Below are 55,323 nucleotides of genomic sequence, written 5' to 3' on the forward strand. Positions count from 1 at the left end.
TGGTACTGGCACATGGTCCATAGACTCAGTAAGTACTGCTGGCACTCTTGGTAAACAATACTGCGGCATCCAAGGAGGCGTATCAGGCTTTTGGCCCTGAGGAAACTGAGCCCAAAGATGAGTCAGAAGTTTGATGACACTTGTGTTTTGGCTTCATAGGCACTGGAGAAGATGACTGTGCCTTGTTACCTCCCTGAAGTGCTGCTCTTTCCTGCCCCTGTCAGATGACATTGACACCCAGATAGTGGCAGATGACTGGGGTCTCTTAGTAGATGTGGCCTAGGAACTTGAGGTAGAATCTTGGCTCACCAGGGCACTAATGGAGAGGGACTCCCCAGATGACTTCAAGACTCTGCCAGTATAGACCTTGCCTTGCAGATAACAGAGAATCCCAGTTCCTGAGCGCCTCAGAAATGTCTCCCTGCAGTATCCAGTCTTTCTTCAGGCCCGCCGACAGCAATTCCGGGTCCCAGGGTAGAACCATCAATGGGCCCCCATTGGTGCCCAGTGAGCTGCCGGCTGCGCTGCAGGTCACACTCTTTTGGCATGGCCAGGGCTTCAACATGTCTGCCTGTCTGCTTTCGCTGCTGCCGGTACCATCCTGCACGTACCTAGGAGCATAGGCGCTGACTTCCAGATATCCCAGGGGTTGCTTGACGCCACTCTCCATACTAGGCTCCTTCCCCCAATGTCCCATCCCTGCCCCACCTCTTCCCACCCCTGTTCCGCCCTCTCCCCTGAGGGCACCCCATACACAACTGGTGCCTCCCCGTAGTGGGGGGGCACGAGCTAAAGGGCAGGTCACGTGTCTCCCCCACCCCAGCCCAGGGCCACCGCACTCTCCCCGCCCCATGTTACCTGCGCGGGGATGCTTTGTCTTCCCACTGCACCTGCCCCCGCCCAGCACGTTCTGCTGCTCTCCCTGGCAGGCAGGAGTCCAGGCAGGGAGCAAGAGGGAGCCGCTTTAATGCTGGCCCCTCCTGGTCACTGCTTTTCAGCCCTACCCGGCAGCTGCCTGAGAGAGCCTGGCTAGGGAGGAGGCAGCTTCCAATCCCAAGCCAGCTCGGTTGCTGGGGACCCCGGCACCTGAGTCCAGGCAGGGAGCAGAAGTCACCTCCCTAGCCAGGCCCTCTCAGGCAGCCACCACGCAGGGCTGCAGAGCAGCATCTCAGTGGCTGGAAGGGGCTGGGCCTGCCCCTTCCACTCCTGGCATCTGGGCCATGCATCATCCAGGCCCACCCCCACCCTGCTTCTTCCCACTCCCCACTCCTCCCCCTCCCCCCAGCGCTTCCGGCACACCGCCAAACAGCTGATGGCAGCGGGTGGGAGGCACTGGGGGGGGGATGGGGACAAGCTGATCAGCGGGGCCCGCCGCTGGTGGGAGGCACTGGGGGGAGGGGCCCACCGGTGGGTGCTCAGCACCCACTCGGCGCCTATGCCTAGGAGCCCTGTGGCCCGCCCAGGAGATTTGAAAGGGCCCAGGGCTCCCGGTTGCTGTTACCACAGCAGCAGCAGCAACTGGGGGCTCTAGGGCCCTTTTAAATTGCCCCCTTCCCTCCCCCCTCCCCATATCGACGGGCCTGTTTCTCTCACTGGGCACATACAGAAATGATTACGTTTGCTGCCTCCAAACAGACAGAGCACAGACCAGCCTGTTAGGTTAAATGAAAATTGATCCTTCACTAATACACAGCACTGAGATGGTTTTGTAATAAAACAAGAATAAGTTTATTAACAAAGAACAGAGATTTAAGTGATACTAAGCAAGAGAGAAAGAGACAAGTCTGGTTACACACAAAATAAAACATGCTTTCTAATGACTAGAACGTAATCTTTAAAAGTTACGTTTTAATTCTTCTTAACTTGACGTAGGTACCAGCATTCCTAGCCTTTCAGCCTAGGGACATCCAACTTTCACAGCCTCCAAGGGTTCCCTACCCTTTGTCTCCTCAGTGATGGATCACTAAAATGTCTTTTTGCTCCCCTTCTATTACTCAAAGTCCATTATCTCAGCCTCAAGAGCCAGGAAGGCTTCCTGGGGTGTAGATTCAGTCCCCCGGTGTGATTGTTAAACAGTCTTCTCCCCCACCTATTTAAGCTGATGGCTTTGTTCTTCCATTGTCCTCTGCCTATGACCAAGCTGGTCAGACCCGTAAATACACATTCCTTTATCTAGGACCATCTGGTTTTATGATCTGTCTCCCAAACACATTTTACGAGCATATTTCCAGCATACATCTGTAACTCTCTGTACTCAACCCACACATACATCAACGATTTTTTGGGGGACCAGTGTGTCACCAGTTTACATATGATACCTTTCATATATTGTGACAACAGTATGTTGGGGCAATGCGTGTGTGAGGCTTGATGTGTGTTATAGTATGAGGTCCCTATGCCAGTTGGCCTTAAGGGACTCCCAGGGTCACAAGAAAACAGAACTGGAGTCCCGTGTGCACACCGTTGGTGCGACTTGTGTCCTGCGAGTTACCAGACGTACATCAAAAAGCTTCCCATTGATCCCTCGGGGTAGACATACCCTGAGGCTGTGGGAGCTGTGTGCAGGCTCCCAGTGCACAATCTGCTAGATCTGTTCATAGATGGTTTTCGACAGGATTGATTATCTCTGGCCAGCTTTAAAGTGCGTCCTGAATCCACAGTCGGAGGATCTCTTCGGGGGGAATCACATGCACAGCCACGTCACAACATTCAGTCCCCTCACACATGCAGTGTATTAGCTTTGCGGGTGACTCAGTTACTTTCTGTAAAAACAAAGACATGCAAAGCATCTGGGCAGCCTGTGCTGACGTAGTATTGTCCTGCAGGGGCATTTTATAGCCCAAACCCCTTTTCTCCCTAGATTTTGCTTGCCCTCCAAGGCCCTTCTTGCCTCGTCTGGCCTAACTCCCCAGAGCCCCAGCTCTGCAGGGCCCAGCAGCCCCAGAAACTTGCTTTCTTCTCACTCAGCAGGGACCCAGAGAAGCTAGAGGTCATTTAATTAACCTCAGGCCACCCTTGCAGAGTCATTCCCCAAGGTACGGTATCCAATGCTTTCTTCAGTCTTACGTGCAGTGTCCTACGCCACGTGCTTCCTTTGGGGACAGCTGCAAAGCTTCAGGCTGCCAAGAAGCATCTCCTACTTAGGCAGATGGAGTTATCCTTTTCTTAACAGAATCCCATGTCTCCTGTTGATTCCCTTCAACCAGGGCATTATGGTCCTCAGGTCATTTGGGGTGGGGTTTTCAAAGGCACCTAACTGACTTGGGTACACATGACTGTTGTTTGTTTTATCTGCAGTGGGGGGGCACCCTGAGCCAGCCTTGCTGAGTAATGTGGGTTTCCCAACTCCAGCAGCCAGCCTGCTCCTGACGTGAGGATTACAGACCCGAGCCCTCAACCTGGCCAACAGGGGCAGCAAAAGCAAAGCAGTGGCTCCAGGTGGATCAGCACCATGGGTATCTGTGCCCTCTGATCCACTCCCTGGGCAGAGCATTTCCCTGTCTGCTGGGGGAGCCTCTAGGGCCAAAGCACGGCTGCCTAGGCCATGACAGCTGAGGGGATAGCCTTTAACAGCCTGCAAAGGGGACTAGTTTCCAGCCTAGGAAATCCCCCTTGGAGCAGGGCTGCCCAGAGGGGGGGTACGTGGGGCAATTTGCCCTGGGCCCCACAGGGGCCCTGCGAGCCGCTCCAGGTTTTTGGCGACACTTTGGCGGCAGGCCCTTCACTCACTCTGGGTCTTCAGCGGCGGGTCCTTCAGTACAGCGGAAGTCTTGGAGCAAGTGAAGGACCCGACGCTGAAGTGCTGCCGAAGCCTCGGAGCGCCGCCCGGTGAGTACAAGTGCCGCTAGCGGCAGAGGGGGAAAAAAAGCTGTGATTTGCGGCACTTAGGCAGCTCTGCCGCCGCCGCTTCATTCTTCGGTGGCAATTCAGCAGCAGGTCCCTCTCGGAGGGAAGGACCCGCTGCCGAATTGCCGCCGAAGACCCAGCCCTGACCCAGGCCCCCTGAATCCTCTGGGCGGCCTGTCTTGGAGTAAGTGGGGGAAGAGCTATCCCTCACTGGCTGATTCTCTCCCTGCAAAGAGAAACGCAACAAATGCGGGCGCACAGGAGAGGCAGAACAGGGGAGGATGACGTGCTTGGAAAGCAGCTTGTCAGACATTCTTCTTGCCCTCTAGTGCTGCTGAAATCACAGGCGTGACTTTGTTTTTGCTGCGGGTGCTTGAGGTGGTGTGTGTTTTTTGGGGGGGGGGGGTGGCTGCCCAGTTTTTTTGGGGGAGGCTATTTTCAGCATATGTATACTGTGGCAAACCCAGGACAAATGGCTACAAAGGGAGGGGTAGTAATTAGTCCCAGGGGGTTAAAAGGCCTCTCCCAATCCACTGAGGAGAGAGAGCTGTGGGGAAATAAGGTTCAGCTGGAAAAGGAGTTACCAGGGAACTAATTAGGTTCAGCTGGCTCCAACTGCTGGAGACCTTTTTAAACCCTCCCTGGCATGGAGGGGGGAGGCGGGGGTGAGAGAAGCAGTCAGCAAGTTAGGTGTAGCAAGGCTCTGAACCCTTCCATCAAGGAAGGCTGCGCTCTGTCCCCAGAAGGGGAGAAAACCAGCACAAGGGACTGACTGAGGTAAGGATCAGCCAGACCCTGCGCTACCTGGAAGGATTTGCTTGGCCCAAGCTGGTGTCTCCAAGGCTAAAAAGGACTGAGCCTGCTGAGGAGAAGCAGGTACTTTGCCACAATAAACTTCTTTTATATTCTAGTTATTGAATGTGTGTCTATCACTGGTATCTTCACTATTTTAATAATGATTAAATTATGAACTACATAATTACATTATCATGAATTACAGTATATTAAAATCATTGCAATCACCTACAAGCTGTCTTCACTAACGTCCCAGTTTAAACACATTACATCTCACTGTAGCTTTCTGGATGAAACTGTCGGCAATCTTATTTACATCTAGTTCCCTGCTATGGTCTTGCTGCAAGTTAAGGACAGCTACATTATTCAGTTGCGTCTGTCCCATTGATGACTGGAGATAACTTTAAAGTCTTCTGAAGCTGGAGAATGAGCATTCTGCAGTTCAGGACAATACAGGCACAGTGAGAAGGATTCTTATAAATTTGTAGTACTCTGGAAACATAGTACTTCCAGAGTACTGCCAATGACTCCAAGATCTCTTTTTTTTGATGGGTAACAGCTAATTTAGATCCCATCATTCTGTAGGTATAGCTGGGATTATATTTTGTTATGTGCATTACTTTGCATTTAACATTGAATTTCACCTGTCATTTTCTTGCCCAGTCACCCAGTTTTGTGAGATCCCTTTGTAACTCTTAGTTAAGTCCAAAGCAGACTGCAATCTTGAGTAGTTTTTATATCATCTGCAAATTTTGCCACCTCACTGTTTACCTCTTTTTCCAGATCATTTATGAATATGTTGAATAGGACTCAGACCCCTGGGGGACACCACTATTTACCTCTCTCCATTCTGAAAATAGAGCATTTATTCCTACCCTTTGTTTCCTATCTTTTTAACTGGAGTGCCTGGCAATACTTTCACGATCATCCTTAACAAAAGGGTTGTCATTAAATTATCTTACTCACCCTGTCTCTGTTTATAAACAAACACCCTGCCCCAAGGGCAGAAGCTGGCAGCTGCACAAAACTTATCACATGCCACACCCAAGATCTGCCCTGTGAGCAGACCTCCAGTATGAAGTTTGAGGGTTGCGGGGGGGAAGTGAGCGACGAAGGGAGGGGGGATGGAGTGAGCGGAGGTTGGGCCTTTAGAGAAAGGGTGGGGTAGGGGCAGAGCCTCATGAAAGGGGTGGGGCAAGGGTGTTTGGTTTTGTGCAATTAGAAAGTTGATAACCCTACACACGTGATATCTGCAAACCTGCCCAGTGTGTTTGTTACACTCTTTCCAGCCCAGTACTCTTTCCCTGGGAGGACACGGCCCAGTGCAGCCCAGCTCTGGTTGCTGCTGGTATTAGTGCAGAGCCCAGGGCAGCCAGAAAAAGTGCAGGCCAGGGCTATGCTGCACGTGCCTCCAGCACACCGAACCTGCAGCTCATTACCCAGCCATGCAGCAAGGCTGGAGGGAAGGGATGAGGCACTCTCAAAAAGGGAGCGTCAAAACAGGAGGAGAAAGAGGGCAACCCCACCAGGGCGTTGTGGGGACTGAGGACAGTCACATGGGGCGGAGCAGGAGCTTGGGGATGACTGGCCTTCTGAGAACGCAGGGTGGGAATAAGTGTGCAGGGAAATAGCCTTCTCCTTCACGCTGGAAGGACTGTTTGGCTTCGAAATACTTTCATTCTCCCCTGAATACATAACACTGTTTGATTTTGCTGCATCGGGCCCTCCATGGCTATAGCCCTCTGTGTGACACTACAGCAGACCAGGGTCTCCCGGAGGCTGAACCCTTCCCCATTGGCCCAAGTGGGAGGGGAGCATGCTCAGGGTGCCTGGCTGTCATCTCTCAGCTCAGGGCTCCACTTAGAAATGTTGGCCTGTTTTGCTTTCCTAACGCAGAGGCCCTATGCTGGCCACCTATGTCCATAGGTACAGGCTTAAACAAGTGGTCTCATTCGGAGAGCTGCTGAGACCCTGCAGTTTGAGTCAGTGCTCAGATGCCCTAAAAACTAGGCACTTGCTGACGTGCCTAAATTGAGGTTTAGGCTCTTAGCTTCAGGCAGCTGTGTTTGAAAATGTGTCAATCATTCCCCTCTGGATTTCAGCTCCACTTGGAAGAAGAAACATCCACTCACTCGCTCAGTCTCTTCCTCCCTATAAATTTACAGCATCCCAGAAATAACAAGGAAGACAAAGAAATTACCAGGGTGTCCGGTAGGACGACGACTGGACAGCAGGAATACTGGAAGATCTGACTCATTTTCCAGGCAAGGAAGGGCAGGGCCAAGACACCTACAACAAATCCCATGAAGGACACCATGGCAGTCATCATCCATATAGATCTGCCACCATCTAGAGACAAAGGAAGGAAGGAAGGAGGACTTCAGCAGAGAGCCTCTGAGGGCAAGCGACATAATTACAGATCTTGAGAGCAATGCAGGGCCTGTCCTTCTCACTGACCCCAATGGGAGCCATGAGGTCCAAAAGAATCAAAAACTACCCTGCCAGCACAGGGGTGATTTCCCACCCCCACCCCAAGGGGCAAGAGACAGCAGGCAGAAGCGAAGAGGAGAGATGCTGGCAGACTGGGCAGCTGCATAGAGAGTCACTGCACCGTGCTTCCTCTGACACTACTGGTGAGGAAGTCCGGTCATCACCTGGCCCGCGAACACACTGCGTCTGGCTGAAGTTGCTGCTCCTGTTGATGGCCTCTACGTAGGTCTGGGCTTTCACACAATACTCAGCTCCTGCCTCCAGGGTGTCCAGATGCACAACCGAGCTGATCTCCTTCACAGTCTTCTTGTGCACCTGTCAGAGGCAATGACAAGCACGTCAGAGTCCAGGGCCCAGGGAGAGCAGGGGGTTGCGGTCAATCCTGGCCTGATTGCAGACTGTGGGGAGAAAGGGCTGGGGGACCAAGAGAGGAATGGGGAGAAGGGAGTGGGAACTGAGAAGCCAAGAGATACAAAGGGAAAATGGAGGGGGAGGTTCAGGGGTGGGAAACAGCACAGCAGAGTGAGACTGGACCGCCACCGGGGTAGAAGGGATGGGATGAAAGGCACTATAAACCAAGGGCAAACAGAGGCCTGACTGGAGCGAGTGCCTGTGTCAGGAGGTTGTGAAGGCATCTCCGTGTGCAGGGGGAAGGGAGGGGAGGCCAGGGGCCTAGAGCCCTAGGCAGGTGCCCCTGGGTGCAGGGGAAGGCAGGAAGAACTCTGTGACCCCATACTCCTGCTCAAATGTCACACCCCTGCCCAATCTGTTAAATGTGTGAGAACTCATTGGCCAGGGCCTGTGGGTGAGAGGAAGAAGCTCTCACACATGGTGAATGAGAGGTACAGGGGAGAGAGAGTGCAGTGGCAGACAAACCTCTACTCTACCCCCCCACTCTGGACTAAAGTCCCCTCCACTCCACAGTTTTGGGATCCCCTTACTTTATTTACATTGGAGATGCAGAATTGCAACAGAGGTTAGAGAGACAGAGTTGTTTCCGCTAAGGGAAGGAGCCTGCGGCATTCCATTTTCAGTTGTGTCCCTCATTTCAGGTTTTTGTCATACATTCATCACACTGCTGACAGGCTGAGAGGGAGGCTTAACATATTTCTTTTGCCTAGAGATTCATTAGTTTTTTCATTTAAAAAAACCCTAAGGAATTCCATCATTTGCAATGGTAATGAACCACTGAATGGATGTGAACCCACAGCACACTGCTATTATTTAACCTACAGGAGGGACTCTGCTAACTAATAGCAATAGTGGGTTGTTATCTCGTGTGTGCCAGCCAGTAGAGGAAACTGTATAAACACACAGTTTGCTAGTTGCTTTTAATTCTGTGAATATTCCAGCTGCAACGTGCATGCTCCCAGCGGGCCCTGCTGAGCCTCCTGTGTCATATACATTCAATCTGCACAGAATTACAAACAGGACACAAGAAAATCAGAACCTCCTCCCCTTCAAAATACCTTTCTCTAAGGGAAGGTGCATTGGGCTGGGAGCCAGGACACATTGTGGTCTAGTCACATCTCCTCTACTAACTATCGTTAATACTTCTCTGTAATACACAGCCCTTATTATAAGTCCTCACATATTCCCATTCTAAGAGGAAGACAAATATTAGCCTCCACACATTTTAGCAAAGCACTAGTTAACATGGGGCACAACCTCATTTCTGGTAGCGCTGTGAACAGAACCCAGGCTTCTAATATAACAGATGTATGTCTCAGCCATTTAGCTACACTGTCTCTGAGAATGACTATGCCAAATTATGTGCTTGCGTATTCTGTCTGTAAAATGCAGAACTCCTGCATACACTACTACCTCGATATAATGCCACTCGATATAACACAAATTCAGATATAACGCGGTAAAGCAGCGCTCCGGAGGGTGGGGGGAGAGGCTGCGCACTCCGGTGAATCAAAGCAAGTTCAATATAACACGGTTTCACCTATAACACAGTAAGATTTTTTGGCTCCCAAGGACAGCGTTATATCGAGGGAGATGTATATAAAATGCTGTTTCAGTGAGTTACACATCATCCGCTAGTGGCTGGTCCATAACGGATATGAGGCTTCTCCTGCTACCAGTTAACATAAGTAATCCTTCAGCTCAAGTAGTATCTGTCAGTGCTAAGCTGTATGGCTCACAGCCTGCTCATGTTGCATTTGGGGGGGAGGGGAGGAGTTTCATAATTTAACATGATTGTTTTTTATTTTATCATTTTAAACCTATGAAGTTATTCATAAAACATTGTGTTGAAAGAAGGTTATTAAGATTGCAAAGTCAGAAGTTAGGAAGTGCCAGACTTAGAGTTGCCCATGCAACCCCAGTCCTGCCCACTTGTGTGAATGCATTATGTTTTATTTACATGGGAAAGTTGCTTTGGTTTAATTTAAATTGGGTTTTTAAAATCAACGTCGTTAAACTGGTTCAAACTCCTGTGGGGTTGGTTTTATTCCTGTTTAATCAGGTACATTTGCTTAAATGAGTCCTAATTAATTTAAGATAAACTGAAATAAGTCTGATGTAAACCAAAGTCAGTATATCCACACATAGGTTTGCAAGGGATTAAATTGGTTTAAACCCCTACCATGTAGACAAAGCCGCAATCTTCAATATAGTATTTTTTCCACAGGACCCCTGCATCATTCAATGCACAGGAGGGGCCTGCTCTGGACATGAATCAGGGATGTGTAGTAAAAGGAGGTTGGTAAGGAGATAGGGAAGTGTTACTGCCATTATACAAGGCACTGGTGAGACCTCATCTGGAATACTGTGCACAGTTCTGACCTCCCATGTTTAAGAAAGATGAATTCAGACTGGAAGAGGTAAGAGAAGGGTTATTAGAATGATCAGAGGAATGGAGAACCTACTTTACAAGAGGAGACTTAAGGATCTCGGCTTGTTTAGCCTAACTAAATGAAGGCTGTGCTCTCTATAAATAGAACAGAGGGAGAGGAATTACAGGGCCAATGTTGGCACAAGAACAAATGGATATGAACTGGTGATCAAAAAGTTTAGTCTTGAAATTAAAAGAAGGTTTTTAGCCATTTAGAGGAGTGAAGTTCTGGAACAGCCTTCCAAGGGGAGCAGCGGGGGCAAAAAATGTAACTTGTTTTCAGACTGAGTTTGATAAGTTTACGGAGGGAATGGTTTTTTGCCTTCCTCTGCAGTGTGGGGCCCGGGTCACTTGCTGGAAAATTCTCCGCACCTTGATGTCTTTAAACCATGATTTGAGGACTTCAATGGTTCAGACACACGTTTGATACAGTTGCAGATGGGCAAGAGTAAACTAGAGTAAAGAGGGGTTTCTCTGTAACTTGAAATCTTCAAACCATGATTTGAGGACTTCAGTAGTTCAGCCAGAGATTGGGGTCTATCACAGGAGTGGGTTAGTGAGGTTCTGTGGCCTGCAATGGGCAGGAGGTCAGACTAGATCAGTGGTTTTCAAACTGTGGGTCGCAAGCCAGTACTGGGTCGCAGAATGTAAGGGCACTGGGTCGCAGCGGCTCTGGTCAGCACCGCCGACTGTTTCGTTAAAAGTCCTAGCGGCGGTGCTGCCCAGGTAAGGCAGGCTAGTTCCTACCTGTTCTGACACCGCGCTGCACCCTGGAAGTGGCCAGCAGCAGGTCCGGCTCCTAGACAGGGGGGCCAGGGAGCTCTGCGTGCTGCCCCCACCCCAAGCACCGGCTCCGCACTCCCATTGGCTGGTTCCCGGCCAATGGGAGCTAGGTGGGGACGGTGCCTGTGGGCGAGAGCCGCACGCAGCCACTTGTGCACCTCCGCCTAGGAGCCAGACCTGCTGCAGGCTGTTTCCAGGGTGCAGCGCGGTCTGCGGTGCCAGGACAGGCGGGAACCCTATCTCTGCACCCCAACTGCACCACTGACTGGGAACTGCCGGATGTAAGCCCACGCCCCAACCCTGCGCCCCAATCCCCTGCCCCAGCCCTGAGCCTCCTTCAAACCTGGAGCCCCTTCCTGCAGCCCAAACCCCTCATCCCTGACCCCACCCCAGAGCCTGCACTCCCACACCAGAGCCCTGACCCTCTCCCGCACCCCAAACCCCTGCCCCAGCCCTGAGCCTCCTCCCACACCTTGAACCCCTCATTCCTGCCCCCCCAGGGCCCACACCCCAACCCTCTGCCCCAACCCTGGACCCCTCCCACACCCCAAATCCCTCATCCCCAGCTCCATTGGGTCATGGGCATCAACAATTTTCTTCAACTAGGTCACCAGAAAAAAAGTTTGAAAACCACTAGATGATCATAATGGTCCCTTCTGGCCTTAAAGTCTGCATCTAAGTGGGTGTGTTTCCAGTGGGGTCCTGCAGGGATCAGTCCTTGGCCCTACACTAGCCAACAACTTTATCAGTGACCTGGAAGAAAACAAAGTCATCACTGATGAAGTTTGTAGATGAGACAAAAATTGGCAGAGTGGTAAATAATGAGGAGGACAGGTCACTAATTCAGAGCAATCTGGATCGCTTGGTAAGCTAGACACAAGCAAACAAGATATGTTTTAATATGGCTAAATGTAAATGTATACATCTAGGAACACAGAATGTCGACCACATGTACAAGCTGGGGGGACTCTACCCTGGAAAGCAGTGACTCTGAAAGAGATTTGAGGGTGATTTTGGGTAGTCAGCTGAATATGAGCTCCCAGTGTGACACTGTGGCCAAAAGAGCTAATGCAATCCTGAGATGCATGAACAGGGGAATTTGGAGTAGAACTAGAGAGGTTATTTTACTTCTGTGTTTGGCTCTGGCATGACCGCTGCTGGAATACTGCATCCAGCTCTGGCATTCACAAATCAAGAAGGATGTTGATAAATTGAAAAGGATTCAGAGAAGAGCCACGAGAATGATCAGAAGATTAGAAAAAATGCCTTATAGTGATAGACTCAAGCAGCTCTATCTACTTAGCTTAAAGAGAAGATTAAGGAGTGACTTGAAAGAGTTTAAGTTTCTATTTAGGGAACAAATATTTAAAAATGGGCCCTTCAATCTAGCAAAGAAAAATATATAATACAACCCAATGGCTGGAGGAAGATGAAGCTAGACAAATAAGGACTGGGAAAAAAAAGGCTTAACTTTTATTGTGAGGGTAATTAACTATTGGAACAACTTATCAAGGGTCTTGGTGGATTCTCCATCACTGACAATTTTCAAATCAGGTTTATATGTTTTTCTAAAAAGATCTGCTCTAGGAATTATTTTGGGGCACTTCTCTGGCCTGTGTTATGCAGGAGGTCAGACTAGATGAAAACAATGTATTTTCCAGCCTGGGAATCTATGAACCACGGCCTGCCCAGGCAAGGGGCAGGTCAGTCAGACCTGGCAGAAGAGCAGACATCTTGGCTCTGTGGTTATTTTAATTGTAATTCTGCAATGTGCTTAAACATAGAGACTTGCTCTGTGACTTCCTGCATGAGAAGTGAAACACAAAATGGCAGCTGCCTTGGACAGGGACTTCCTTTCCAGTTACATACACCACAATAAGCTTATGATCGTAGCTGCTACATGCTATAGCAGGGGACTAGAGAGAGCAGAGGGATGCTGTGCTCAGAAAAATATCCCATGTGCTTTCATTCTAAGCCATGCAGTGCTCTCCAGTCTCACCTAAGAGCAAGGGCAAAACTCACCCAACTTTCCTGGCCCTTCCTCCAATAGAATATGTGGAATTGAAAGGCTGGCCCCAGGTCTTCCAGCTTCACCAGTAGGTGATACCCGTCCGCAGAGACTTCCATCATGGGTGGGGTGAGGAAAGCTGTCAACACAGAAGCAGCGCTATTACCACCACCAAAGGCAACCCTGAAACCCCCGTTCCCAGACTGGGAGAGAGGCAGGAAATGCTCCCTTTTGTGACTCCCCTTGAGCTGTATTGGCAGCCAATTGCTTCACTGAGGCGGTTTCCCTTGATCTTCCTCCTTCTCTACCCTGCTTTGTTTCTAAAGATAGCAGCAGCCCCTTGGGCCAGGGTGGATTTTATTCTATCAGGTTGAGGCATTTAGCAATAGCTGAGTTGCACAAACTTGAAATGTTTTCTGTGTGGGGGAGGAACTGTTTGGCTGAAGGCCCCATCCAAGCAATAACAACCAGGTAGGGCAGAGGGTGCTGAGAAACCAGACCAGACTGGTTCTTCTGGACAAGGGGTGCTAACTCTGTCCAAAGGCCCAGAACACACACTTGGAAACTGCTTTCTCTGACATTGGTTTCTATTGGCCTGATTTTCCAAAGTGCTGAACCCTGCAGGTCCCATTGAGGTGTGGGGATTGTGGGTGGAAATCAGGCAGTCTGTTTCCTGCATACGCTAGTTGATTTTTATTCTTGCAGCTTTGTGTGTAGCACTGCTGTAAATGACTCTTGTTTCATGGCTATTGTGATAATCAAGGCTTGCTACAGATCTGGAATTAAGCCTTCCGTGTTTGCAGTATTATAGGAACGAAGTTTGGACTCCCTACTGGCAAATACTGAACATACACATTTAAGTTACGTCGAGGGTTGCTAAGGGTAGTATCGGTGCAGTGCAGAGATGACCTTTGAGTCACCTTTGCACACGCACATTCCCTGCAACTTGCACCCTGTGTTTGTTTGGCCATAGCTGAGAATCTGGCCCAACGTCCGCTCCCCACAACAGGAAGGATAACATCCCTCTGGCCAAATACGTGTAGAGAATGGGACTTGTTGGAATTCGTTGCCACACTCCATGCGCAGCCAGCAGAGCAGTGTTCAGACGCAGCAATGTGCGCAGGGTGCAATCAGATCACATGTGCAAAGAGTTCTCCACAACTGGAAGGGCTGGAGAATCACTTTTCTTTAAAATGAAAGATGAGAATCTGAGGAACAAGATGCTGCCACAGAAGTGTGCGACCTAGACCCGGTGTGACGTGGTCCAATTAGAGCCTGGGCCTGAGGTGAGCCACCAATAATTTCTGGCTATGTGTTAATATTAATAAATAGGATGAAATTCAATAAGGACAAATGCAAAGTACTACATCATGATGAGGGCCACTCATCTCTCGTGAGCCGGGTGTGAACCTACACTCTTTCTCTGCTCACAGTGCCCCCTCTCCAGCTAAGCCACACATAGTCAAAATGTATGAAGGAACTCCTGCTGGGGTAACAGTCCAACAAATGGTTGCCCTTCTCTGAGGTCTTCAGCCCTGTCTCTGGGCCTATTTAAACTCTAGCCCCTTTCTCAGGCTCCAAAAAGGAAACTTGTGCCCTTCTCAGGGCTTTGGCCATTTCACCAGTGGGGAGAGCCAGTCCCGCCCACTACTCTGGGTCCCAACCCAGAGACCCTACGAGTAGCAGCCACGTGCTGCTTTCTTTACTAGTTGCTACTGCTGCATTCCCTGGGCTCCTTCCCACTCTGTCCCATCACCTTCTTGGGTTCTCTGTCTGAGCAGGGTCTCTCCCAGGCCTCCTTGCCTGGAGAACTTGTAACAGTCTCTGCCCCTGTGCCTGGAGAGCTTCCAGTCCTATCCCTGCTGGAGCAAGGTTTCTCCCCAGATTTTTTGCTGTGGAGTTTTACAGCCTTCCACTCCTTCATCCTTCTGGGCAATGACCTGCTCAGCCACCAAAGCTCCTTTTAACTGAGCCTGCTGGGCTCTGATTAGCTGCTTCTCTGCAGCCTCTCTAGGCAGGCCTGGTGAACCCACCTTCACTGCTCCTTTCCTAGGGCATGGTGGGGTAGGACCGCGAGGCCTCCAGCATGGTACACCCCATCACATACACATAGGAAGGAATAATCAATTGCACAAATACAAAATAGGAAATGACTGCCTAGGAAGGAGTATTGCAAAGAAGGATCAGGGATTACAGTGGATCACAAACTAAACATGCACCAACAATGTAATACTGTTGCAAATAAAATGGACATCATTCTGGGATGTATTAGGAGTATAGTGAAAAAAATATGAGAAGTAATTCTTCCACTCTACTCAGCACCGATAAGGCCTCAGCTGGAGTACTATGTCCAGTTCTTGGCACCGCACTTTGGAAAAGATGTGGACAAATTGCAGGAAGTCCAGAGGAGAACAAAACAAAACAAAAAACAACCTCCTCCCCCCCGCCCCTCAAAAAAAGATTAAAGGTCTAGAAAACATGATCTACAAGGAAAGATTGAAAAAATTGGGTTTGCGTAGTCTGGAGAAGAGAAGACGGAGGGTGGACATAAGTCGAGTACATATGACTTATGTCATATGTTATAAAGCGAAGGGTGATAAACTGTTCTCCTTAACCACTGAGAACAGGACAAGAAGTAATGGGTGAAAATAGCAGCAAGGGAGATTTAGGTTGGACATTAGGTAAAACTTCCTGACAGTAAGGGTTTTTAAGACTAGGTTTGACAAACACCTGTCAGAGATGGTCTAGGCCTGTATCAGTGAAGGGGACAGGACAAGATGACCTATCGAGGTCCCGTGCAGTCCTACATTTCTAGGATTCTAAGATTATTACTTTTTAAGGAATTTAATTTTAAAATAACATTTATTGACATGAACTGATTTTAAGAATTAAAAGTGAATTGAAGTATCACTAGTGAATAAAGTGTCTATTTTATGTATGAGTAATGAGATATTAATATGCAAATACTCACTAACAGAACTGCAACTTACTATTTATTCCCTGTACTTACAGTGTGAATTGATCTGCTGTTTCACATCAGTGAAAAAAAAATTTTTTTTTAAATGAGCACATTTTATGTTGCTTATCCCAGGTGGTGATGTAACTGTCAGGAGGAGGCAGAGAACTTACTCGTTATGCGATTGAAGAGAACTTTTAGTGTGCTCCACTCTGAACCCCTAGAACCTAGGTTTGCTCTCACGCGTAGGTTATAGGGCACGGTGGCAGAGATGTCCTCTGTGACGTTGCAGTGAGTCACAATGATGAGCGAACACTCGCTGATGGGTATCCAGATCTCATTGGCATAATCTCTTTCATACTCCCTGGGGAAAGCAAAGAAAAGCACAAAGGCAACACAGGATAAAATAACACACCTCTATCCCCGCCCCTTAACCATCCCATATCCTTTAAGGACCCTACCAGGAATCAGCTTCACCTGGGTACAGAAATCTACTCCAGGTTTGTCGTCTTTGTTACCAGAAGCGCATGTAGGTGACATCCACCATTTGCAGAGGGAGAGCATACAGCCACAAGCACAAGGCACATTTGAGAACTTAAGCGGAGTTTAAATGGCTCGCAGGCCATGTGCAGGGGGAATTTCACCCTGGGGGACATGTCTAAGCTTGAATTTTTAGTCATGTTTTATTTTACATGATCACAAATTCTAGTGCAGACAGGACACTAATGGACACTTGATGATTGCTGAGGATGAATCACTTGATGATTGCCCGGTTCTGTTCATTCTCTTCGAAGCATCTGGCATTGGCCACTGTAGGAAGACAGGATACTGGGCTAGATGGACATTGGTGTTACCCACTATCACCACTCTTATGTTTGTAACTAGTCATGCAGCTTAGGGTTAAAAACACAACTAGGAACAAATGTTTGTGCCCTGTCTACAATAGAAGTCACAATATTACGAATTAATATTTGTTAAACTAAAAATTCAAGTGCAGACAAACTCGGATGGAATCAGATGCCCAACCCTCCTACCACACAACCTGAGACTGTTTGCCATCAGAAAGGACCCCTGAGGCTGGCATAATGGGAGTGGATGGAAGCAATATGGGTGTATCTGTGAGAGAGATGTGTGAAGTTGTTTGAGGAAAACCCCTTCTTGGAGTGAATGAGAAAGCTGGAGTGAATGAACTCAGTGATGCAGCCCCAGTGACTATGCAGATGTTTTTAGCATTACAAATTCTTTTTAGCAAGGTGACTGAATATTCTACTGACTTTCTTTCTTCAGAACCCTCCTATATATTTCCCAAAATAATCTACTGTCCAGGAAAAAAATTCACTTGTATGTTTCTCTGTTCCCTCCCCTCCTTTGTCTGTTGCCTGTCTTCCTAGATTGTGAGCTCTTTGGGGCAGAGACTTTGTCTCCACAGTGGTGTGGAAAGCGCCTAGCCCATAGTGGGCACTGCTGTGATTCAAATAACACACAATTAATGATAAAGGCCTGGGCTGCAGGCAGGCTCCTCTTGAGGCCAACGACATTTTCCCACTTCTGCATTATTATTGATGGGACTGTAACATTTCTCCCGCATCAGTGTGCATAGACCTATGTATGCCATGTGCAGGGGACCCAGGGCTTTTGTCTAACTAGCATCCAGAGAGGTCATTAAAACAGGCGAGTTACCCCTGAAACTCAACGGAGTATCTCACAGTTTCTCCAGGGACCGTCACTGGACTCCAGGTCAGGAAGTGCTTCATGTTGGTGGACAGGATAGAGATATTCTGAGGAGCTGGCAGCAGGGCTTCTTCGTCTAGGATTCCACCAAAGAGAGAGAAACAACGAGTTGTGACCATTTGCTAAATGAATAACACAGCTTGGAAGGACATGCTTCAACGATGAAGCTTCCCAACATGCTTCATCATTTCACTTCAGCACTGCCACTGGAGCTCTGAAGGACTTTAAAAATTAGCATATAGGTTGAAATTATAATTGAAGATAGAATGATAAAGTACCTAGCTGTTTGTAATATGACAGGGACTCAGACCAGCATGACTTGTGTAAAGGAAAATCATGCTTCTTCACTACGTTAGAGTTGTTTGAAGAGGTCAATAAAATAGTGGATAAAACTGGACCTTTTAGAGAGGCATCCAATCTAGAATGAGCAACTCCAAGTGATGGAGAGCCCATTATGTCCCTCGGTAAGTTGTTCCAATGGTTAATTCCCCTTGCTGCCTTATTTCCAGTCTGAATTTGTTTGGCTTCACCTTCCAGCCGTTGGGTCTTGGCCTGCCTTTTTCTGCTAGATTAAAGATCCCTCTAGTATCAGATATCTTCCCCTTAATCATCTCTTGGAGAAACTTAATAGGCAACGCGTCTTAAGCCTCTCACTGGGAGGGAGGTTTTCCAAACTTCAAAGTACTATAGCTCTTTTCTGAACCTCTTCCAATTTTTCAAATATGGACATGGGACCTGCATGCAGTGTTCCAGGCATGATCCCGTGTGTGCCATATGCAGGGTCTTACTGTTGTCTCACCACTCCCTCATAGCATGAGATGGCAGTTCAGCAGCTCTGCCCCACTGTCCTCCTCTGGGTGTCAGGCATGTGGAATGATGATGACTTGGCCCTTTGGCCAGTTCACATTATAGGTCCTCTCCTTCCAGGTGTTGATTGCCAGGATCCACGGACTAGAATTCTGAGACCTTGGGATAGTGGATATTCCCACAGTGCCACCATGTAGCCCTTCAACCAGGGAGCACTCTGGGGAGTAGGTGCTGTAGGACATAGTGCCAAAGGGACCTAGAGTGACAACAGTACCCTGAGGTCCTCTGATTAGCCGAGCATCCTATTTAACCCTCCAGAGTGGCCCAGGAAGTTTTTTAGGCCATCACACAGACTTCTGGTCTGCTGCAACACCAGACCTCACCCTGTGTCCTGATCTCTGGTCTCCGATCCCAGCCTGACTCTTGCCTCCTGATTCCAGCCTGGTACCACCTCTGATCTTGGGTCTTCAACTATGGCTTGACTCTGACCCCGATTCCTGTCCCCTGATTCCAGCCTGGTACTACCTCTCCTCTCTGGTCTCTGATCCCAGCCTGACTCAGACCCTGACTTTTGCTTATTGAATCTATTAGCCTTGCTGGAGCCCTAAACATAACAGTGTGAACCAAAGGCTATGAACCAGAGTTAGGCCTGGCTTTGGCAGAATAGTAACACACCAGCTATTTTCTAACCAAGTAAGCACATTCCTGACCGGTGAGGACAGTACAAAAACACTTAGAATTCTCAAGTAACCATGTAAACAAATTCCCAAGAGGTAGCACAGGAACACACTGACCCCTCATAAGATAAGGAGGGGAATGACAGGATAATGGATGAGGATGTTTCATTCAAACTAGCAGGTACAAGGTATAAGGGCAGAGGTGAAAGTAAGCCAGTCCGGTCCGGACCAGCTTCCCCAGGCTGGCGATTTAAAGGGCCCGAGGCTCCCCGCAGTGGCCGGAGCCCCTGGCCCTTTAAATCCCCATGGGAGCCCTGCTCAGGCAGCGGGGCCCGTTAAATTGCCGCCCAAGCCCGGCTGCCAGAGCCCCAGGGTAGCAGCAGCAGGGCTCCGTCGGCTATTTAAAGGGCCCGGAGCTATGCTGCGGTAGCGGCAGCGGCGGCCAGAGCCCTGGGCACTTTAAAGCGCCCCTGAGCCCTGGGGCTCCCAGCCACCTCTGCAGCTGGTAGCTCGGGGGTGATTTAAAGGCCCTGGGGCTCCCAGCCACAGCCGGAGCCCTGGGGCGTACATGTGTTAGTATCCCTGTAACTCATTGGACAGGGCACTAGTATTGTGCTTTGCAGACAATAAACCTGGCCGAGCACCTTCACCAGCAAACTGAGCCTGTAGTCTTTCTTTCTGAATAACATCAGGGTCTGCTGAATCAACATGCTGCACGCTCTGTGAGAGCAGCTAACACCGGAGCTCCAAGAATAGCAGCATTAGCAGTATTAACAACTGTGCAGCACCAGCAATGCTCTGTAACACTAACAAAAGAACCCAGCTCTAGTGATTCCGCCAATCCCTGGTCACCAACTACTGTAGCTGTGACCACTAGGCCAGCCTTCCTATGGCTTGGTCTCTTTCACTGATGTCCCAAACAAAGAATGTCTGTCAGAATACTGTCAATCAACACATCTTCCACCCACCCTGGGCTTCTCTTTTGCCTTATTCTTCTTCCAAAGCGGTGGCTTGCAGGGCTTCCCCCTGGGGCTTCCCGCCAGAACTCGAAAACCAGACAAAAGTACAAACTAAGTAACTTCTGCACACCTCAGACTTGAGCTTTTGGTCCATCTCTAGTTCTCTGCTCTTCTACTGAACGCTGAGCCAAAGGGCGGTCTCCCTGGCCTTGCCCTTTTCCCATGGCCCACCTCAGGAGCTAGCTGCACCCCTGTAGCTTTCCCACACTTCTCCCTCAGCCTGGCTTCTAGCAGACCCTTCCCACAGAGAGGGCATTCCAGACCACCGGGGTCTCCTCCTCCCACCTTCTCTGAACTCCAACTCCTCCCTGAGCCTGACGCATCCTCCAGGTATAACAACAGGGGGAGGGCAAACAGACCTCTCAGGCTTTAGTAAACCCCTTCTCAGTTGATGCAGGATTTATATACACCATCATCACAAGTGGTAGCACCATCTCCCTGCTCCTAATCAATAGTACCCTGTTTATCTACCCGAGGATTATTTTAGCTTTCTTTGCCATCACATCATGGGAGATAATGTTCAGTCAGATTCCACCAGAATCCCTGATCCTTTTAAGAGTCTCTGTTTTCTAGGGTACAGTCCCCTGTCCTGTGACCTATGTTTTTGGGTCCTAGACATATGACCTTGCATATGTATTAATGCATGTTATTCAAGTGAGCCCATTTTACCATGCAGTCTAGATTGTACTGTATAACTGATCTGTCCCCTTCATTATTTGCCACTCCACCAAGTTTTGTGTGATCTGCAAACTTCACCAATAATTTTATATTTCCTCCCAGATCAGTGATAATATTGAATACCATTGAGCCAAGAACAGATTCGTATAGAACCTCACTGCCCCTATTTGTTGATAACTCCCCCTTTACATTATTTTTGGGGACCTGTTAGTTGGACACTTTAATCTATTTAACGTGGGCTACATTGATTTTGATCAGTGATAATATTTTAATCAAGATGTCATGTGGTACTAAGTCAAACATCTTACATAGGTAGGTCTAGTTATATCATGTCAATAACACCTTTATCAACCTCATCGCAAACCAATGTCAAGTTTGTTTAACAAGACGTATTTCCCATACAAATCTGTTGAATAGGATTAACCATATGATAATTCTTTATTAACTAAGTCTTGTATCAGACCTTCCATGGTTTTATCTGGGGCTGACATCAGGCCCACTGGCCTACTTATCTGGGTCACTGTTTACCCTTTTTAAAATACTGGCACAGCATTAGCTTTTTTCCAGTCTGCTGGAACTTCCTCAGTGTCCAAGATTTGTTAAAAATCAATATCAATGGTTCAGAGGGCTCCTTGGTCAATTCTTTTAAAACTTCTGGGTTCAAGCTGATTTTAAAATGTCTGACTTAAGCGGTTGCTGTTTAACAACCTCTGCAGTTACTGCTGGAATGTCAAGTATTTAATTGTCTCTGTACTCTGTGAATATGGCATTGTGCTTTTTCCAAATACAGAACAGAAATATTTACTGAACATTTCTGCCTTTTCTGCATCATCAACAACTTTACCATCCTTCCCTAGTGGCACTTGAGGGTTCAATTTCCAGATCCAAGATCCTGAATCACAGCCGATGGGGCCCTGGGATGCATACTCCTCAGGAGTGGGTAGGCAGGATCCTCACTCGACATGGTGAAGCTAATGGAAAACAGCTGTCTTCCCTACCTAACCTGAATTAATCAGAACAGACCAAGCCATCTACTTGGGATCTCCTGAAGTAATCTGGAAGGAAGGAAGAGAATTTCAACTTTGCTCTTCAGAGAGGAGCCTAGAGGACACTGATGCTTTGCACCACTACTCCTTGTTATAAGTTGGATAGTTGAAAACAAGGGTTAGCTACAGTGACACACAGAAGTTTCTCATTCTTACTGTACTTCACATAGTTTTATATAACTAATTAAATCAGTCTTGGAAATGTAAAAGTCTGTTTGCCCTTAGCAAGTAACTTTTTTTAATAGACAAGTAAAATGTTAGTTTTTAATTACAATTACTGCCATTGGGAGGGTGGATTACAAGATCTGAGCCTAGGATGACACATTTTTATTACAATTCTGCAAGATTTAATTTAATAGACACAAAATAAAGCTTCTGGTTCTGATGTACTTGTTCAAACTGGTGTGAATAAATCAACTGAGATAGATGATATTTACTTGCCTAAGAATATTTAACTGCAATTCCGAAAAGCACTAACAGAAAAAGCATGTGTGGGATAGAGGTCGTCTCAATTATCATTCAATACCTAATCCACTGGAGCAAACTCCTCTCATAACTGGGCTTGAACAAATAAGGTAAATGAAGCAACACTCCTTTTCTGTCAGAAACTGTGAAACCCTCTGTAGTAGCTGGTCTACACAGAGAACAATAGTCTGCTGCTGCTACTAGCTACCCCAGGGGTTCTCAAACTGGGGGTTGTGACCCTCAGGGGGTCACAGGGTTATCACGAGGGGTCATGAGCTGTTAGCTCCCCAAACCATGCTTCACTCCAGCAGTTATAATAGTGTTAAATATTAAAAAAGAGAGTTTTTAATTCACAAGGGGGGGCACACTCAGAGGCTTGCTGTGTGAAAGGGGTCACCAGTACAAAAGTTTGAGAACCACTGAGTTACCCCATTAGCTCAAAAGGCAGAGAACTGTGCAGTGGATCTAAATGATGAGCCCTGAATTTCTGTATGATGGGATTTGTTTTTCAGTTTTGCTTCTTAAAATAATTTAGGAAATTATATACAAAACGGTGTTAAATGAATGTTAAGGTTGCAAAGTCAAGCACTCAAAAATCAGGAAATGACAGTGTTAGTTTAACCATATGATTTTAGTTTGGCTCCCTTATATGTCTGCATTATGATACAGTCTCTAATTACATCAGCACATACTATTTTTTCCACACTAGCTCTGTCTCATTCAGCAGCACAGGATGGATGCTGCTCAGGGACTGAATCAGGTGCAGGTAAGTGCTCCAGCGTCTTTCAGTCTGGCATTTTCTAATTTTTGAGTCCTTGACTTTGCAACCTTAACGTTCTTTTAATGTAGGGTTTTTTATGTAAAGAGTAGTTATGAATTCTATCATTAGGTTGCCAGTCATTTCCATTATAATAATTTGGCTTACAGCAGGTCTTTGAAATTTGGTAAAGGGATAGTCCTGGGGCCAGGAAGATGTTATGATTTAGGAAAGTATCTTCATTTACGATATGTGTTTTCCTCAGTACACATTGTTCCTGGTTTGCTGCCAAAACCCACAAGCATTCTATTGGCACTTCCCTGGCACCTTACTTCAGCTTGCCACACCCAACTGCTCTGGACCAAACAACGGCACAATGGATCATCCACCTATATTGTCAAGTACCCTGCAGCTGAGAGCTAACTGTGTGGTATTAAAAAAACACCAAATTCTAAGTTTGAGTCTTCCCTTTTCCAGGTGGTGGTAATAATTGTGGGCTTCTTACAAACCTGGCTATTGAGCAAGCCCTTCTACCCAACTGAGAGATAACACAAGCTAGGAAGAGGCCAAATTTTGAGCTAGATTGACTCTCAGAAAAACCCTGCCAAATCCAAGTGCTCAACTATGCTCTCTGAAAAACAGGGTTACTAGTGTTGATGTAACTCATTGTTTCAGTATGCAACACACCCTTCTCAAGTAGCTGGCTCACCAAGGACAATAGCTGCTGTAATCAATCCTTTAGCTCAAGTGCTCCAGGTCTGTGCTGCCGTGTTAGAAGTGTAGGGTTCAATTCCATAGGACAGACAGGAGGGTCACAGCTACATACAGCAGAATTTGCTTCTATCTCTTTTCTCTTTTTAGCTAGGAGTCTAAGTACAAAAAACATATGTAGAAATAAAGCTATTGTGGTTGTAAAGTTAAAGGTTAGAAAATGCCAGACTCGCCTTTCCTCATGCAAACTTAATTGGGACCCTTTGTGCTTATGCATTATGATGGTTTCTAATTACATGATCACCTACTATTTCTTTCCACAGGACTCCTGTCCCATTCAGTGCAGAAAGCGGAGGCTGCTCAGGAAATAAATCAGCATTGTGCAGTGAATTGGGCAAAACCAAAAAATGCTCAAGATATTAGACCAGCACCTAAAAACACTAAAAAATGAGTCCCTGGGAAGAGAACGTCGAAAACAGCAATAAATTGGACTGCTTCAGTGATCTGCGCAGAATGATTGCTTTAGCAGACACCTCTGATGTATACAAATCTATGGCACATTCTGACCAGATCAGTCACTGTAAGCTAGAGGTGGAAATAGGGAAGTATAAAGCATATGGCTGGACTACACTACCGCTTAAGTCAATATAATGTATGTTGCTCAGGGGTGTGAAAACTACACCCCGCTGAGCGATGTAAGTTACATTGACTTAAAGCGGTGTCCACACTGTGCTATGTCGGTGGGAGATGCTCTCCCGCTGACATAAGGCTTGGCTACACTTGCAGATGTAGAGTGCTGTGAGTTAAACCAGCCCTCGGAGACCACAGCAGGGAAAGCGCTGCCATGTGTTCACACTGTCAGCTGCAAGTGCACTGGCGTGGCTACATTTGCGGCAATTGCAGTGGCATTGGGAGCAGTGCGTTATGGACAGCTATCCTACAGAGCACCTCTTCCCATTCTGGCGCTGTGGCTTGTGGGAAGGGGGCAGAGGTGGGTGGGGCATTCTTGGTCCTGTGCCAATGCCCCACGATGCATTACTTCGCATCCCAGCAGTCCCTGTGCTTCCGTCCGCATTTGGTGCCATCTTTCAACGTTTTTTGTACTGCGCGTTCTGTCTTCCCTTTCGGTCTGTGGGAATGGATCCTGACCTGCTGAGGAATATGCTGATGGGTCTCACCAGCACGTCACAAATTGCAATCGAGTTACTCCTTAAGCTACAAACTGACAGTGAGAAGTCCGACAATGATGTTGACTTGCATAATGCATACAACATGAGATTGCTTGTGGTATTCATGGACATGCTCACCACAGTGGAACGCAGGCTGGTTCAGAAAAGTGCATGACGCATGCATCTTTCGGAACACAGGCTTGTTCAGGAAGCTGAAAACTGAGATTTTCTTCCCAGACCAGAAGATCACCGTAGGGGAAGTCGAAATGCCCATTGTGATCCTTGGAGACCCTACTTACCCTTTACCCTGTGGCTCATGAAACCCTACAAGGGAGCCTTGACAGCAGCAAGGAGTGGTTCAACAACAGGCTGAGTTGGTGCAGAGATTGTGGAGTGTGCTTTTGTCCGTTTAAAGGGCTGCTGGCGCTGTCTGTATGGGAAGCTGGACCTGGCTGATGACAACATCCCCACGGTTATATCCACATGCTGTACCCTTCATAACATTTGTGAAGGGAAGGGTGAAAGATTCACTCAGGTATGGACCTCGGAGGTTCAAGACCTGGATGCTGAATTTGAACAGCCAGAGAGCAGGGCTATTAGAGGGGCCCAGCGCAGGGCTGCAAGATTAGGGATGCCTTGAGGGAGCAATTTGCGACTGAAAGCCACCAGTAACATTTGGTGCCCTGCACGGGAGTGAAGTGCTGTGGTTCCAATGTTAGTAGGAATCTGTGTTTGCTATGTATGATGCACTGACTTGCAGTGCCTGTTGCTTTCCTGGGCTACAGCAATAATAATGTTTTCAAAGCCAAAAAATTCATTTATTGAAAAGGAAATTCATTTATTGAAAAGAAACAACTGCTTGAGAAACAGAAAGGTCATGACACATCTGTGCTGTGTGGGACAAGGGAAGGGGGTGTGATGGGGAATGGGACAATCACAGATTTGCATATGTCCTGTTATCATACTCAGCCTTTCTGCCTGGAGTGCCGTCCAATGAGTGATGCACTTCAGGCTGGCTAAAATGCATGGTGATGAGGGTTGAGTGCATTGGGTAAGGGTCATAGTTTGGAGGGCTGGGTGGTGAAGCTACAGGTGTTGAAGGAAGCTGGTGACGATAAGAACCCGGATGTTGGGGAAAGTGGGTTGTCGGTGACATAGGGGCACAAGGGAAAGAGTTTTGGGCTGAGGGGGGCAGGCATGGAAGTGCTCTGCCTGCATTGCTACGAGCTCCTCTATTGAGTCTGCTTGGCGCTCCAAGATGCTTAGCAGCCGCTCCGTGCTTTGGTGCTGGCGATCCGCATTCTGCTGGCGGAACCTCCTTTCACTCTCCCGCCACTCCTGCACTTTTTGATTTTCACTAAGGGACTGCTGCATGACTTCATGCAGCATGTCCTCTTTGCTTCTTAGTGGACGCTTCATGATTCTTCGCAGCCTTTCGGCTGTTCATAACAAGAATGGCTGGGATCTCAAGGTTGCAGCTGTAAAGCCAAAATGCAACACTTAACATAGCAGCATTTTTCACACCAGACAGAGCAATGATTCAGCCAAACTTAAAGACAAGCACAGTTCACGCAATAGCAGAAAGTGCCTATCCCAAAGTGAGTGCGCATAACCCACAAGAGCCCTGAAATGATGAGTAAGCACAGGGGCAAGGGGGACTGATTGTTTCAGGGCCATACTGTCCTCTGGCTTTCTGTGCCTTGGGGAGAGCCAACAGCTGCAAGGGGCCCCTATACTGAACACTGTCCCCACATTTTCCACAGGATGAGTTTGTCCTGGAAGATACCTCGCTGCTGAGGGTGACCTGGGAAGCAAGGGAGGGTCTTCTACTACAATGCGGCTTCTGCCCTGGCCCTTATGTGGCTTGCATGTGTGTAGCAATGGTCCCCCCGCCCCTCATGGCACAGTGGCACAGACATATTAGCCTTACTGGGACAAGGAGCACAGTAGCTCTGCCAAGGAACCTGCACAAGTGGATTGCCCAGCTTTTGCATGAGACCTTTGACGAGATCACTGAGGTCGATTACACAATGTGAGAGATCACATCAATGCCCTATTCCACATCTAGGCATGCACGCAGCCCTAACCCTCCTCACCCCAAGAGCCTGCACTGAACAACTTCCTTCCCAAAATAAAAGCTGCTTACTGGGCACCTCCTCTGGTGTTTGTTCTTCCCCAAACACCATCTGCTGCGACTGGCTCTCTTCCTCCTGGCTTGAAAACAGTTCCTGGCTGCATGCATCTAGGGAGTCCGGGCTGTCCCCTCCGCCTCAGCACCTTCACTCCTGCTTTCCTCCTCCTGCCTCATTGAACTGGGCTCTGAAGTGTCCATGGTGGTCTTCGGAGTGGAGGTGGGGTCGTCCCCAAGTATCACGTCCAGCTCTTTGTAGAAATGGCTGGTCACGGGAGCAGCACTGGAGTGGCGGTTTGCCTCACATGCTTTGCAGTAGGCATTCTGCAGCTCCTTCACTTTAACCCTGCACTGCGTCCCGGTCGTGGTCCCTTTCCATCATGTCCCTTGATATCTGCCCATAAGTATCGTAATTCCTATGGCTGGAGTGCAGCTGGGACTGGACAGCTTCCTCCCCTCAAACACTGATGAGGTCCAGCACCTCGCCATTGCTTCATACTGGGAATCACCTGGCGCATGGAGGCATGGTCACCTGGAAAGATGCGCTGAGAGCACTACACGCCTTGCTGAGCAAACAGGAAGGGGATTTTCAAAATTCCTAGGGAATTTAAAGGGCAGATCTGATGGTTGGTCACCTGAGGGCAGGGCAGTAGAGTTCAAAGTGATGACCAGAGTGGCTAGAACAGGCATTGTGGGACACTTCTGGAGGCCAATCAGAGCGCATTAATAGACCAGGACATCCACACTGGCACCGCGGCGCTCCAGCCGAGGCGCAGCAAGCATTATACTTCTTGTGGAGATGGATTACCAGTGTGGACGCGTCATGAGTTAGGGTGCCCAGGGCTGCTTTAATGCATTCTAACTCACAAGTGTAGCCAAGCCCATAGCTTCCGCCTCTCACGGAGGTGGAGTAATTATGCCAACGGGCGACTGCTCGCCCGTCAGCATAGCATGTCTTCACCAGATGCACTACAGCGGTGCAGCTGCATTGGTGGAGATACACTAATGTAGCATGGTAGTGTAGACTTTCCCATAGTTTGAAGCCAGAGGCACAACTGTGTAGCCAGCATGACAGAGAAGCGCAAGAAAGAGATTTCCTCAACTGAATTACCAGGAATCATAAAAGACACCTATCAAATGCTTAAAGGCCACCCTGTAGCTCTCTGTCATCTTGTGGGGTCTCAGAGTCATTCCCCAGGTTGTGGCAGGAACATACACTCAATACACTGGATACATCATTCAATGTTTGTTAAATACCCAAACCAACAATTATTAATAAGCACCTCCAGCCACCCCTCTGCCACAGATACCTAATCAAAAACAACGAGGAAACCCTGTGATTAACCATGGGAGAAAGGAGATGCTAAAGCCATCATAAATAGGGGAGTGGTGAATAGGAGGAGGAAGGTGATCATGATGGTCCCTTCTGGCCCATAGTCTGTGAGATGTTACCGCTTATACAGAACTGGGGAGAGCGATGCTGGACTGCTGCATACACTTCTGTAGTCTAGATTTGGGAAAGAACGTTGAAAAACTGGAGAGGGTGCAGAAGCGAGAGACAAAAATTATTCAAGGACTGAAGAAAAGGCCTGATCATGAGAGATTTACGGAGCTTTATTATGCTGTACCTCCATGGGGAGACAATGTCAGGTGATAAGGGGCTCTTTAATCTAAGGGAGGGGGAAGCAGAACAAGAGTCAATGGCTGAAAGTTAAAGCCAGATACATTCAAATTAGACATCAGGAACAAATGTTAGCAGTAAGGGTGATTAACCATGGGAACAAACTAACCCAGGTGGAGTCTTCATCTCTTAATGTCTTTACATCAAGATCTGATGCTTTTCTGGAAGATATGCTTTAGCCAGTCATTGGATTCAGTGCAGGGGGAACGGGCCTGTGTTATGCATAGGGCCCTACCAAATTCACAGTCCATTTTGGTCAATTTCACAGTCATAGGATTTTAAAAATCATAAATTTCACGATTTCAGCTATTTAAATCTGAAATTTCACAGTGTTGTAATTGTAAGAGTCCTGACCCAAAAAGGAGTTGTGGGGTGGTTGCAAGGTTATTGTAGGGAGGGGGTTGCGGTACTGCTACCCTTACTTCTGTGCTGCTGCTGGTGGCGGCGCTGCCTTCAGAGCTGGGCAGCTGGAGAGTGGCAGCTGCTGGCCAGGAGCCCAGCTCCGAAGGCGGAGCTGCAGTCAGCAGCAACGCAGAAGTAAGGATGGCATGGTATGGTATTGCCATCCTTACTTCTGTGCTGCTGCCTGCAGAGCTGGGCCCTCAGTCAGCAGCTGCCACTCTCCAGCCACCCAGCTCTGAAGGCAGCAACACAGAAGTAAAGATGGCATGGTATGGTAATGCCACCCTTACTTCTGTGCTGCTCCTGGCAGGACACTGTCTTCAGAACTGGGTGCCCAGCCAACAGCTGCCACTCTCCGGCTGCCCAACTCTGAAGGCAGCACAGAAGTAAGGGTGGCAATGCCACGACCCCCCTAAAATAACCCTGTGACACCCCCCCACACAATTCTCTTTTGGGTCAGGACCCCCAATTTGAGGAACACCAGTCTCCCCAGTGAAATCTGTATTGTATAGGGTAAAAGCATACTAAAGACCAGATTTCACAAAGGGGGAAGGAGGAGGAGAACAGATTTCATGGTCCATTACATGTTTTTTATGGCCGTGAGTTTGGTAGGGCTCTAGTTATGCGGAAGATCGGACTAGATAATCTAGTGGGCCCTTCTGGCCTTAAAATCCATTAATCTTGCCCTTCTAGTTCATTTCTTGCCTTCTGTTCCTTTCCCCTATTTAGAGGTTTGCATTGCCCTTGGGAATCTCTGTGATAGAATTAAGTAGACTCCATGCCAAGTGTAAGGATTTTAATTTCTTCCCTTTTCACTTTACGCTCTTTTTGACAAGCCTCCTCATTTCTGGGAAGTTCCCCTTCATAAAAGTCAGTGTCTCTGGGCTAAATTTTGGTATCTTCCCCTGTAGATGTAGAATGTAATCACATTCTTTTCACTGTTGCTTAGTCCTAAATAACATGCAGGAGATTGTTAAAAAGTAACTATAGTTGAGTCACTATGTCAAGAATAGCTTCCCCTTGAGTGCTCCACTACTAGCTGCTCCAAGAAGTGGTTGTTTAAGACAGTTGTTTTCAGCCATGGGAACTATATGTACCCCTGGGGGTACGCAGAGGTCTTCCAGGGGACACATCAACTCATCTAGATATTTGCCTAGTTTTACAACAGGCTACATAAAAAGCACTAGCAAAGTCAGTACAAACTAAAATTTCATACAGACAATGACTTGTCTATACTGCTCTATATACTATACACTGAAATGTAAGTACAATATTGATACTCCAAATGACTTATTTTATAATATATATGGTAAAAATGAGAAAGTAAGCAATTTTTCAGTGATAGTGTGCTTGTACTTTTATGTTGGATTTTGTAAGCAAGTAATTTTTAAGTGAGGTGAAACTTGGCGTTATGCAAGACAAATCAGATTCCTGAAAGGGGTACAGTAGTCTGTAAAGGTTGAGAGCCACTGCTTTAGAAGACAATTTAGAGACAGAGAAAAGGAATAGGGAGATCTAACAGGTTTCCTAAAACTCTAGACAAGGATTGTGGTCAACATCTCTGCTCCTCGTGCACAGGAAAATGAAAAATGATTTTTTAGCAATTTTTCAAAATTTGGCCAGTTTTGTCATACTTTAAAAACAATTGTCATATTCTTCCCCATTCCACATTCAGCGAGTGTGGAAGACATTTTTTTTAAACATTAAATCATATCACTAAAATGGGGTCAACATTTTCCCTTTCCCCCTTTATGGAAAAATGAGAACTGCACTTTGTGTAATGAAAGAATCCAGGGAGAGTCTGTTCCTGGCTCATACAAAACTATTAGCCACCCCTGAGAGCTGCATGCAGCAGGAAGGAGCTGGGCAAGATACAACATGATTCGGAAGCAGAGCCTACAGACTTATGAAACACAGAACCCAATGAATACTTAATCCTGCCATGCATGCAGGGAACTGGACTAGATGACCTTTCAAGGTCCCTTCCAGTCCAGACCTATGAGAGTCTATGAATCTGAGCTGACAGGCACTATGCGAGGATCCTACCTAGAGGGATTAAAGAGTTGTGGAATACATGATTTGAAGCAGAGCTCCAACCACCACTGATGTTAAGGGAATGTTTCTCACTGACTTTCTTTGATGGGAGCTGTCTTGGCCCCAGCATAAGGAACACAGAAGAGCAGGCAGTAAAACACTTTCAGTCCCCCAAGATATCTACAGCTTTGTGCTTCACCTTTCAGGTCAGGCTTACATGTTAGTAACCAAAACTTTTTAAACTTGCGCTCTGAGCCTGCAGCTGTGACCTAGACAGAACCATCATTAAGGCAGTCTGGTCCAAAGTGGGCTTGCAAGGTCACCCTTTTAGATGTCAATGAAAACCAGAAAATACTACCAAAACATCCTAGACACACGTTATCCACCTTGTCCCAAAATTGAAATCCTCCTTTGAATTTGATAGTCCCTTTCTATAATTTGTTTACAAATTCCCTTTTTAATCGATTATTCCAGGGTTAGCTCAGGCAAAGATTTCTGAGCTTTAGGGTAGGGCAGGCTGTGCCTCCCAAACAGCCTGGCCCTGCCCCCTATCCGACCTCCACCCACTTCCTGCCCCTGACTGCCCCCCCCCAAAAAAAAACCTCAAGATCACCTGTTCTTAATCTTTTACAAACTGGATTGAATCTCGTAATTTAAATACAATAAATGTTAAAAAGTGAGAAAAGATACTTGACACCCCTCCCCCAAAAGTACTTGTTATTCTAACTCGTGTCACCTTTGGGCATTTTGGCCATTTACCTGTGAGAAGAGGTGCAATCACAGAGCAGAGAATGAAGATGAGGCTTGTGAACATTTCACTCAGACTCATTGCCTTTGTCCGGGTTCATGCCATGTAGTTGTGCTCTGAGTTTCCTCTTCCCAGACAAGGAACACCATTCATTCTATCCATGCTTTGAGCAATGTGGGGATTTTGAATCTCAGCACAGACTTTGTGTGGATGTCACTGCAGCGTGGAAACTGATCCTGTAATGATCAAGCCAGGAACAGGCATCCTCCTCCTGCCTACACAGCCAGATGCATTGCTTAGGAGGGCGTGGCCACAATGAGTGCCAGGGATGATTGCATACAATCATCTGCTTAAAGGGTTGTGCAATTGCCCAACTAGAATAGACAAGGCTGTCCCTGTTTTAACTGAACAGCTACTACATGTATTAAGGTAGGCCATTGCACAGGTAAAACCAGATTCTTTTGCCTATTCTATTGCCCAGACTACTAGCCCTGTAATTATCAAAGGTGAGGAGTATCCCTTCCTGGGTACCTCATAGACACTCAATGCTGATGGTGCAGTCAGTAGTACCAATACTGCAGCACAGACCAAGGTCATGAAGTTCTTCCTGGTTGCCTACATGCAGAACAATAATTCAGTGTTTGAGGAGTCTGTGGGACCCAGCACATCTCCCGAACCTGGTGTTGCAACAACTCCTTCCAGTGAGAAGGAAAGAGATATGAAGGCTCCGCAAGCCTGGCAGACAGAATTGATGGTAACACCATTGTGAATTCCAGTGTGTCCACTGTCAAGGTGACAGAAGGAGAGAGCGAGAACAGGGTGCAGGGAAAGGTTCTGGTGAAGTTTCCTGGTAGCAATCTGGCATGTCCCTTTTGTGGGGATCATACTGGAAAACCAGCAGCTCTGAATATTCATCTTAAATGTAACCACAGTGGGAAGAATGTGGAGTTTCAATGTTCCCTGTGTAAGAAAATGGATCTAAATCCCCAAGTGTGTGAGATTGACATCACAGGACCCAGCTGATGACTGGGTATGTGAAGTGTGTGCCAGACAGTGTGGCACCAAATCAGGTATCTCTCAACACAAGAGACTAACCCAGCTGGCACAGTGGTACACAACACAGAATGAATCCAAGCCAGTCAACCTAAATACAACTCATTGTGTGGAAAACACAAGAGTTATTAGATGGCCCAGGAAGAGTTACTCCTTACCAATTTTGGCAATATATACTTGGGCCAGAGTATATTAATAAACTCATTGCAAAAGAATTGATCACCAAATCTGCTAAGTAAATTGGTGACAAAAGGAGGATGCTTGGTCTGACCAACGAGGACTCGGAGACCTCTTAGCCAGGACGTGGAGCCACCATTTGTTATCTGGAAGTCAGAGCTGATGAGCCCCAAACCACAATGAGGCTCAAAATTAAGAAAGGCCTGAAGGATTACGGTCATGAGGACTTTGAGACTTACAGCCTTAGTGCATGGGTTGAAGGAGACATAATGTCAGCCTCTAGTTGAAACAACTTCCATTGGAGTTCTCTCCTCCTTCCTAATGAAAGAGACAAAGCTGGAAAAGAGATCAAAAAGAAAGCCAAGACCAACAAGGGGGGAAAGGAGAAATCTTGGATGAGAAAAAGAGCAGCTAAAAGAGGTACTTAACTGAGGTACCAACAGCTACATGACAATGACAGGTGTAAACTTGCCTCTGTCATCCTTGATGGCATTGAACACCTCCAGAGCCAAGTTCCATGCAAATATAGCCACCATGTGTACAGGGATAAGTGAGAGATCAAAATGCCCTTTGATGGGTTGGGCAGTTTAGATCTCATGTCAGGGCTGATAATTTGGCATTTAACATCCTAATATCAGCTAAGGAAGTATTAAGAACATAAAAGAGAAGAATGGCTCCAGGTCCTGATGGTATCAGTTTGAAAGATCTTTTCCGTGTGGACCCTAACAGAGATACGTTGGAGGGGCTATTCAACAAATGGCTGATTACAGGTCCTAATGGTATTAAGGAATGTCTGTCGCTACTGATCCCAAAAATGATGGACCAAGAGGAGCTCAAGGATATAGCGAACTGAAGGCCTCTTATCATCATTTGCTGTGGCTTTTCCAGAATGTTGAAAACAGGCTGGCTAAAGTGTGCCCATTAAATGAGAAACACAAGGATTTATTGTGGCACCTGGCTGCTCAGAAAACCTGAATGTTCTTCACATCATAGTGAAGCAGGCAAATAAGGACAAAAAGCCCCAGGAAGTCATATTTATAGATATAGCCAAGGAATTCAATGCAGTGTCCCATGATCACATCATCTGGGTGCTGTGGGGAGCGTCTTGTACCAGCACATGGTGAACACCATTAATGACTCCTATAGTAACATCCATACTCTTATAGAAGTGGGGAAGGAGCTCACACCTCCCCATTGCTATCAAAGTCAGGGTCAAACAAGGGAACCCCATGTTACCACTGCTAATGATCCTAGCTCTTGATCCTCTGATACCAGTGCTAGAAAAGTCTGGTAGAGGATTCTCGTATGGGGCACAGAAAGTGACAGCTCTTGCCTTTGCCGATGATTTGGTCTTGCTCGGTGACTTGTGGGAAGGCATGAATGGGATCATTGACGTTCTGGAGTCCTTTTTCAGGCTATCCAGCCTGAAGGTGCAAGCTAGAAAATGCCACAGATTCTTCCTGAGCCCAAATCATAACTCATACACTGTCAACAACTGTGCAGCCTGGAAGATAGGTACAGATGGGCTGAATATGATAATACCAGGCGAGTCTGAGAAATATGTTGGTGTGAAGGTTGATCTATGAAGTGAATTCTTCAAAGCTGCACTGTCTGATAAACTTGACACCTGGCTGGAGAAAATTGATAGGATCCATCTCAAGCCTTTACAAAAACTGACATGCTGAATGGCTTCACTGTCCCTCAGGCAGATCCATACCGATTGTAAGAGACCTCCACTAGCTTCCCTCAATAACAGCATGAGGAGGGCCATTAAGGAGTGGCTTCTTCTACTAGCCAACACCTGTGCATTTGTGCCAGATCCAGGGATGGAGGTCTGGGAGTGATGAGACTCTCTAGCCTCATCCCAGCTATTCAGGCAGGGTGATTGCATAGAGAATTGCATGTTCCAAAGATGAGACATTTCTGAGCATTGCATTGGTTAGTATATTGAGGAGGAGTTCAGCAGACTGTGGCTGGCAGCATGTGGGAATGAAAAGGGGGCACCTCCGATAACAGACCAAGTTCTGTTCTTTGACAATATCAGAATACCATATGGTGTCCTTTACCATTCAATGACTAGGAGATGCTGGCTCCCAGGGTCAAGTACCCAATCCCCTGTAGCTGGACAGATGCCGACTTCTCTAATGGAAAGAACTACCACGCTAAGGAAGCTGGGTCAAACACTTCATAACAATCCAGTCAGCTATGATTGGATAGGAACCACATGTGTTTCAGAGCGCCAGTTCCCAACAGCCTTAAAGTTGAGAATGAATGTGTATTCCACCCAGGAATACCTAAGGCATGGCAAAGACAATCCCTTAGTGAGGCACAGACACTGCATAATGGTGTGAGGGTCTAGAAACCAGGCCTACAGAGCTGCTAGGCAGTTAGTATCTCCACGCTGCCACCTAGCAGCAGCTGTAATGAGCCTGCACTCCACAGCCCAAGACCTGCTATGGACACAGACCATGGAACGTCCCACCTCAAGGGGTCTGACAGGCTGCAGCCCCACAGCTTCTGTCTGGCTCCTCAGCCTATGCAAACCTAACGGGCAGTCCTGGAAGTGTCCTGTAGATGCCAGGACCATTCCTTGATCAACTCCTGAACGCCTGGCTTCAACCTTAGCTTGATTTGGACTTTGCCTTCTGACTCAGACACCTGACTTGGACTCTGACCCTTGGTATCGACCCTGGCCTGGAATCTGACTGTGCACTTCTACGCTACTCTGCCTCAAATTTGCCCCCTCTCTGACCCTTGGTCCTGACTGCATGTGTTGGGATCTTGACACATTGTTCTGCTAAATATGAATCATTACCTCACATTTTGGGACAATACCCAGCAGTCCAACATGCCTGCATAAGGAGGCATAATAAAATGTGTGAGATTTTGGTAAAAGAGGCAAGGAAACTTGAGTGAGTTGTATATCAGGAACCAAAACTACACCCTGATGATGGCGAACTGAGAAAAACAGACCTTTATTTGCAAAAGATGGAACAGCCCATATGGGGGTAGGCTTATGAATGGGTATAGAGAGAGAGAGGTGGGACACAGCCTGTCCCCCCAACAGAGGGAGCAAGGAGACGCAGCACAGGCAGCAGAGACGGAAGGGAAGGGGGGGCCAGAGTCTCTCCACTTCTGGCCACGCTGCTCTTCCTCCAGCCTCCAAAGCAGCTGCAGCTCTGGGGCTGGCAGGCTGCAGCCGTGCCACTCGGCCCCACCCCCCAGAGCAGGCTTTGGCCCCGCCGCCTGGGCGCCGGAGCACACTGCAGCCACACCACCCGGCCCAGCCTGCTGGAACATGCTGCGGCTGCGCCACCCGGTCTGGACCGCCGGAGCAGGCTACGGCCGCGCTGCCCAGCCTGCCGGAGCAGCTCCAGCCAGATCAGAGACATCTTCCCCTGGCCCTCCCCAGATAAGGTGGGAAGGGATGGGGAGAGTCTGGGGAGAGTGTGGGGGGCCTGGGCTAGGGGTGGGGTCATGTAGGGGGTGGTCACAGGGGTTACTCCCCTGAGCCTCAGCTTCTCCACCCAAAAAAATTTCCCCACCAGTTGCTGTCCCGACCCGTCAGGGTAAGCAGCTGGCGCGCCAGGACACTTTGTTTACTTAAGGTTTACCTCTGTGCCTGTGGACGCTCGAGGTAAACAAACTGTCTCGGACCACAAGCAGCTTATCCTGATGGCCCGGGAGCCAAAGTTTGCTGACCCCTGAATTATAGGGTCGGCTTATGAACGGGTTATAAAAAATTTCCATTTTTACTTATCCCTCTTGAGGGGTCGGCTTATAAACAAACCAGCTTATGATCAAGTATATATGGTGCTTTCTCTGCCACTGCGTTCATGAATGCTTTCTCACTATATTCAAAACAAACAGTGACATCGACCCCGCTAGGGCGGGGAGGGGTGCCTCAGGTGGGGAGCTGCTGCGGGGGGGCACCTCACGGCGGAGGGGGGGAGGCACCTCAGGGCAGGGGCTCGGGGACGGGGGAGGGCGCAAGGTGGAAGTTTCGCCTAGGGCGCGAAACATCCTTGCCCCGGCCCTGTTTGGCTATTTGAACCCCTCTCTCCGCAGGTTTCTTTTTCAGGTTATTTGGAGAGTGCCATACTCCAGATGGCCCATCCAACCCAGTTTGCCATGTTCAGTGAACACAGTCATGAATTAAGGGATATAGTTGTTAGGAGATTTCTGCATGTCGCCTTGGAGTACCATCAAGCTTGGCATCAGCTGGGTGGCCAGCACCCTTCCCTATGCTGGCAAAGATGTTGATGATATCTGTGGAGTACAGCAGGGCTTTCTGATTGAACAGTCTAGTTGCTTGTCCTTGCCTGTAGTTCAACATCCCAAGATGAGATAATAGCTTGTCATTTATCTTATGCCATTCCTTCTCACACCGGTGGGGAAACCATCATAGGTGACCTGTTTGGCCCCTGTCAATTTTTTTAATTATTCAGTCACAGACTGATAATATTGTAACGTATATACTCGTTCATAAGCCGAATTTTTTTTAGTAAAAAAGGGATGTTGAACTACAGGCAAGGACAAGCAACTAGACTGTTCAATCAGAAAGCCGTGAGGCGCCCCCCCGCAGCAGCTCCCCACCCTAAGGCACCCCTCCCCGCCCTAGCTCACCCCTGCTCCACCTCCACCCTGAGCACGCCGTCGCTGCTTCACTTCTCCCACCTCCCAGGCTTGCGGCGCCTAATCTGATTGGCGCCGCAAGCCTGGGAGGCGGGAGAAGTGAAGCAGCTCACCCCTGCTCCACCTCCTCCCCGAGCACACCATCGCTGCTTCACTTCTCCAGTCACCCAGGTTCCTCTTGTACAAAGCAGGATTACTATTACAATGACACATCATCAGTAGGCTAAAACTAACCTGTCTCAGGGCATTTGGTGTGTGTGCTTGGCTGAAGAGCTAGTGGGGCAAGCTACCATCGATGAGATTATGACTGAACCCCTCTAAATCAGAATTCCCCCTAAACACAAAGATACATCAGTAACATGGAGCCTTGGTAAGCCCTGGATAGCAGACCACCCTTTCTGAGGGTGCAGAGCATTCTGCAGAGAGCTGTTAGTTTCAGGACTGGAGTGTGGACAGAAGAGAACCACCTCTCACCCATAGTGCATCACATGTTCATGAGGATCCTGGTGCTAAACCATTCGTAGATGACCTGATTATGGGTCAGGATTTCACGTGCAGCAGAGCAGCTATCTCACTGCATTCTATTGAAAGTCTGAATTTGTCTCTATTAACTAGAGAAAGATAGATTTTAAGTAATTATAAGTGGTAAGGCTGAATAATCAGAATTAGTTACAAAGAAATAAAAAGATAAGCACACAAGCTAATTCTTAAACTTTACCAAGTTAAGGGTGTGATGTTGCACTCCATATGCTTTATGGAAATATGCTTATGAATATGACATAACTGGAATATGCTTTACGTTAAATACCCCGTGTAGGGTGTCATTAGAAAGCTTGTAATCTACTAAGTGTTTTTCATCCTATTTGTTTGCATGTATTATTTCTATATCTGGAGTTAAGACAATAAGCCCTGGTCTACGCTGGGGGAGTGGGGGGAATCGATCTAAGTTACACAACTTCAGCTACATGAATGTCGCTGAAGTCGACACACTTAGATCGACTTACCATGGTATCTTCACCACTGTGAGCCAATTGCTGCTGCTCCCCCGTCGACTCTGGCTGTGCCTCTCATGGCACTGGAGTACAGGATTCCACGGGAGGGGGCTTGGGGGTAGATTTATTGCATCTAAATGAAACATGATTAATCAATCCCTGCTGGATCGATCACTGCCTGCCAATCCAGCGGATAGTGTAGACATACCCTTAAATATAAACTTGTATCACTGATGTAAACAGATTAAGTGGAGGCCTTAAGGGTGCTCCAGAAACAATCAGTTGTAAAAGGCCTTAGTTACTTGAAAGCCTTCCTGTGTACCTGTGGGCCAGCCCATGGGGAATGGAGACTAGGGGTCTTACAATGACATGTGACCATAACATATCATAACCATATAAAAGTGGTGAACATGGGGTACAGGGTGTCACACCCTAACATTAGCAAGGGAAGCCCTATCTTTAGGAAAACTAACTAGGCGAACCCAATGGGCCTCAGGCCTAAGCCTAGCACGGGAATCTCTACCCTTAGTAACCCTAACCCTAGCCCAGGGAGCCTTTAGTAACCCTACCTGGGGACCGCAACGGGCACCAAGTCTAATCCTAGTCCTGAACTCACTACCCATAGTACCCCTGGCCCTAGCCTGGGGGGGGGGCTCCCTTCAGTAACCCCAGTGGGGTGACCCCAAAGAGGCCCTGGGAATCCCCGTACTTAGTACCCCTAAATCTACCCGGGGGTACCCCTATCCCCAGCCCGCTTCTCCCCTCCACCCACCTCACCCTCTGCTGGGCCCCGGCCCCGGCCCCAGCCCCCTCCGTGCGCCTCCCCTGCCGGGCCCCCGCCCCCGTCCCTGCGCCTCCCCTGCCGGGCCCCAGGCCGCGGCCAATGGCTCCGGCCGGGCCTGGGGGCGGGGCGCTACCGGCGGCGGAAGGGCGGGCGGAGCGGAGCCGGGCGGTGTTTCCGTGCCGCGGCGGAGGAGCCAGCCGGGCCCAAAGTTGCTCCGTTTCCCGCGGTAGGTGCCGGGCTGGGCCTCCAGCCCGGGCCCGCTTCCCCCGTGATTGCTGGGCCTGCGGCCCTTGTCCGAGCCGCTCCCGCCCGGCGGGGGGGACCGAGGAGAGGGGGCGGGGGACGAAAGGGCGGCCACGGGCTGCCGGGGCAGGGGTGGGGGTAAGGAAGAGGGGACCGAGGCTCGGGGGTAAGGAAGAGAGGTAGAGGACCGAGGGGTGGGAGAGCGGGGGGTAAGGAAGGGGCAGGGAGACTGAGGAGGGGCACGGGGGTCGGAGGGTAAGGAAGGGGCAGAGAGACTGAGGAGGGGTGGGGAGTAAGGAAAGGGCAGGGAGATGGAGGGTAGTTGGGAGGGTAAGGAAGGGAGATGGGGAGACTGAGGGTAAGGGATGGGGGTAAGGAAGAGAGATGGGGTAAGGAAGGGGCAGGGAGATGGGGGGGGGTAAGGAACAGAGGTGGAAGGGACCAAAGGTAGAGGGCCAGGAGGTAAGGCAGGGGCAAGGAGACCGAGGGTAGGGGTTGTGGGGGGTAAGGAGGGAGCAGGGGGACTGAGGGGAGGGGGCAGGGGTAAGGAAGGGGGGCCATGGGCTACCAGGGGAGGAGGTGGAGATTAAGAAAGGGATTGGGAGGAGCTATTCTAAGCAGGGAGACCCAGGCTACTAGCCCCTTTTTAAAGAGCCCCATCACCCCAAACTGTCCACCCTTCCGCTAATCAGTAACCCATGGTGACTCCTGCCCTTCTCTGTAGGGAGCAACCAGACCCATGGCTGTAAAGGATAAGGCAACTGACTGCTTTGTTGTCTTGGTCCCCTCTCAACATGAGGTTCCAACATTCAAGGTTGTGGTTGCTGTGATTGCCTGGAGATCCATTATATCATTACTTTTCTGTATGCTTTGGGGCACCTTGAGGAACGTTACAGGGCAGAGGGTTGTGTGAAACCAGAATGTGTTTGTCACTGAGGTTTAGCAACATGCCAAGGCTTCTTCCCGTCTCTTGGGAAGATCTCAAAATGGATGAGAGGATTTCAGTGCTGGTGAACAGTTATCTATAACACGGTTTCTCAACCTGGGGTGGGAACCCAAAATTGGGTTGCCAGAATGTTTCAGAGGGTCTTGTGGCAGTTCCCATCCCAAAGGGGTGGCTGGGCTCACCTCCCTGCTCCAGGCACTGCAACCTCTGGGATCTCAGTGCCACTTAGATGTGTCCGGGTGGCCAAATTTGAGTGAATGGCACTGCAACCCCATGTGCCAGGTCACAACTCCACTTCCACAATTTGGTCCCAGTGCTGCAACCCCAGAGTTTGCAATGCCTGGAGCGGCGAGCCAAGCCCAAGAGCTCTACAGCACAAGAGCTGCCACTATGGGGTGAGTGCTGCGCAGGACCTGACTGAACCCCTCCCCCCCCCCCCCCAAGGCCTCCACCCCCAGACTATTTATGAGGTTGCGTCAGGCCATAAACATTTATAAATGGGTCCTGAGTCCAAAAAGGTTGAGAAAACCCCAGCTCGGTGATCCTGCTGCCCTGACTTCGTATTGGTGCCAGTGAGAAAGCATGAGAACTGTGTGGCAAACATGGCTCTAAAATGAGGGATGCTTGGCATTTTCTCAGCAGAAAGGCCTAGGATGGGGGTTTCAACTCTAATTTCACCGCATTGGGTGGACCCTACATGGTTGAGGTACGCTGTCAGTATGGAGAACTTGCCCCACTGCTGCCTATGCTGTAGTTGTCTGGATAACAAACACTGCCTCCCTCTCTATTGCAGTCACTCTTCAGCACTAAATTCACTATTAGAACAAAAATGAAATTCTTTCTCTGGTGCTTTCACCAATTTGGGCATTATGACCTTATGATGAAGAACTCTACAGTCTAATCCTGTTATGTCTTGTGTTACTGAACAGCTCATTGGCTCACTTCTGTCCTCATCACTACATTTTGCCTTCTGAGGGATTCTTCTCTTGCTTTACAGGCCCTTACTGACAGCTTCAGCAAGAGTTGTTCCTGCAAGAGGGGTATTTTCTCAGATATTTGAATTAAGAAGGAAACTGAAATCTCTGAAAGGTTAACATGGACTTACTGGAAAGTACATGCAGGGGGTGACCAAAGAGACACCAGGGCTGAATCTGAGCTATTCTGTTAAGTAAGTGGCTGTGCAGTAGTTTCTGTAATTAAAGACTGATTGATTAATGTGATCAGGAAAAGTGGTATGCAAGTCCGGTTGGAACAGTAGAAAGAGAATCCTAGATGCTGCATACATAAATTTATTTGCTTTCAAGAAGGTTTTAATGAGGTCTGTAAGCAGTTGGTGGAAATGGACTCACCTGTGAGAATGCTCCATGTGGAGATATAAGTCTCAAAGCCTTCTCTTTGGGCAGGGCATCCAGTGGTGTCTAAAGAGAGGAATTCACACAGAGGACAACCATGGAGAAAATGGCCAGGGTTACCACTGCCCTTGGTGGCAACACCATCACTGGACGTACCATGTTCTGTCACCTGGATGCCCCTGCTAATGCCATCAGTGTGTGTCGTGATGCTGCTCAGGTGGTGGTAGCTGGCCGCAACATCTTCAAGATCTATTCAATAGATGAAGATCAGTTTGTGGAGAAGCTAAACTTGCGTGTTGGCCGTAAACCGTCCCTGAACTTCAGCTGTGCTGATGTAGTGTGGCATCAGATGGATGAGAACCTGTTGGCAACAGCAGCTACCAATGGTGTGGTTGTGACCTGGAACCTTGGGAAGCCATCCCGTAACAAACAGGACCAGCTGTTCACTGAACACAAGCGGACAGTTAACAAAGTGTGCTTCCATCCCACTGAGGTGTATATGCTCCTCAGTGGCTCCCAGGATGGCTATATGAAATGCTTTGACCTACGCAAGAAAGATTCTGTCAGCACCTTCTCTGGTAAGGGCTCTGGCCATGTCTACACTGCAGAGCCTATGCTGGGATAGGCTGCATAGTGTAGACACAGTGTTAGCCAACAGGAGAGGAGTTCTTCCGGTGTAGTAATGTCATCTTCCCCATACAGTGTTAGCTAATATGACAGAAGAGTGCATCTGTCGGCATAGTTGTGTCTCCACTGTGGGTTTTGTTGGCATAGCTATGTCACTAGGGCTGTGGTTTTTTCACACTCCTAACCAACATAGCTATGCCAGTATAAGTTTTAAGTTTAGACCAAGCCCCAATCTTGGGCCCACTTGGCCAGTGTTCTGTGTGTTAGGATGCTTATTGCATATGCTGCAGGCTGGAGTTGTCAATTATCACCTTAAATAAGGGGAAAATACCAGATAATTCCCTATGTTCCAGACCTTTGTCCCTCTGATCTCTTTGTGCTTCATTGTGGTAAAGATTTACCCCTTCTGGGGCTATGATGATCCAAGGAGGGATCGGGGGACAGAGTCCCTGCTGGTGGGACTTCTAGTCTGTAGCAGCCAGTGATGTAAGCCTATGTCATTATCATCTGGGGTCTCAGGTTCACGACATGCAACTTTTTGGTCTGATTTGAAAATTGCGTGTAGGCGATGTCTAGAGCTGCATTATCTGTGTCAGTTGTTAGGGTAGTGTTAGAGCTGCTGGGGGATGGTTGATCTGCTTCCCATTGTCCCTGAATCATACCCTCTTCCCAACCACATCCCAACCCAGTTGCCCATATCTGGTACCTTGAAGTCTGGTACCTGAGGAAAGCAGTGGTTTTGATGACACAGTTACTGACTGGGTAAGGGAGATAGGCTAGGACAAAAAAAGTGTGATGGACAGGTGCTGGATTGACAGCTCTGAAGTTCTCTATTTATGGACTACGTAGGGCAGAGGCAGTGCCAGCTCTGCAAAGGAAACTGTTTTGAACCGGGGTGGTCACTGGTTTCCCTTGGAGCATTAGTAGAGGTGATTTCTGCTTTTCCTACACCCAGGGTGCACTGGGTTGAGTCCAGGAGAGAATCAAGCTGGCCTGCCATTGGCAGTTTATTGTAGACCATGTCTAGCAAACATGAGCATTACCACCACCAGGGGGAATGACTTTGCTAGGGCCCTGTCGGATCTGGTCTACATTCCTATTGTCCCTCAGGCCAATCGGAAAGCGTGCGCGATGTGCAGTTTAGCATCCGTGATTACTTCACCTTTGCTGCAACCTTTGAGAATGGGAACGTGCAGCTGTGGGACATCCGCCGGCCAGATCGCTACGAGAGGATGTTCACAGCTCACAATGGGCCTGTTTTCTGCTGTGACTGGCATCTAGAAGACAGGTATGTGCTATACCTACCACCCCGGTTGAGCCCCGCTCTGCCCATGGCAATCACTCTGTCTTGTCAAAAAATTCATGAAGGTGGTGCCTTCACACAGTGGTTCTGTGAGAACTGTTCAGTGGGGTGCTGAGAACTTGATGGGCACACGGCTCTCTCCTGAATATCGGAAGGAGCAGTGTGGCTTATAAAACAAGTCACTCTTGCTGTTCTGTGGGATAGCCAGCAGTAACTAGTAAACCAGAAGTGAGCTGCTGGAGCTAGGCAATATCAGGTACGTCCAGCGTGTTTCACCAACTTGATCAGCTCAGGGAGTGAGAGGGCTGCTTTAAAACACAGCTTGCTTGTGTCTTAGGCACATTTGCCCTCATGCCATTAGGTATAAACTGAGATTCACCGGGGGGAAAAAGTCAGATTTCCTAGTAAATAATTAATTTATACTAAAAAAAAAAATGTTGCATGCAACTCCTGAACCCTGTACAGCCTCCTGGAACTCCTTGTCCATCTCGTGCTGGGGAGCTGTCTTCACAAGCTGAGACAAGCACAAAGTACCTAAAATTAGCCTTTTTGTCCTCTGCTTTTATTTGTGGGGGGTAAAGGGAGGGTGGAAGCCCCTCTCATTTTCACTGACTGAAATGCAAAGGGCAGTTTGCCTTAAATCAGGGGAACCAAATTTTCTCAACTGGAGGGCCTCACCTAATCTGAATAAAATGGAAGATATTGCATCCTCCCTTTTGTTTAATATGCAGGTGTAGTCTGTGGGAACTACAGGTCCTAGCATGCATGGTTCCCTTTTGATATGGTTGGAATCTGCACACTGGGACCTGTAGTTTTGGTGAGCTATGCCTCCATGCTAAAAGAGAGGGTGCCCAAGGCCTGTGCTTGTTTAGTGCCATGTAGCTGGCAGGCAGCACTCTGACCACCTGTAGCTTAAAAGGCTTGCATAAAAAGCCAGTAATCCAAGATCAACTTTCAGGACATTTCTCCAGTTAATGTTTCTGCTTGTTCCTTTCTCCCTGCTGCCAGGGGCTGGCTGGCGACAGGAGGCCGAGATAAGATGGTGAAGGTCTGGGACATGAACACCAACAGGGCCAAAGAGATCTATTGCGTGCAAACCATAGCCTCTGTGGCCAGGGTCAAGTGGCGGCCTGAGTGCAAGCACCACATCGCCACCTGCTCCATGATGGTGGACCACAACATCTACGTGTGGGACGTGCGGCGCCCCTTCATCCCGTCTGCCATGTTTGAAGAGCACAAGGACGTCACCACAGGTATCGTGTGGCGCCACCTGCACGATCCCTACTTCCTCCTCTCGGGCTCCAAGGACAGCACCCTTTACCAGCACATCTTCAAGGACGCCAGCCAGCCCATTGACAGGGCCAACCCTGAGGGCCTGTGCTACAGCCTCTTTGGGGACCTGGCCTTCGCAGCCAAAGAAAGCCTGATCTCCTCTGACTCTAACCGCAAGCCCTACATTGGTGACAGGCGGCATCCCATCTTCTTTAAGCGTAAGCTGGACCCCACGGAACAGTTTGAGTACATCTCTTCTTCCAGTGCCCTGAGTGTCTTTGAGACAGACCTGGAGAGTGGCAGCATGGATTGGTTTGTGAGAACAGCCAAGCAGTATGCGCTGGCGGGGAGACCCCTGGCAGAGCTGTGTGACCACAATGCCAAGGTAGCCAAAGAGCTTGACCGTGACCAGGTATGTACAACCCTCTAACAGCCTGTGGGAAGGGAGAGGCAGGCTCTGCTTTTTATTAGCTGAGCCTTCAAGCCAAACTGGCTGGCATAGGAAGCCTTGATCATATGTATAGCCAGGTACCGTGTGGAGACAGGTCATACGGGCTGTAGCGAATGTCTGGTTGTCTGCTGCCCTCTAATGGGAACAGCTATGCATAGTGTAAATTTACATACATTTACTGCATCTCTGTACTCCTAGCATAGTGATTTCTGAGCTGTTTCTGGCTGCTAATGTTTGTTTTGACAGGGTGTCTCGTGAAATCTCATTGGCCAGATTAATGCAGATTGGTTTGGATTGGAGTCCTGTCAGAAGGGCTGTCCATGCTGCCTGATGGGAGCAATGGCAAACTGCAGAGCACTGAGCTGGGGAGAGGAGAGGTGACTGGTGAGGTACTGCAGGCCTCTGTGTCAGCTCGGTCCTTATTTAACATCTTTGCTCTGGAACAGAGAGTAACCTGCACTTTCATTAAATTTGTAGGCGATGCTAAACTGGGAAGAGTTGTGAGGACAGGGAAATAATACTAAACTGGATTTAGATCAGAAATGTAGGCCAAGAACAATACAGTGAGATCCCCCTTGGGCAAATGGTGGTGGAGACAGAGGGTGAAGAATGATCCTCCCCATACAGATTCAGTGGGGGTGGAGGGGAACCTAACAGAATGCAGAAAAGGTGTTAGATGGGCTACAACACCACCAGATCCTAAAGACTGGTCCCTGCTCCAGAGGAAGATGAAAAGATCTCTTACTGATATGCTAGACCCAGTGATCTGTTATGAGTCTAATACGATTCAGTATTTTCATTAATGACTTGGATGATGGAATCTAGAGCATGCGTACAAAATTTACAGATGACACCAGGCTGGGAGGGGTTGCAAGCACTTTGGAAGACAGGATTAAAATTCAAAATGACCTTGATAAGAGAATTGGTCTGAAATTAACAAGATGAAATTCAGTAAAAACAAGTGCAAGATAAATCACATGGACAAATACAGAAGGGGAACAGCTGGCTAGGCAGCAGTAATGCCAAAAAAGATCTGGGAGTTACAGTGGATCACAAATTGAATATGAGCCAACAATGTCTTGCAAAAAATGCAAATGTTATTATGGGGTGTATTAACAGGAGTGTCATATGCAGTATGTGGGAGGTATTTGTCATGCTCTATTCCATGGTTACGAGGCCTCAGCTGGAGTAGTGTGTCCAGTTTTGAGCACCACATTTTGAGACAGTTGTGAGCAAATTGAGGAGAGTCCAGTACAGAGGAAAACAACAAAAAATGATGAAAGGTTCAGAAAACCTGACCCAGGAGGAAAAGTGGAAAAGCTGGGTGTGTGTAGAGTCTTGAGAAAAGACTGAGGTGGGACCTGATAACAATCTTCAAATATGTTAAGGGCTGTTACAAAGAGGCCAGTAAACAATTGTTTTCCATGTCCACTGAAGACAGAACAAGAAATAATGGGCTTAATCTGCAGTAAGGAAGGTATAGGTTTGATATTAGAAGGTTTTTCCTGAGGACAGACAAGTACTGGAATAGGTTACCAAGGGAGCTTGTGGAATCCCTGTCATTGGAGATTTTTAAGAACAGGTTGGACAGACACACCTGTCAGAGATGATCTAGGTTTACTTGGTCCGGTCTCTCAGTGCAGGGGGCTGGACTAGATGACCTCTTGAGCTCAACGTTTCTATGATTCAATGTTCTAGATTCAGTAGTTGGTAAAACCCTGAGTATGGAAGCAGGGTTAGTGTTGGGAAGTGACTTGGAAACGTAGCTTGCCCAAAGGTTAAGCTCTTTCTGTTGTTTCTCTTTTCCTTTCTTTCTTTAAGAGTTGTTGCTGTGAGATGAGATGTGCTTCACTCCCTGCTAAGGCCACGGGCAGAAATGCACTGTCATCAGCGTCCATCTACCCCTGCTAGTTGGGGACTGACCTGTGTCCTGTAGTCAAAGCTGTTCTGTCTTTTCTCCTCTCCCTTTGTCTCTGTCACATCTACTCCTCTTTAGATGTCTCTCTCCTGCCGTCCCCTCTACTACAGAGTGCCCCTTGGTGCAGTGGGTCTTACGTTGCTCCTGCACAGGAGGAGCAGAATGAAACGGATAAGGAGCAGAGGTAGTATTGTCTGGACTGGGCACAAATTCACTCATGTGCAAGGAGATTTGAAAATAGTGTAGAGCCCAACCAAGCACTGTTTGTGACAAGACACTAACCCAAAGTAGAGCCCAGATCCCAGCACTCTGAGGGTGTTCTGATCCAGGGCCAGACTTGATCTTGTCCCTTCTCGCGTAGCTCTGCCAATGTACCTGCACTGCTGGTGCTGTCTTGGGTTGCTGCCAGTTCTGTTACCTGAGAGGGCAGGAAAGATCTAGGGAACATTGCAAGGTGGATAGAAACTCTACATTGCAGCAGGTCCCCTCCCCACAGACACCACTGGTGAGGGACAATGCATGTCCTGAACTATGTTCCAGAAACCAACTTTCTGATGCCTTGGTTGACAGACAGTGGTAACAATCTAACCCTTCCCCTTCCCTCTCTCCCTGGGGGCAGGTTGCCCAGACGTGGACGATGCTCCGAATTATTTACTCCAGCCCTGGCACTGTGCCCTCTGCTAACCTGAACCACAGCCTGGGGAAGGGCAGCACCTCCCTCCCACTCATGAACAGGTGAGCAGTCTAATCACGGCATCCCTTGACATGGCCCTGTTGGGAGGAAGTGGATGGGGAGGCCTGCACTGGCATACAGGGGGTATGTGGAAACTTGACTGGCTGATAGGAAAGGGGGAACCACTCTGGAGATGGCTTCTTACACCAAGTTAGAGTCACTGCAGAGGAATTGGTTGCTTCCCACTGATCTAAGTCAGATGGGCCTTCCCAGTGGGCCGGCTCCTATCAGTTGAAAGCAGAGTGGCAGCTGCTACTATGGCTTCTTTCAGCGTGAGACAGAAATGGGCTAATGTGGGCTTGGCTTCTTTCCCAGCTTTAACCTGAAGGACATACCATCTGGGATAGGAAACGAGTCCAGATTGGAGCGCAGCAAAGGAGAGAGCCGATCCGAAAACATCCTCATGGATTCTTCCTCCACCTTAATCAACAACGATGGTAACATTTCAGCGGCTGGGCCAATGGCTAGCTCGGTAATAGGAGTCCAAAATGCTCACTGTTTGGGGTGCAATCCAGACAGTGAGGGGTTAAGTCACTGCCTGCCCTGTAACCTTGGATGCCTCAAATGCTTTGCTACTGTAACTCCCTGCTTGGGACATTCACAGTCAGCAACAAGCATGACCCCGTCAACCTGCCAACACACCATCACGCTCTGTGGTCTCTAGCTGCCTTGGTTGCTACTTGCAGGGTGACCCCAGCACACTCCCAGTCATCTTCCCTGCTCCCAGCAGAGTGATGACCCACAGCTACCCTTAACTGTGCCAGTGTTTCTCCATTCTCAGGTACTGCTCTGGTCCTTTTGAGCCCAACTGCCAACCAGCAATGATCACAGACACTCTTTTTGTCTTGGTTATTGTTAGCAGGTGACACAACCTCTCACTGGTCTGCATTGCACCGTGACGCCATCATCCTGTTGGGATGCAGTTCTAGTTCCAGTTAGCGTCCCCCCTCCCGGGGAACTCTGTCCCAACAACACCAGCCAAATCATGGTTGCAGAACCTCAGGCATTTTGATCAGTGAACATGCAAATTGTCTGTAGATCATTGGCCCAAGTCTCTTGAGGCTGGAGCCTGTCACTCTGGAATGTGGGAGGATTGGGATGGGATAGTGGTTAGAAGAGAGAACTGGGAGTCAGGACTGCTGGGTCTTGCCCCAGCCCCGTCACTGTGACGTGCTGTGTGACTCTTGACATATCACTTCCCACACCTCTATGCCTCAGTTTTCCCATCTGTGGAAGGGACAATGCTGCTGCCCTCCCTCTATGAAGCACTTTGAGGTCATTGGATAGAAGGTGCTTTACCAACGCAGAGCACTGTGCCTGTCTGTCCCACCTCTGCTCCAGCCCCAGGTCAGTCTGCTGAGGGTGAGAGCAGAGGCCATGCTGAGTTGGCAGCTGGGCTGTGGTTTGTGAGCAGCCTGCATTTTCTGCCATAGCGGCACAGGAAAGTCTGACAAGCTGCACTCCTGTAGGGGGATCCTGACCTGACTTGTCTTCTCTCTCTCTCTGCTCCTCCTCCTCTTTCTGTGTTCATCCAGAGAATGAGGAGACAGAGGGCAGCGACGTCCCTGCGGACTATCTCCTGGGGGATGTGGAAGGGGATGAGGATGAGCTGTACATGATGGACCATGAGAATCCCCATGGTGAGTTTGTTGTTCTGTGAATGCACACGCATGACTGCAGTGCAGCTGGGTCTCAGCAGGAGGTGCCTGTATGTACTCACTGCACTGGAGAGGATGCCAACTCCCTCCTTGACTCCTTTGTCTGGTGGTGGTGTAGTTGTGTCTCTCCCAGGATATTGAAGAACAAGGTGGGTAATATTACCACACCCACCTTGTGTTGCCTTTATCCATGGCACTACCCCTGCTCACTGAAGAGGGCTTGTCTCTTTGCAGCCGAAGAGCAGGAATACATCCTCCCCCAGGAGGCCTTCCCCCTGCGCCATGAAATAGTGGACAACCCCTCGGCCCTGGACCACTTGCAAGACAAGGCAGACTCTCCTCATGTCAGTGGCAACGAAGCTGAGACTGTGTCCCTGACACCTGTGGAGTCCTTCTCCCTCATCTCCATCTCCCACTCACTCTATGAGAACCGCCTGCCACCCGACTTCTTCAGCCCCATCGTCCGGGACATGCTCCTTTTCTACGCTGAGCAGGGGGATGTGCAGATGGCAGTGTCCGTGCTCATTGTGCTGGGCGACCGGATCAAGAAAGAGATCGATGAGCAAACCCAGGTATAGCGCTGTAGGGAGGAGGCACTTCCCAGAGAATGGCTTCTTCAGCAAAACTGCTGCATGTCCTCCCCCAGCAAACAGGGTTTGGAGACTCTCATAACAATCCCTTGTATTTATACAGAGTCTTCCATCCAGAAGACCCCAGAGTGCTTTGCAAACTCTCCCTATAAGATACAAGGATCGCTTCTCTATTAGCGAAATGCAGCCACCTCTGGGGTAGTGAACATGGGTGTTGGTTGGACAGCGAAGTCCCACAACAGTGAAAGCAAATGCTGTATCCAGCTGAAACTAGACAAATTCTCTGGAGTGGAGCTGGCCCAATCACTGGGGCTAACAACCCACTTCTGCAGAAAGTGTCAGGGTGTCTCCTGCCTCAGTACTGCCTCTGGTCTGAAAGGCAGTCTCACTAGGAGCACAGGACCTGCTTCCTGGCACAGTACCAACTTGAAGGGAGGATAGACACCTGCAGCATCACCAGCATCCTGAGATTTTCCTTGGAGGCTCCTCTCCCTTTGGAGCACTGACCTCACCTGACCCTTTTGCCTTACAAGACGTAAGGGAGCTGCATGGCTGCAGGCATGTGTCGCTGCTCCAGACTAGCTTGGTATATTTATTTGGGCTTGTGAAAACACAGCTCTCCAGAGCTCTGAGTGCAGAACAGTTTGCCCTATAACACGGCATACAAATAACTCCAGTTGACTCATTGTCAGTGCTCAGATCTTCTCCTTTCATTGCATTGTCCCCCATGGAGAGTCCTGGGCAGACTTTGCATTGAGCAAACTCAGGGTCTGCTGGACTGGTGGGAAGGAAATTCCAGAGTCAAGGGCTGTCCACAGACAATGGCCTGCCCCAGCCAGATGTATCTATTGGCTCTCAGCTGTAGCGCCCATCTAATCTCGAGTTGGAGAGAATGTAGCTCTACGATGCCTTTACAGATCAAATCCAACACCTTGAATGGTACCTGGAAGCCGGTGCTGATTTTGGCACACTGTCAGAGATGCTAAACAGACAGGCACCAGCCAAAGTGTGAGATCCTCAGGTGTAGCCTGCATTGGAGCACATTTCAGTAACCCAGTCTGGAAGTGACAAAGGCATGGACAGCTGTAAGGAAGCCCACATCGAGCGTGAAGCTCCAAGCACAGATGGGGGAAGGCATTCCTGATACACTAACTGAAAGGGAGCTGGTGGGTGTTGGTCGAGGGCCTAGTCTGGTAACCTGTTCCCACACAGCTTCGGAGCACTGTGCTGGAGAATTGTCTCAGAATATATAGTAAGACCAAGCCACTGTAAATGAATAAGAAATAATGTTTCCAGCTGGAAAGGTACCACCAAGCAAGGAGTCCAGTTAGGCCATCAGTCTTACGGACTGTGAGTTAAGAATTTCTTGGGAGCAAAGTGAATCATGCTTTTGGCTTTAGTTTCTCTCTGAGACAATACAAAGGCAGAAAGCTGCCAAGATGAGATCTCCTTTGGAGTGTTACCATCCCAGCTAACTGTGTGTGCTGTAGAATAATCAATGCATGAAGTAGCTAGATGGTATACCCTTCTGCACCCCTCCTTGTTTGGACTAACATTTGATAGCCCCTTCTAAAGCCGATTTAACCTGAGGCTGGAGTCATAGGGAGGGGGTTTGGGTTCAGTAACTTTGCCCTCAAACCCTGATGTGAACCAAGACTAATTTAGGTGTTTGCCCCCCCTCCACCATCCCAGGAGCACTGGTACACCTCCTATATCGACCTGCTGCAGCGCTTCCAGCTCTGGAATATCTCCAATGAGGTGATCAAACTGAGCACGTGCAGAGCCATCAACTGCCTCAACCAGGCCTCCACCACCCTGCATATCAACTGCAGCAACTGCAAGCGGCCGATGAGCAACAAGGGCTGGATCTGCGACAGGTGAGATGCTTTAGGGTAGAGGGGCAGTGGGGTGGGTGCCTTCATTTTGCAAGGGTTTGTCTGGAGGTAGCTAATGCATTATCTTGAAGTAATGTAATCTCCTGCCCAGTTCAGTTTCCATTGTTATTATTTGTTTGTACTCCAGTAGCACCTAGAGGCCTCAGTGAAGCTCACCCTATTGTGCTAGGCACTGTGCATACTCTTACAAAGAGGTCCTGCCCTGAAGAGCTTACTCTAAATCAGGGGTCTCAAACTCAAATGACCACAAGGGCCACATGAGGTCTAGTGCGTTGGCCCAAGGGCTGCATCACTGACACCCCCCGCACCCTCACTGCCCCCACTCCACCCCTTCCATGAGGCCCCGCCCCTGCCCCACCTCTTCCCACCCCTTCCCCAAAGTCCCTACCCCAGCTGCCCCTTCCCTGTCACCAGGGGGTGCAGGAGGGGTGCAGGGTGTGGCAGGGGCTCAGGGCAGGGATTTCAGGTGCAGGAGGGGTGCAGGGTGTGGCAGGGGGCTCAGGGCAGGGAGTTGGGGTGCGGGGTGCGAGCTCTGGCCCGGCACTGCTTACCTAGAGCAGCTCTGGGGTGGCAGCGGCACACATTGGGGCCAGGGCAGGCTCCTGGCCCTACCCCGCTCTGCTCCAGGAAGCAGCTGGAACCACAGTCCCTGGGGGAGTGGGGGTGGGCACAGGGCTCCACTGCTGCTCCTCCAGGTACCTCCCACAAAGCTCCCATAAAGCTCCCATTGGCTGCAGTTCCCTGTTCCCGGCCAATGGGAGCTGTGGGGGGCGGTACCTTGAAGCAAGGCAATGCAGGAGCCCTCTGCCTCCTCCCCCCTCCCCTCCAGCCTGAAGGGACGTGCTGCCAGCCACTTAAGGGAGCAGCAGGGGGCTCCTGGTGCCACGGGTTGTAGTTTGCCCACCCCTGGCCTGGAGATAGGCAAAGGGGCAGGGTGGGCACGCGGAGCTTGGTGGCCCGCACAGAAGAGCCCCGCGGCCCACGTGTTTGAGTCCCCTGCTCTAAATACACTCGACACAAGGTGGAGGGAAAACAGAGGCAGAGAGAGGTGAAGTGACTTGCCCAAGGTTACAGAGCTGGCCAATGGCAGCACTGGGTATAGAACCCACATCCCCTGGCTCTCAGAGCACTGTCTGAACCACACTGCAGAATGGAAACACAGTCTGCTGTTGGGGGGGGTCCCTTGTGATCACTAACGATCTGTGCTGATTCTGAATGATAAACAGTCTTCCACGCGTGTTCCCAGCCTGACCTGGGTTAAAGCTTCCTCCCCATGGTTCTGTTGCTTCTTTACAAGCTGTTTGATTTGTAGTTGATTTCATTGCTGTGAGGCACCCAGTGTCAGGCCTAAATATTATGTTTTTCCTGCTCTTTTGGGTTTCCGGTTTATAAACTCCCAGCCTTGTGCCAGCCAGGGCTGATGATGATACTGAAGGAGTTACAGTTTTGAGGTGTGGGCAGGGATTGACTGAGCTCACACCCTGAGGAGTCTGCATTGATTGGAGAGGTCCTTGATCCAGCTGGGAGCTGAGTGGTACATGCCAGGGTTTCACTGCCTGACCTGGCCACTTGCCCCAGAGTGCTTTCTCTGCAGCTGATTCACCTGTAATCTTCTCTCTCTGGGCCAGGTGTCGGCAGTGTGCCAGCATGTGTGCTGTGTGCCACCATGTGGTGAAGGGCCTGTTTGTGTGGTGCCAGGGCTGCAGTCATGGTGGCCACTTGCAGCACATCATGAAATGGCTAGAGACCAGTTCACACTGTCCAGCGGGCTGCGGTCACCTGTGCGAATACACCTGAACTGAAAGGAACCAACCCTCAGCTGATGAGAGGTGGGATTCAGTCCCTGACCCGCTTGGAACCAACAGGAGATTGATCACTGGAGCCTCTTCTTGGGTGGAGGTTTTGGAGTTACAGCCACTTGCCAGGAGAAGCTGTCTTGGATTTTACAGAGGAGGCACCTCTTGCAGTATGCTATCCTTGAACAGGACTGAGAGTGAGGCTGACATTGCATAGGGAAGGTTCCTCCACAGTGCTTGAAATACAGCAAAGCCTTGAAATACAACATCCAAGAGCCTTCCTGGACAGTTTTTCCTAGTCATTGTCTTCTATTTATTTTTGACTGGAGTGTAAATAATTTTGTATTAAAGGTACCAGAATATCATGTAAACATAGTTCTTTATAAACCAATCTAATGAGCAAGACAGTCTGAGCCGGACTCTGAGCTACAACTTGACTTTTATACTGAATAAAAAAAGAACAAAGTAGCTTCAGTGAGTCACTTGTTTGTCTGTAGCTGCCACATTGAATACATCCAAGAACCCTGCTTTGTCCAGCTCTGGCTGCATGTGCATAGCATCTTGGCTGATTCTCCTTGTGGAAAGGAGTCTAATGATCAGTCCTGACCACAGCCTAATAGGCAACAATTCTTGGGAAAGGGAGTTATTAACCCGATTCTCCACCCAGTCCCCTAAATGCTGAGCATAAGGTAACCTGCAATTTCCTCTGGAAAAGGAAAATCAGACAGATTCCATGCTTCATAATGAATAGGGCACCAGCCTTTGGAGACTTAGGGAACAGTCCTGATTAATTCACTTATGATTTCAGCTGGACATTCTCTTGTTCCTGGGAAATCCAGGGAGCTGAGACTGATGCCTTGGGCTGAGCAGAATCTGTTTAATCCCAGAGCTAGGAGTCAGGAGTCACCATCCTGGTACATGTGCTTAAACAAGTGACTTAACTTCTCCAAGCCTCCATTTCCCCCATCTGTTAAAATGGACCTAAGTATCAAACTACTTTCAAAGGGAACCAGTTGAGAATCAATGCTTATACAGGGCTTTGAAAATGACTAGTATACAGCAATAAAGGCCCCAAATTGGCTAGAATGGGCTGGGGGGGGCACCACTTTGGAGCAGATACTA

At 48.8% G+C, this 55,323-nt stretch overlaps 2 protein-coding genes across 11 annotated transcripts; one reads left to right on the forward strand and one right to left on the reverse strand.

The window, feature by feature from the left end:
• Positions 1 to 1,750: 1,750 nt before the first annotated feature.
• Positions 1,751 to 39,462, reverse strand: IL20RB (interleukin 20 receptor subunit beta). Of its 6 annotated transcripts, XM_039491719.1 has the most exons (9): positions 39,406 to 39,462; positions 38,646 to 38,766; positions 23,610 to 23,769; positions 17,401 to 17,527; positions 15,894 to 16,084; positions 12,779 to 12,903; positions 7,296 to 7,446; positions 6,842 to 6,990; positions 1,751 to 2,762 (listed from the first exon to the last, which is right to left on the reverse strand). In XM_039491719.1, exons 4-9 carry the CDS (start codon positions 17,472 to 17,474, stop codon positions 2,637 to 2,639), a joined length of 816 nt encoding a protein of 271 aa, XP_039347653.1. In that variant the 5' UTR covers positions 17,475 to 17,527; positions 23,610 to 23,769; positions 38,646 to 38,766; positions 39,406 to 39,462; the 3' UTR covers positions 1,751 to 2,636. The 6 variants fall into 6 exon arrangements, with proteins under 6 accessions (XP_039347653.1, XP_039347648.1, XP_039347652.1 ...); XM_039491714.1 differs by lacking the exon at positions 23,610 to 23,769; XM_039491718.1 differs by lacking the exon at positions 23,610 to 23,769 and having other exon boundaries at positions 39,411 to 39,429.
• A 78-nt stretch (positions 39,463 to 39,540) lies between these two features.
• WDR24 (WD repeat domain 24) lies at positions 39,541 to 54,669 on the forward strand. 5 transcript variants are annotated; one of them, XM_039491709.1, is made up of 12 exons: positions 39,601 to 39,643; positions 40,385 to 40,474; positions 41,604 to 41,774; positions 42,010 to 42,536; positions 43,696 to 43,873; positions 44,897 to 45,572; positions 48,149 to 48,264; positions 48,578 to 48,699; positions 49,798 to 49,902; positions 50,155 to 50,492; positions 52,203 to 52,387; positions 54,034 to 54,669. In XM_039491709.1, exons 4-12 carry the CDS (start codon positions 42,056 to 42,058, stop codon positions 54,200 to 54,202), a joined length of 2,370 nt encoding a protein of 789 aa, XP_039347643.1. In that variant the 5' UTR covers positions 39,601 to 39,643; positions 40,385 to 40,474; positions 41,604 to 41,774; positions 42,010 to 42,055; the 3' UTR covers positions 54,203 to 54,669. The 5 variants fall into 5 exon arrangements, with proteins under 5 accessions (XP_039347645.1, XP_039347642.1, XP_039347643.1 ...); XM_039491708.1 differs by lacking the exon at positions 40,385 to 40,474 and having other exon boundaries at positions 39,547 to 39,643; XM_039491711.1 differs by lacking the exons at positions 40,385 to 40,474; positions 41,604 to 41,774 and having other exon boundaries at positions 39,541 to 39,643.
• Positions 54,670 to 55,323: the final 654 nt, after the last annotated feature.

This window comes from Mauremys reevesii, linkage group 10 (genome assembly GCF_016161935.1).
Source record: "Mauremys reevesii isolate NIE-2019 linkage group 10, ASM1616193v1, whole genome shotgun sequence".
In the NCBI taxonomy this organism is placed as follows: Eukaryota; Metazoa; Chordata; order Testudines; family Geoemydidae; genus Mauremys; species Mauremys reevesii.

What these genes read in the sequence shown, in the direction of transcription:
- IL20RB (XM_039491713.1), bottom strand. Translation starts at nt 31,857, where the DNA reads ATGAGTCTGAGTGAAATGTTCACAAGCCTCATCTTCATTCTCTGCTCT. An exon ending in GATTGCACCTCTTCTCACAG is followed by an intron (nt 17,528 to 31,787) that starts GTAAATGGCCAA and finishes GTGGAATCCTAG; the next exon opens with ACGAAGAAGCCCTGCTGCCA. An exon ending in TACTCCGTTGAGTTTCAGGG is followed by an intron (nt 16,085 to 17,400) that starts GTAACTCGCCTG and finishes TGCTTTCCCCAG; the next exon opens with GGAGTATGAAAGAGATTATG.
- WDR24 (XM_039491711.1), top strand. Translation starts at nt 42,056, where the DNA reads ATGGAGAAAATGGCCAGGGTTACCACTGCCCTTGGTGGCAACACCATC. An exon ending in TTCTGTCAGCACCTTCTCTG is followed by an intron (nt 42,537 to 43,695) that starts GTAAGGGCTCTG and finishes ATTGTCCCTCAG; the next exon opens with GCCAATCGGAAAGCGTGCGC. An exon ending in GGACCATGAGAATCCCCATG is followed by an intron (nt 49,903 to 50,154) that starts GTGAGTTTGTTG and finishes GTCTCTTTGCAG; the next exon opens with CCGAAGAGCAGGAATACATC.